Raw genomic sequence first — 63,494 nt, 5'->3', positions numbered from 1 at the left:
TTTATTGCAAACTGCCTGGGCACCAGAGCCGAGATTGTCAGCTGAAGGCTCAGCACACGGTTTCCGGAGGGTCAGGTCAGAGGGGACAATCTAGTCAGTCAGGGGCATATCGAGGAGGGCAGAAAGCCCAGTCTTCACATCGTCAGCAGGGGACAGTTTCACCTGCAACAGCGGCATTTGGCATGCTTGGACAGGAGTACTCCAGTGCTTCCATAGCACCCCAGAGTTTCGTTCCAGGACCTTATTATCCGACCCAGGGACAGTATCAGATGCATCCTTAACCCCTAGGCCAGTACCAGACTCAGTCTCAGTCATCGGCACAGTATCAGTCACCGTCCTCTCAGTCTCCTCTGGCACATTATCCAGCACCGCCTCAGTGGCAGGTTTCTTCCCAGTCGCAGCAGCCTCTGGCAGCGTTACCACCTCCTCCTCCGCCAGAGACTGGACGTGTTCATGCGATTACCAGAGAGGATGCGCAACAAGCCAACGGATCCGTTTTCCGCGGTATGATTTCCATTTATGCATTTTCCGCTGATATATTGATTGATACTGGTAGCTCGCACTCTTTTATATCCCATACCTTTATGTGGGAGATTGGTAGATTACCTACTTTTAGACTGCAGCGATTGACCGTCTCCCTACCGTCCGGTGATACTTTAGAAGTCACCCAGGAGATCAGAGGTTGCCCGTTAGACTTTGGCAACATGATACTTACGGTAGATCTTCTAGTATTGGAGATGGTCGAGTTTGATATCATTCTTGGCATGGATTGGCTATCAGTATATCATGCTACCGTTGATTGCCAGACGAGGGTGGTCACCTTCCGGCCTCCGAACCAACCCTCGTGGAGTTTCACTGGCATCAGAGACGACGACATCTCGATTATTTCGGCGATTCAGGCGCAGAAGCTGCTGTCTCACGGCTGTCATGGTTTCCTATTATCTCTGATTAGTACTGAAGACAGCAGTAGTTTGCAGCTCTCCGACATTCTGTAGGTTTGCCTCCCAGAAGGCCAGTGGAGTTCGCTATTGAGTTGATTCCGGGAACCGCGCCGACATCGAAAGCTCCTTATCGTATGGCACCAAAAGAGTTGAACAAGCTGAAGGTTCAACTCCAGGAGCTTTTAGACAGGGGATTCATTCTCCCTAGTGTTTCTCCATGGGGTTCACCGGTATTATTTGTTAAGAAAAAGGATGGCACTATGAGGTTATGTATTGACTACAGACAGCTGAATGCAGTTACCGTCAGAAATAAATATCCTTTACCACGGATCGAGGATTTGTTTGATCAGCTCAGAGGTACATCAGTGTATTCTAAGATTGATCTGCGATCCGGATATCATCAATTGAGGGTCAGAGACTCAGATATCCAGAAGACGGCTTTCCGTACGAGATACGGTCATTATGAGTTTTTGGTAATGGATGTTTATGGACTTGATGAACTGCATTTTTCTGAAGTATCTGGATCAGTTTGTTATCATTTTCATTGATGACATATTGGTCTACTCGCATTCCGAGGAGGAGCATGCACAACATCTTCGTATAGTCTTGGAGACTCTTAGGCGGCATCAGCTGTACGCGAAGTTCAGCAAGTGTGCATTCTGGTTATCCTCAGTCGGTTTTCTGGGACACGTGGTTTCTAGTAGAGGTATTTCAGTTGATCCTCAGAAGATCGAGGCTGTCACCAGTTGGGAGAAGCCGAAGTCAGTTCAGGAGATCCGCAGTTTTCTGGAACTAGCAGGATATTACAGACGATTCGTCGAGGGTTTCTCGCGTATTGCTATGCCGTTGACACGTCTTACCAGGAAAGGCGTGAAGTTCATGTGGTCCGAGGATTGCGAGACCAGCTTTCAGGAGCTGAAGCGGAGATTAGTGTCGGCTCCAGTTTTGGTTTTACCTTCTGGAGAGGACGGATTTGTACTCTACACCGACGCTTCTCTACAGGGTTTGGGTGCTGTTCTGATGCAGCATGGCAGAGTAGTCTCTTATGCTTCTCGTCAGCTGAAGGAGCATGAGAAGACCTACCCAGTTCATGATCTGGAGTTAGCTGCCATCATATATGCTTTGAAGATTTGGCGTCATCATCTGTACGGCATTACATTTGAGATTCTCACTGATCATAAGAGTCTCAAATATATTTTCACTTAGAAGGAGCTTAATCTCCGACAGAGGAGATGGATGGAGTTCCTAAAGGACTACGATTGTACCATTAGCTACCACCCGAGGAAAGCTAATGTAGTTGCCGATGCACTGAGCAGGAAGTCCAGAGGGACTTTGGCTTGCCACCGGACTTCAGTCACGGATTTGATTCAGGGTTTCTCTGAGTTAGACCTTGAGGAGTAGGGACCGACAGAGCAGGGTATTCTTGTTACTATGGTTGCTCAGTCGTCGATCAGGACGAGGATTCGAGAGGCTCAAGATGGTGATCAACATTTGCAGTTCATTAGCAGTCAGATAGTTTTCGGGCAGCAGACCGAGTTTACACGAGACGAGGAGGGTGTTATATACTTCTGAGGCAGATTATGCGTACCTCAGTCTCATCCGGTCTTACAGGAGCTACTTCAGGAGGCACATCATTCTCGATTTGCGATCCATCCAGGCCGGACCCGTATGTATCGAGACTTGAGGCGTTCCTATTGGTGGAACGGCATGAAGAAAGACATCGCGGATTTCGTAGCTAGATGTCTTGTTTGTTAGCAGGTAAAGGCTGAGCACCAGAGACCTGCAGGATTACTTCAGCGGATTTCTATTCCTGAGAGGAAGTGGGATCACATTACCATGGACTTTGTAGTAGGGTTGCCGAGGACACGACGAGGTCATGACGCAATTTGGGTAATCGTTGATCGATTAACCAAATTCGCGCACTTTTTAGCGATTCGGAGGAATGATCCCCTAGATCGATTGGCAGATCTGTATTGTCTGGAGATCATCAGACTACATGGTGTTCCGTTGAGTATCATCTTGGATAGAGATCCACAGTTCACATCTCGTTTCTGATAGAGTCTGCAGCAGGCCTTGGGCACACAGCTCCGTTTCAGTACAACTTTCCATCCACAGACAGATGGACAGTCAGAGCGGACCATTCAGACTTTAGAGGACCTGCTGAGGTCATGTGTTATGGATTTCGGAGGCAGTTGGGAGGACCATCTGCCGTTAGTAGAGTTTGCCTACAACAACAGCTTTTATTTGGCTATCCAGATGGCACCGTTTGAGACGGTGTATGGTAGACCTTGTCGGACACCTGTCCTCTGGGATGAGGTTGGAGAGGCCCAGTTGTTGGGACCTCATAGAGTTCAGCAGGATGCAGAGTTGGTCCGTACTATCAGATGGAGGATGTCAGAGGTGCAGGACCGCCAGAAGAGTTATGCTGATCGGAGACGCAGACCACTAGAGTTCTCTGTTGGCGACCATGTTTTTCTGCAAGTTTCACCCATGAAAGGGGTGAAGAGATTTGGCCTCAGAGGTAAGCTAGCTCTGCGGTACATTGGCCCTTTCGAGATCTTGGAGAGGATCGGAGCGGTAGCTTACCGACTGGCACTACCACCATCCCTGTCAGGCGTTCACGATGTATTCCACGTATTGATGCTGAGGAGATACGTGCCCGACCCGACGCATGTGCTCGCAGATATTCCAGTTCCAGTTCAGCCTGACATTACTTATGAGGAGGTTCCGGTACGGATTCTCGACCGGAAAGAGCGTCAGTTGCGGAACAAGACTATCCGGCTGGTTAAAGTCGGATGGAAACATCATTCGGACGAGGAGGCTACTTGGGAGCTCGAGGATACGATCCGAGCTCGATATCCCCATCTTTTCACTTGAGGTATGTGATTTGTTTACCGTTCAGCATTTATACTTTATATCTGTTGTTGGTACTAGCTGATGGTAGATAATGAAATTTAGGGACCAAATTTTTATTAGTGGGGGAGAATGTAAAATACCGAAAATAGGCGAATATTAATAAGGGAATTTTCTGAAATTTTTGGGAATTTTTCAGGAATTTTTCGGAGCTCGTACGGACGAGTTAACGGGGATAAAAAAAAAATGGGCCCCGGAAAAGCCTGTTTAGGCTACCCTATTTTTAGTGAGGAAATGTTTATATTTCCTTTTCTTTTTATATTCCTTTTGATTTTAATTATTTTTATCGTCGTTTCTCCTTTCCCGTGTGCCGCGCGCCCGAAGCCTTCTCCCCTTGCCCTAATCGGCGCCGACGTCGCTGTCCTCTCTGGACCAGAGCAGCGTCTCCTGTGCCCTAGCGCCGTTGCCGCACGGGACAGAGCCGACCTTCTCCACGCCGAGCCCTCGTTTCCTAAGGCTGATTTCTTCCTCTCTGCCGAGGGTCTCGTCGCTGCTGTCCACTACGGACTCACATCTGGTCATCGTTGATTCCACACCGCCAGCATCCTAGGTACCTGATCGCAGCCCCTTTGTGCCCAAACTGACACGGTCTGAGAGGTTCTGTGGGTTCTCCAGCAAAGAGGAAGCTGTCGACACTGAGTTGAGGTAAGCTACGGCTGAGAACAGATTTGGTAGGAAATGTAGTTTGCATTTTCTGTATAGGTTTGTAGAGATTAGGTAATGTTTGGTTTGTAATCGTCACTGCTTGATCTCTCCTTTTGATTCCATCCAGTGAGGATTGGTTGAAAGTGATCTTCGTTCTAGGGGTGTTTCTTGCCGACAGCACTCAAACAAACGTCGTCAGGGGTTTTGGATCAAGAGCAAAGGTAAGTATGTGTACTGTGAAGAAAGGAAAGAATTTGTTACTAGAATTTGTTTTAGGATTAACTTTAAATCTGTTTGTGTTTAGGGAATTAGGTTTGGATTTAATCTAATGGGTTGATTGGGGATTAAGTTACTAACCCTAATTAACTATTAGATTTAAATAGGTAAATTGAGATTATGTGATTAGGGTTTTACCCTAAATTAGTTTTAGAGATTTTATTTAGCTATTTTTTTTTATGAATGTAGCTAAATAAAATATTTATGTTATTTGACGCAGGACACTGATTCGAGACGGTATCTCGACGAGTATCTTGATTACCGGATAGGACCATTTTATCGGAGGCGGGTACTTTTGACTTATGTCATTTGATATACATTGTAGTGAATATAACAAATTACATTAATTATGTTTCTCATTCTGTTTCGGTTAATCACTACCCAAAACTTGATACATTTTTGATTGATTGATTGGTTTGCATCTCATGTATACATTACCTGTTTATACATGCTTGTAGGGGTAGTGATATACCATGCTTCACCATGTTCAGGACCTAGGTTTTATACCTTCTGTGTACCTTTGATTTGATTCGACTCGTTGACCTATGATGCACTTTTATATATATATGGATTAGGTTAGGATATTTTGTGGTTAGTGCCATGCACCATTTGCATGATTGCATGTTGTGCGATAGTTCGCTTTATTATTGTTGAGCACATCGCCAGTTACATGAATCTGCACACACCACCACTCATGGGTTAGTGGTCGATTTAGGCAGAGTGTGTTGCAGCAGGGACTCTGTTAGGCACCGTTGGTCCGCTCATGGGTAGTGTGACACAACGTGTTATCCGGCAGGAATTCCTCCCCATCATCGTGTACCGGGAGTTGAGAGCATTGCGCTCCCCCATTTATGATTTGGGGTAGGAGGATAGGTGTACTTCGACAGCATCCCGTCCACTCGGTCACTCATCAGGAGTAGTGACGACAGAGTGCACAGTTGTCACAACCTTACCCACTCGGCCTCACTATTGTGTGTGAGATGATCGACTGGCGTCAGGGGTGACCAGGACGCATCATTGGCATCATATGCATGATGCATTTATTGCTTGGGTTTGTGTTTGCTGCATTTATATGCTGCATATTGTTTGGATACCTATGTTTGACATGCATACAGGATTTCCATATCACTTTGACTGTTTGTCCTTATACCCAGGTCCTGGTAAGTACAGTATTCTCCTGTTTACTTCAGTTTGCATTTTCCTTTATTACATCAGGAGACTGTACGCATGATTAGTGCTAGGTGTTATTTCCTTACTTTGTATATCAGTTGTATCTGCTGAGTGTTGAACTCACCCCGCCTCCATTGTTGTTATTTTTCAGGTTGATGCTGTCAGGAGAGAGTTCCAGTTGCTAGTCCCCTGCTGACCACGAGGTCTTAGTAATCTTTTGGTTTTCTTCTTTATTAGTCTATGTTCAGACTCATTCTGTTTTTGATACTATGGATTTTTGATACTATGGATCTGGTATGAATTTTATGTGTCGATGGATTTTATTTCGATGTGTTTTTACTACATGCCTGCTTGGTCGGCAGAAGAGGTGAGTTTGTCGGATTTGAGCTTTACGAGTGTAGTGGAGTAGGGTTGATTTCGAGTCAGAGTATTATTCATTCCCTTTACTTGTCATATAAACTGCGTGGTTGTGTCAGCCAGAGGCTGAAATTGATATTAACTGCGTGGTGATGGTTTTTATTATTGTTATTATTCCAGCCAAATGTGGCTGTGGTATACAGTGTTTGTAGAAAGTTTCAGATTGGCCGCCGTACAGGGGAGATGTTGCCGAAATTTCTTCGGACAGGGACTCCTCCGGGGCGTGACATCACCCCCCCAATGATCCTTGGACGTACCCCTTATAAAGGAAAATAACCCAAGGATATAATGGACTTTTCCATTAAGAGTAGTGGGGAACGTGGGCATGTTCCCACGTTCCCCATTTCCTATAGGATCAACATCTGAAGCCAACTAGTGACGAGCCGAGCGAATCGAGGGATCAATCCCATAGACAGCTTCGGCGAAGAATTTGATCAGCTTACTAGGGAGCGATGAGGAGAGAGGGTGACCGACGGAGGAGAGGTCCTGCTCGTCGACGCAGCTACAGCGGTGAAGCAACAAATCTTAACTGCCTCTAGAACAAAATCGCAAGCAACAAGACTCTCCTTTCTTTTCCACGGCCAAGGGGAAGGAGACGTGAGAAAGATCACGGTTTGCAGTGTACTCTCGCCTCTTCTTAAAAAAAAAACTCTAATGGCCATTTATACCAGGTGGAGTTGTACTCTCACCTCTATTTACAAACAAAAAAAACTGTAATGACCTTTTATACTAGGTGGAGTTTAGAGTTTAGGGTTTAGAATTTAGTCCCATATCGTTTGTTTTTGATTGACGGAGTGGAACTAGTGCTATAAAAGAAGAGGCTATGGCACTTTCTCATTCATACCTTTCTCGGCCTTTTGGCTAAGATCAAGTGTAGTATCTGTTCTTATCAGTTTAATATCTGATACGTGGACCATTGGTTCACTATGATATTAAATTAATTTTTATTTTGGGGAGGGATCATTACAGTAGCTTGCTATTGGATCCTTCGCGTGTCATGCTTGTGTTGCACTATTGTAGGAGTTCGACGCACCCGACCAAGATAAATTAAATTTTTATATTAAATTAGGGTTTTTTTAAAATTATTAATTATAGTGCAAGAAATTAAATCTTAAAATTTTATATATTTAAAAATAAATAGAAAACACATAAAAATTTAATGAATAAGAAATTTTAAAATTAGAATTGAAGAAATTGATGTTTTCTTAGATTAAATTTTGAAATAATTTAATTAGGTCCTTCAATTTAATTGAAATAACTTAATTAGTGTGGTTTTTTTTAATTTGGTACGAAAAAATGATTTTACTCCACAGAAGAAAGATAAATCACGTACCAAACAACTTTCTAATAGAGAAAATTCAAGTATTCAACTTACTAATCCTAGGATGGTCAATCCAACCATAAAAATTTTCCACCAGTCCATCAATTCAGTGTTCTTAGATCAATCGTCCATTAGAGAAAATTCATTCGTTAATTCATCGAGATTTAAACTCAATCCTTAAATATTTGGGAAATTAAAAAAAGTGCCTTACCGTGGTACTATTACACAAGAACAACCTTATTTATTGTTTGAAACTTGTTCAACTATTTATTAAATTTAATTATTTTATTTTATTTTATTTATTTAACATGTTTATAAAAAAGTTATTGATGATCATTATTCACCAACATACTTGTTCAAATTTATTCGTAAGGTATTGAAATTGTGTTGTATTGAACGAACAAAAATAATTCCTTATTAAATTGAACACCAATCTTATTTTTGAACAATTGGTTCATTTACCACCCTATCCAGCACGCTTGGGATATGCAACGAGGGCACAATGATAGGGCACACATGGGATGTGTACCGAGAGCACAATGTTGTTACCATCTCGATGATATTGAACCAACTCCAGACCAATGCTTTGGACAAATAGGCTCGCTCAGTCAAACTGATAAATGGATCACTGAAAGAACATGCCAAATGATAGACCATGGTAAAACCCTAACCCTACAGTCTACGGAGGGCCCGAACTATAGGAGAATAACTCGAGGGGTGATTAGCTTGCGGGTTAGATTAAGTAACATGTTAAGGCACTTTCATACCTGGAAGCAACAGAGTTGGGAATGTAGGCAACAAAGTTCTTTAATATATTTTGCAATGGGAGAAGGAAGCACAAAGGCCAAAGTAAGATTGACTTTCCACATCTCTTCCCTCCAGGCTATTGTAGGTAGATATAAAAGAAACAAAACGAGTTCAATAGGATGAACCCAGCATATCAAATGAGAACCACTAAAACATCAAGAGTAAGATGCATGAATTGAGACTTCCTCCTCAAAATATTTGATAGTACGATTGATCATGTCTGAAAATTGAAAAGAGGGCATGCTGGCAATGGTGACTTGGTTATTGATTGCAATAAGACTTTTTACTATGAGAAAAAGTTTTCCTTTAATCTCGCAAACACAAAAACAAGTAAAAAAAAATGTTAGTGCCCAGAAATCAGGGGAAGTTTTTGGCGATAGCCCTCTGATGTTAATGACGGAAAGCCTCAGCGAGTGGCGGCCATGAGCCAAGCCACCGGCCAAATCGGAGACAAACTCCGTGGGTGTCCCTCAAAGCCTACGACGTCGGCAATTGGCGAAGTTCGTGACATGGACGCTATCTTTCCATGTGTTGGCAGCGGGCAACAAAATCGATCGGAGCGGCAGCAAACAAGAGCAAAAGGAAGGGGTAGCAATTTTAAGCAAGAGATTTGTCATGCATTTATAACTAACTATGTGCTCTGATACCATTGTTGATACTCTAAATGCATGAATCAAAAAGAATTAAAATGGTAAACACTTACAATGATCTCCCGCAGATCTTGCAATCAGCGAAGATTGGATTTGCGGTCGGAAGAGCAATCATAGGATTGGAAAGCTCTCCACAATTCCACGAACCAAATCCCACCGTCTCAGATGTTCTGCTCACTCTCTCGTTGTCTCTTTCTCTACACCGTGAATCGTCCCCCATGATCCTTGGACGCACCCCTTATAAAGGGAAATAACCCAAGGATATGATGGGATTTTCCATTAAGAGTAGTGGGGAACGTGGGCATGTTCCCACGTTCCCATTTCGTATAGGATCGACATCTGAAGCCGACTAGTGACGAGATGAGCGAATCGGGGGATCAAACCCACAGACAGCTTCGGTGAAAAATTTGAACAGCTTACGAGGGAGTGAGATGGAGAGAGGGTGACCGACGGACGAGAGGCCCTGCTCATCGACGCAGCTACAGCGGCGAAGCAACAAACGTTAACTAGCTCCAGAACAAAATCGCAAGCAACAAGACTCTCCTTTCTTTTCCGCGACCAAGGAGAAGGAGACATGAGAAAGATCACGGTTTGTAGTGTACTCTCGCCTCTTCTGAAAAAAAAAACTCTAATGGTCATTTAGAACAGGTGGAGTTGTACTCTCGCCTCTATTTACAAACAAAAAAAACTGCAATGACCTTTTATACTAGATGGAGTTTACATGTTAGGGTTTAGAATTTAGTCCCATATCTTTTGTTTTTGATTGACGGAATGGAACTAGTGCTATAAAAGAAGAGGTTATGACACTTTCTTATTCATACCTTTCTCGGCCTTTTGGCTAAGATCAAGTGTAGTATCTGTTCTTATCAGTTTAATATCTGATACGTGGACCACTGGTTCACTATGATATTAAATTATTTTTTGTTTTGGGAGAGATTATTACAATAGCTTGCTATTGGATCCTTGACGTGTCATCCCTGTGTTGCACTATTGCAAGGGTTTGGCACACCTGACCAAGTTAAATTAAAATTTTAAATTAAGTTTATTTTTAAATTATTAATTACAATGCATGAAATTTAATCTAAAATTTTAAATATTTAAAAATAAATACAAAACAAATAAAAAATTTGAATTTTTTACCGATTTAATTATTATTTTTTAGTTAATGAATAAGAAATTTTAAAATTAGAATTGAATAAATTGATGTTTTCTTAGATGAAATTTTGAAATAATTTAATTAAAATTTTAAATTTATTAAGTTATTCAATTGAATTGAAATAACATAATTAGTGTGGTTTATTTTTTTAATTGTGTAAGAAAAAAAGATTTTACTCCGCCCAAGAAAGATAAAACACATACCAAACAACTTTCTAATAGGGAGGACATTTAATCCTTAGGGAATAAAACATGTAAAACACCTGTATCACTCGAATACCAATTTGGCTACACAGTGGGGGTAGAGTTTGGTTCAAGTTTGGCTTGAGGTTGGTTCGTTTAAATGTTATCAAGTTCTCAATTGAATTGGTATCAAGTACTCAACTTTCGCTGACTAATCCTAGGATGGTCAATCCAGCTATAAAAATTTTCCACCGGTCCATCAATCCAATGTTCTTAGATCAATCATCCATTAGGAAAAATTCATCCGTTAATTCACCGAGATTTAAACTCGATCCTTAAATATTTGGGAAACTAAAAGTGTCCTATTATGGTACTATTACACAAGAACAACCTTATTTATTGTTTGAAACTTATTCAATTATTTATTAAATTTAATTATTTTATTTTATTTTATTTTATTTAACATGTTTATAAACAAGTTATTGATGATCATTATTCACCAATATACTTTTTCAAATTTATTCATAAATTTTTGAAGCATGTCCAATTAATTAAAATAGTGTTGTATTGAACGTACATAAATAATTTCATATTATATTGAATACCAAACTTATTTTTGAACCATTGGTTCATTTACCGCCTTATCTGGCATGCTTGGGATATGCAACGATGGCACAATGATAGGGCATGCTTGGGATGTGTACCGAGAGCACAATGTTGTTACCATCTCGCTGATCTTGAACCAACTCCAGACCAATGCTTTGGATAAATAGTCTCGCTCAGTCAAACTGACAAGTAAATTGTTCGGTCACACTGAAAGAACATGCCAAATGAAAGACCATGGGAAAACCCTAACCCTACGGTCTATGGAGGGCCCAAACTATAGGAGAATAACTCGAGGGTTGATTAGCTTGTGGGTTAGATTAACTAACATGTTAAGGCGCTTTCTGTTGGTGCAACCTTAGGTCAAGGTTGACCTGGTTGACCCGACTCGAGTTGACGTGACTCGAGTTGTATTTTGATGTTTGACTTGGGGAGATTGTCGGTGCAACCTTAGGTCAAGGTTGACCTAGTTGTGTTGCATGTTGATGTTTGACACTCGTGAGAGAGTTCTATTCTTGATGTGGGACAAGAATAGATGTTTGGGAGATTATTGGTGCAACCGTAGGCCAGGGTTGACCTGGTGACCTGATTCGGGAAAAGTCCAAGTATGGAGACTTGGCACGGAAAAGTCCAAGTAGGGAGCTTGGCACTGGAAAAGTCCAAGTATGGAGACTTGGCACGGAAAAGTCCAAGCAGGAAGGCGAAAAGTCCAAGTATGGAGACTTGGAAAAGTCCAAGTATGGAGACTTGCATCGAAAAGTCCAAGTATGGAGACTTGGCATGGAAAAGTCAAGTATGGAGACTTGGCACGGGAAAGTCCCGTGAGTGAAGCCAGGCGGTGGGAAAGTCCTAAGCGATGTTAGGCGGTTGGAAAGTCCCGGTGAGTGAAGCCGGTGGTGGGAAAGTCCTAAGCGGGATGTTAGGCGGTGTGGAAATCGGTGAGTGAAGCCGGTGGAAAGTCTGGTGAGTAAAGCCGGCAAGGAAAATCCAGATGGATCGTGGATGATCGGACTTGGTGTTGGAAAGTCCAAGTAGGTCAAAGGATTGACCGGACACTTGGCGAGGAGTTCTAGCGAGTCAAGGGTGACCGGATGCTAGGGATGAAGTACCAATAGGTCAAGGTTGACCGGATATTGGTTTGGAAGTCTTGGGACTTGGTTTGGGCAAAAACCAAGCTGGATCGGTCACCGCACCGATCCGGATGTCTCTGTTTGCTCGATCGGTGCGGTGACCGATCGGATACGAAACTCTGTTCGATTCTTGTCGATCGTGGCCGTGACCGATCGCCAGCTAACGAGGCGAAAAGAAAGCGGTGATCGGTCCACATCGATCAAAGTCTGATCGATGCGGGGACCGATCAGAGACGATGTCGCGGAAGCACGCCTGAGTTGGGATCGATGCGTGGACCGATCCAGCTCTTTGATCGGTCCACGCATCGGATGCCGAAGGTTACGTGCACTAGCGGTCGATGCGGGACCGATCGGGCCTGATCGGTCCGTAGACCGATCAGGCTATTGCGACGCAACGGCTAGTTTCTTCGCCGTTCTTCTTCGCAGGTATAAAGGGGTTGAGGGCTGCGCGATAACTTCTTCCTCTTCTTTCTACTGAGCTGCTGTTGTGCTCTTGAGCTTTGTTGAGTTCCGAAGCTTCGTGTGAGCTTCTACGACTGGTTTCCTGCTGTTGTAGGCGTCGCTTGAAGCTGCTGCTTCATCCAGTCGAAGAGAAGGCAAGTAAGCGAAGGTTTTACAGTTGTATTGTATTTTGCTTCTTGCTGTATACTCCTTCTTGTATTGCTTTTGCAAAACTTTGTGGCGAGGTTTCTCCACCCAGAAGGAGTGATTATTAGCCGGTTCTCCGGGGACTCATCCACCGACGGATTGATAGGGCTCGTCCACCTTACGGACACGCCGAGGAGTAGGAGTTTATCTCCGAACCTCGTTACATCGACGCGTTGAGGTTTGATCTTCTTGTTTTCGTTTCTTGTTCTTATTTCCGCTGCGCTAACCCTAGTTTGTAGAAAGAAACGCGAACGATTTGGGGCGGCTATTCACACCCCCCCTCTCTAGCCGAGTACGAACGAACCTAACAAGTGGTATCAGAGCGAGGCCGCTCTTCGACGGATCAACACTCGTGGGAGCAAAGCTAGAGAATGGATCTCTATGGAGAAGATGTCACCATTCCACCTTTCTACGAATGCGGCGACTTCGCGTATTGGAAGGTAAGGATGAAGTATTTTCTTATGACTAACATAATGAATTGGTTTTGTGTACAAGAAGGTTTTACTCCTCCGGTGGATGAAGAAGGAAAACCACTTGAGAAGAAGGAGTGGACAAGAGAACAAATTCACAAATCCGAAATCAACGAAGAGGTAACGAGAATAATTGAATTTTCATTGCCTACTAACATTTTGTGTAAGATAGGATACAACAATGCCAAGGAGTTGTGGAACAACTTGGCCAAGTACCATGAGGAGAGCTCCACCTCAAGCCATGAAGAGGAGCCTAGTGAGCCAAGTAGCTCACATCATGGAGGGAGCGAATTGGAAGTTGAGGGCTACTCAATATCCAAGGAAGAAGAGGAGGAGAGTTCCTCTTGTTCAAGTTCGGAGCAAGAAGAAGAAGTTTCCACCTCCGGAAGGGTTGAAGAAGAAAGCTCACACCCATCCCCAAACCTAGGTAACTCAAGCATCTCAATTTCAAATAAGTTACATATAATATGCTTTGAGTGTAGGGAGTGTGGACATTACAAGAGCAAATGTCCAAAGAGAGTTAGGAAGACTCCACCGGCACCAAAGGTCAAGGAAGCCGGAGTCCCAACACGCAAAGGCAAGAAGCACATGGTGTGCTTTCAATGCAAGCAACGGGGACACTATAGGAGCCAATGTCCGAAGAGGAGGAAACCTCACAAGGACAAGGGATGCACATCGATAGGGGGAGCTAAGGCAAACCCTAAGGTAACCTCTAAGGTTCATTATTGCAATTCTAATAAAACTCATGCTAGTAGTTTTGTTGCAATTGTTAATAATGATAAGCATGTTAACTTTAGGAACCAATACATGTGCTTAGGAGCTAAACATGTTAGCCTAGATAGGGATACTACTAGGAATGCTAACCCTAGGATTAACACTTCTAAGGTTAAGAAAAACCTAGGTAGAAACCCTAAATCAACTAGACATATGCCTAGGAATACCTCAAGGAAGAGTGATAAATCAAAAATTGAGGTATTAGAAAAGGAGAATCAAGTCTTGAGGTCAAGGCTTGATACCCTAGAAAAGGCCCTTAAAAGTTTAGAGAAGTCAACTCTAGGGCCTAAGGGTCAAAAGTCCAAGGACAAGAAAGGTTTGAGTCACAAACCTAAGTCCCAAATGGTCAAGCCCACATATCATGATGTTCCATTCGATTATGGAACAAAACCTAGGGCTAGGAAGACCAACACCAAGGTCACAAGGGAGTCACCCCTAGAGTTGATCTTGATGAGTCCCAAATGGCCAAGGCTTTAAAGCCTAAGAGGGTCATTAGGAGGGTTGCTAGGGAAGTTATCCCTAGTGAATATTTAGTGAACCCAATGAGCTCAAGTAGGTATTGGGTTCCTAGGAGCATTTTCTCTACCCCATAGATGGGTTAGAGAGTGTCAACTCCAATAAGAAGGGTAGTTAACCCAACTTTGAGGAAATTGACACTCAAGGAGCATTTTCAAGGTTTTGATAACCTTTGAAAATGAAAAAGAATTATTATTTACTCCTTAAAGAGTAAATTGTGCCATATTTGAAAAATATCGATTTCAATCTTATTTGGCACAATTTAAGAAAACCTAGAGAAATACCATAATTGGGATTTTGGTTTTCTCTAAGGGATATATGGGCAATCTAGGGTTAGATTCTAAGTTAGCTAAGGCTAAGGATACTTAGATAGGGAATTTAGGCATTTTATTTGTGCTAACTTCCCATGATTGGTTGCCATATGCCATGCCATGACATCATACTTATTTTATTATCATTTGAAATGTCATGATAATGCTTAGGTTATCTATATGTCATGTGTTAGTTTCGTTTCAAACTTTATGCCATGACATCATGACATTGGCACATGTTTTCATTTATGTTATTAATTTATGCCATGTCATCATCTCTTGCATTAAGAATCAATGAAATTGATTTAAGGATAAAAACACATTTTGGTATTGAGATCAAAGTGTAGTTTAGAAAATGCATGAGAACTTAGCCTAAGTTGACCTTAACCCATATCTCACATCAAATTGACTTGAATGTGGTTTGATACACCTTAGATGTGTGTGAGATATTAGGATCATGAGTTAGGATCAAGGTGCATAGTTTTTGTACCTAGATGAGCCTAATTCAAGAAAAGGAGGATCATAGGGAAAGCTTGTGTACAAGTCATGTACATATAGCCCTAAGATTGTGGTCCCAAATTAAAGGGTTTGAAATCATTTCAAAATTGTTTTGAAAAACCTTGATGAAGCTTTCCTAGTGATAGCATTCATCATTGAACATTGTGATACAAAGTTGACTTAACTTTGAATTATTTCAAAGTTTTTGAATTTTGTATCAAGATTTGAAAATGGAAGTTATTCTCATAGAAAACTATTTTTCCATGATAGTATATGTTATGAGGAATGTATCCTCAAAATTTCACATTTTTTCGAATTTTCTGGAATTTTTTAGGAGTTTCTGAATTTCCGGGAAGGGAAATCAGAAATCTCTGATTTCAGAGTGTGGATCGGTCACCGGACCGATCCAGGGAAGTTCTGATCGGTCTGGTGACCGATCAGTGACGATCCAGTGCGATCAGTGAAGCGTGGATCGGTCTGGGGACCGATCCAGGGGGATTCTGATCGGTCTGGGGACCGATCAGTGCGTGCCAGTTTCTGATTTTCAGCTGTTGGTCTGAAATTTCAGCTGGAAGTTGGGTTTTGTGGATTTCTAAAGGTTTGGAACTCTCAAAGACATTGTTGGTGCAATGGTCAAGGGGGAGTTGACCTCTAGGGGGAGTTTTACCTAATTGTCAAGAGGAGTTGACTTTTAGGGGGAGTTTGTACTCCTTAAGACTCTTGAGGATTAGTGATATGGGATTATCACTAAGTTGATTGTTGAGTTTAGTATCAAGGGGGGAAATTAAGAGTTTCAATGAAAGGTATGGGACTTTCATTAGGAAGAAACTCTTGACCTTGATACTCTCCTTTTTCTTTTTGATGTGTGTCAAAAAGGGGAGAGTATTCATTGGAGAATTATTGGAGAACCCAAGTTAGGTTATCGGGTTAACCTAAGCTAGGGGAAGAATGTCAAGGAATGTTCAAGGAAGAACATTGGAATTCTTTTTGATGTGTGTCAAAAAAGGGGAGAATTATTGGAGAACCCAAGTTAGGTTATTGGGTTAACCTAAGGGGAGAATGTCCAGAGAATGTTCAAGGAAAGAACATTGGACATTGGAAGATGATTGAAAACCTAAGTTAGGTTATCGGGTTAACCTAACTTGATTATGGTTTTGTCAAACATCAAAAAGGGGGAGATTGTTGGTGTAACCTTAGGTCAAGGTTGACCTGGTTGACCCGACTCGAGTTGACGTGACTCGAGTTGTATTTTGATGTTTGACTTGGGAAGATTGTCGGTGCAACCTTAGGTCAAGGTTGACCTAGTTGTGTTGCATGTTGATGTTTGACACTCGTGAGAGAGTTCTATTCTTGATGTGGGACAAGAATAGATGTTTGGGAGATTATTGGTGCAACCGTAGGTCAAGGTTGACCTGGTTGACCTGATTCGGGAAAAGTCCAAGTATGGAGACTTGGCACGGAAAAGTCCAAGTAGGGAGCTTGGCACTGGAAAAGTCCAAGTATGGAGACTTGGCACGGAAAAGTCCAAGCAGGGAGCTTGGCACGCGAAAAGTCCAAGTATGGAGACTTGGCACTGGAAAAGTCCAAGTATGGAGACTTGGCACTGGAAAAGTCCAAGTATGGAGACTTGGCACGGGGAAAGTCCTGGTGAGTGAAGCCAGGCAGTGGGAAAGTCCTAACTGGGATGTTAGGCAGTTGGAAAGTCCTGGTGAGTGAAGCCAGGCAGTGGGAAAGTCCTAACTGGGATGTTAGGCAGTTGGAAAGTCCTGGTGAGTGAAAAGTCCTGGTGAGTAAAGCCGGGCAAGGAAAATCCAGATGGATCGTGGATGATCGGACTTGGTGTTGAAAGTCCAAGTAGGTCAAAGGGATTGACCGACACTTGGCGAGGAGTTCTAGCAGGTCAAGGGAGTGACCAGATGCTAGGGATGAAGTACCAATAGGTCAAGGTTGACCGGATATTGGTTTGAAGTCTTGGGACTTGGTTTGGGCAAAAAGCTCGGATCGGTCACCGCATCGATCCGGTGATATTTGCTCGATCGGTCCGGTGACCGATCGATAATCGAACTCTGTTGGCATCGATCGGCCCGTGACCGATCGCAAGCTTAACAGAGGCGAAAGAAGGCAGTCGATCGGTCCACGCATCGATCAGATGTCCCGATCGGTCCTGGGACCGATCAGAGACGATGTCGCGAAGCACGGCCGAGTTGGGATCGGCCGTGGACCGATCCTGATCGGTCCACGCATCGAGTACGCATGGTTACGTACTAATCGATCGGGGGGACCGATCGATAGGCCTGATCGTCCGTAGACCGATCGGGGTTCTAGCGTTGCGACGCAACGGCTAGTTTCTTTTCTTCTTCGCAGGTATAAAGGGTCGAGGGCTGCTGCTGCGCGATAACTTCTTCCTCTTCTTTCATCGAGCAGTTTTGAGCTTTGTTGAGTTCAAGCTTCGGTGAGCTTCACGATGGTTTCTGCTAGGCGTCGCTGAAGCCTTTGCTTCATCCAATCAAGAGAAGGCAAGTAAGCGAAGGTTTTACAGTTGTATTGTATTTTGCTTCTTGCTGTATACTCCTTCTTGTATTGCTTTTGCAAAACTTTGTGGCGAGGTTTCTCCACCCAGAAGGAGTGATTATTAGCCGGTTCTCCGGGGACTCATCCACCGACGGATTGATAGGGCTCGTCCACCTTACGGACACGCCGAGGAGTAGGAGTTTATCTCCGAACCTCGTTACATCGACGCGTTGAGGTTTGATCTTCTTGTTTTCGTTTCTTGTTCTTATTTCCGCTGCGCTAACCCTAGTTTGTAGAAAGAAACGCGAACGATTTGGGGCGGCTATTCACACCCCCCCTCTCTAGCCGAGTACGAACGATCCTAACACTTTCATACCTGGATGCAACAGAGTTGGGAAAGTAGGCAACAAAGTTCTTTAATATATTTTGCAATGGGAGAAGGAAGCACAAAGGCCAAACAAAGATTGACATTCCACATCTCATCCCTCCAGGCTATTGCAAGTAGATATAAAAGAAACAAAACGAGTTCAATAGGATGAACTCAGCATAGCAAATGAGAACCACCAAAACCTCAAGAGTAAGATGCATGAATTGAGACTTCCTCCTCAAAATATTTGACAATACGATTGATTATGTTTGAAAATTGAAAAGAGGGCATGCTGGCAATGGTTACTTGGTTATTGATTGGAATATGACTTTTTACCATGAGAAAAAGTTTTCCTTTGATCTCATACACACTAAAACAAGCAAAAAAAAATGTTAGTGACCAGAAACCAGGGGAAGTCTTTGGCGATAGCCCTCCGACGCAAATGACGCAAAGCCTCTGCGAGTGGCGGCCATGAGCACAACCACCGGCCAATATCAGAGCAAACTTTGTGGGTGTTCCTCATGGCCTACGACATCAGCAATTGGGGAAGTTTGCGACATGGACGCTATCTTTCCATGTGTTGGCAGCAGGAAACAAAATCGATCGGAGCGGCAGGAAAAGAGAGCAAAAGGAATGGGTAGAAATTTTAAGCAGGAGATTTGTCATGCATTTATAACTAACTATGTGCTCTGATACCATTGTTGATACTCTAAATGCACGAATCAAAATGAATTAAAATGGTAAACACTTACAACGATCTCCCACAGATCTACAATCGACGACGATTGGACTTGCTGCCGGAAGAGCAATCATAGGATTGGAAAGCTCTCCACAATTCCACGAACCAAATCTCACAGTCTCAGATATTCTTCTCACTCTCTCGTTGTCTCTTTCTCTACACTGTGAATCATCCCCCATGATCCTTGGACGCACCCCTTATAAAGGAAAATAACTCAAGGATATAATGGCCTTTTCCATTAAGAGTAGTGGGGAACGTGGGCATGCTTCTACGTTCCCATTTCCTATAGGATCGACTTATGAAGCCGACTAGTGACGAGCCGAGCGAATCGGGGGATCAAACCTACAGACACCTAGGCAAAGAATTTGATCAGCTTACGAGGGAGCGAGGCGGAGAGAGGTTGACCGACGGAGGAGATGTCCTGCTTGTCGACGCAGCTGCAGCGGCGAAGCAACAAACCTTAACTGCCTCCAGAACAAAATCACAAGCAACAAGACTCTCCTTTCTTTTCCGTGGCCAAGGAGAAGGAGACGTGAGAAAGATCACGGTTTGCAGTGCACTCTCGCCTCTTCTTAAAAAAAAAACTCTAATGGCCATTTATACCAGGTGGAATTGTACTCTTGCCTCTATTTACAAACAAAAAAAACTGTAATGACCTTTTATACTAGGTGGAGTTTAGAGACTAGGGTTTAGAATTTAGTCCCATATCGTTTGTTTTTGATTGACGGAGTGGAACTAGTGCTATAAAAGAAGAGGATATGGCACTTTCTCATTCATACCTTTCTCGGCCTTTTGGCTAAGATCAAATGTAGTAATACATGGACCATTGGTTCACTAGGATATTAAATTAATTTTTATTTTGGGGAGGGATCATTACAGTAGCTTGCTATTGGATCCTTTGCGTGTCATCCCTGTTAAGTTTTTTTTTTAAATTATTAATTATAGTGCAAGAAATTAAATCTTAAAATTTTATATATTTAAAAATAAATACAAAACACATAAAAATAATTGAATTTTTTTATTGATTAAATTTTTATTTTTCATTTAATGAATAAGAAATTTTAAAATTAGAATTGAATAAATTGATGTTTTCTTAGATGAAATTTTGAAATAATTTAATTAAAATTTTATTAGGTTATTCAATTTAATCGAAATAACTTAATTAGTGTGGTTTTTTTTTTAAAATTTGGTAAGAAAAAATGATTTTACTCCGGCCAAGGAAGATAAATCACGTACCAAACAACTTTCTATAATAGGGAGGACATTTAATTAATCTGTAGGGAATAAAACAGGTAAAACACCTGTATCATCCGAATACCAATTTGGCTACATCGTGGGGTAGAGTTTAATTCAGGTTAGGGTTGAGGTTGGTTTGTTTAAATGTTATCAAGTTCTCAATTGAATTGGTATCAAGAATTCAACTTTCACTGACTAATCCTGGGATGGTCAACCCAGCCATAAACATTTTCCACCGGTCCATCAATCCAGTGTTCTTAGATCAATCGTCCATTAGAGAAAATTCATCCGTTAATTCACCGAGATTTAAACTCGATCCTTAAATATTTGGGGAACTATAAAAGTGCCCTACCGTTGTACTATCACACAAGAACAAACTTATTTATTGTTTGAAACTTATATAATTATTTATTAAATTTAATTATTTTATTTTATTTTATTTATTTAACATGTTTATAAAAAAGTTATTGATGATCATTATGCACCAATATACTTGTTCAAATTTATTCATAAGTTTTTGAAGCATGTCCAATTAATTAAAATTGTGTTGTATTGAACGAACATAAATAATTCCATATTAAATTGAGCACCAAACTTATTTTTGAACCATTGGTTCATTTACTGCCCTATCCGGCACGCTTGGGATATGCAACGAGGGTAGAATGATAGGGCACGCTTGGGATGTGTACCGAGAGCACAATGTTGTTACCATCTCGATGATCATGAACTAACTCCAGACCAATGCTTTGGATAAATAGGCTCGTTCAGTCAAATTGATAAATAGATCACTGAAAGAACAGGCCAAATGAAAGACCATGGGAAAACCCTAACCCTACGGTCTACGGAGGGCCCGAACTATAGGAGAATAACTTGAGGGGTGATTAGCTTGCGGGTTAGATTGACTAACATGTTAAGGCGCTTTCATACCAGGAAGCAACAGAGTTGGGAAAGTAGGCAACAAAGTTCTTTAATATATTTTGCAATGGGAGAAGGAAGCACAAAGGCCAAAGTAAGATTGACTTTCCACATCTCATCCCTCCAGGCTATTGCAAGTATATATAAAAGAAACAAAACGAGTTCAATAGGATGAACCCAACATATCAAATGAGAACCACCAAAACCTCAAGAGTAAGATGCATGAATTGAGACTTCCTCCTCAAAATATGTGACAGTACGATTGATCATGTCTGAAAATTGAAAAGAGGACATGCTGGCAATGGTGACTTGGTTATTGATTGGAATAAGACTTTTTACTATGAGAAAAAGTTTTCCTTTGATCTCGCACACACTAAAATATGCAAAAAAAATGTTAGTGCCCAGAAACCAGGGGAAGTCTTTGGCGATAGCCCTCCGATGCTAACGACGCAAGGCCTCCGCGAGTGGCGGCCATGAGCACAGCCACCGCCCAAATCAGAGGCAAACTCCGTGGGTGTCCCTCAAGGCCTACGACGTCGACAATTGGGGAAGTTTGCAACATGGACGCTATCTTTCCATGTGTTGGCAACAGGAAACAAAATCGATCGGAGCGGCAGCAAACAAGAGCAAAAGGAAGGGGTAGCAATTTTAAACAGGAGATTTGTCATGCATTTATATCCAACTATGTGCTCTGATACCATTGTTGATACTCTAAATGCATGAATCAAAATGAATTAAAATGGCAAACACTTACAACGATCTCCCACAGATCTACAATCAGTGACGATTGGACTAGCTGTCGGAAGAGCAATCATAGGATTGGCAATGTAAAGCCCGAAAAATTCCCGAATTTATTTTAGAAATATCCTATGATTTTTCTAGATTATTAGGATATTTTTACATAATTGTTGGAGTACCGGAAGTAGTAAAAAAAAAAACAAATAAGTCGCAAAATGGTTTACGCGGGAATCGAACCCGGAACCATCGGAGCCTACGACTTATTATGTGTTCCGGAAACCAAGTGAACCCAGTAGGGCCGTGCTGAAAGGATAGGAAATCAAATATATTTATATTTGATTTGGGAGAAATAACTATTTGATATAAATAGAAAACTTAAGTGGGATTGGTTTATTTTTTTTTTGTTCGGCATTTTCTCTCCTCACCGAAGCCTTTCTCTCCCTCTCCCGTTTCCTTCTCTCGGCGCAGCAGACAAAGCAAAGGAGACCTAGGGTTCCTTCCCTAGGATCGTGTGTTCACTTTCCGGCGACAACACCAACACGAAGTCGGTTCTTCTCGCGAGAGGAACGCGAGGACGTAAGCGGTTCGTCGAACGGAGCAATTTTTCCGGAAAACCTAGCGGATAGAATAGTAAGAAAACCTTGCGATCGAAGTAAGAAACCCCTCACCTGCAGTATAATTGCTCTCGCTTGTTAGTTTTGGCATTAGTTCAGTAGTTCTACAGTTTTCAGTCTTAGGGTGTGCTTTTAGTGCACACCAAGCATCCGGTAGAATGCCCAGTTCAGAAGGATGCACCAGTAGGCGTCCTAACAGCATGAAAAATGTATTAGAAACATTTTATTCAGCTTATTATCAGTTATTACAGCTAAATGGATCAGATATCCATTGGGTGGGCTCCCATAGTAGCCTCTAGGTTCAGATAACCTAGCTCTAGGTTCAGATAACCTAGAACAGCAAAGTAAAATAAAACAGTATTCAGTATTTTACTTTTATTCAGTTGGCACTATACTTGGATCAGATATCCATGGGCTGGACTCCCACAGTCGTCCCTAGGTTCAGATAACCTAGTAACCCTGCTGGATTCGGAACTTGCAATCCCGGGTCTCGTAGGAATGCGCGCACAGTAGGTACAGTTGCCAGGGCCCAGCAGCATGTTTAGTATTTTCATCTATTATTATATATAGTTTTCCAAATATGTAATCAGTGATGGAAACACTAACTTAGTTTCAGTTACAGTTAATTACCTCAGTTAAGTTTCATGATTTGAGTTCATGACCAGTTAGATGTATATGCATGACCAGTTCAGTATTCATGCTTAGTTTCAGATACAGTATGCTATGCTCAGCTTGTTTGTATGCCATGATCAGTTTAGTACATGTTTGTATGCCATGCCATGTTGCCATGCTCAGTTCAGTTTTCAAACCGCATGTTTTAAAAACATAATCGCATCGTTGCATGTTTTTGTGAGGTAGATGGTTTCTTACTAAGCTTCTTAGCTTACAGATGCTACTTTTCTTATACTGCAGATACCTGTAAAAGAAAAGTGGACTAGCGGAGGCTGGAGGGCGATGCTACGATGATGTGTGTGTGCAAGGGGTCTGGAATAAAGATCCTTGGGATCTATACGCTTTTATTTCAATTTTAGTACTTAACATGTCTAGTTTTATGACTTAGTCTTGTTACTAGGTATTATAGCTTAGTAAACTATGTCTTGTTTAGTTTATCATGTTTAGAACGTTAGTATTTACATGCTAGAGTGTTTTTCATGTATCTAGAGCTTGTGTATGTGATTTTTGGCACGAATCAGTGCTGGAAATCAGAAATTCTGATTTCGTTTCAGACTATCAGAACCTGGATCGGTCAGCAGACCGATCCAGTGCCATTCCTTTTCCTGGATCGGTCAGCCGACCGATCCAGATGGATACAGTAGCCTACTGTATCTCCCTGGATCGGTCAGCCGACCGATCCAGTATCGAACAGAAGGCATCCCAGCGTCTCCAGGTGCCTGGATCGGTCTGCAGACCGATCCAGACACACCTGGATCGGTCTTGCCGACCGATCCAGCCTCTGCTGGATCGGTCCGCAGACCGATCCAGCAGGGCACGGAATCGCGGCAAGTTTGATCGATCCGTGGATCGAACAGCAGCTAGCTGGGAAGTTAGTTTTGAGTTCTAGCTCAGATGGGAGGTCAAGTATCCTCCTCAGCACATATACCTCAACCGGAAAGGGTCTTGAACCCTTCCTTATAACAGCATGGGTGTACCAGTTGTCAGTTTAATAGAGTCAGTTAGTGAAATTTTGTTTTACCCAGTTTCCGCACAGTACAGCACAGTAGCTTCAGTAGTTAATGTAGCGTTCCGGCTCACAGCTTAGTACTTAGGAGTTGGGTCGTTACAGAGTGGTATCAGAGCAAGTTCCTTACTTCCTACACACACATCAGCATTGTGCCTACAGCTTCCAAGTAAGAACATCTCTCACTCAGTTTTGTTTTCAGCTTTCATATCAGTTATATGTGCTTTCATGTTTGCTCTCATGTTGGTAGTTAATTAATTCATGTTTACAGTGATAGTATTTAACATGTTACCAGTAGTTAACTATAACATGATAGCCTAGTTATATATATGTGTTCTCTGCTATTTAGAAAATGGTACGAGGACGTCCAGCTAAGAAAGCATCAGCGGCTGAGCCCCAGCATGAGGCAGGCAGTTCAGTGCCTCCCCCAGACCTTACAACACTAGTGGCTCAGCTACAGCAGCAGTTAGCTGAACAGCAGCAGGAGATAGCCTCCTTAAAGGCTAACCAGCAGACTACTCCCCCAGTCACTCCAGTACCGAACCTCACGACTCCAGTAATCACAGAGGTTGTACCAGCTCAGCTTGCAGTACCAGTCCCAGTAGCAGGGGCTAAGAGAGAAGCTTACCTTATCCAGTGGCAGAGAATTAAGCCCGAGAACTTCTCAGGCACCAGCGAACCATGGGATGCTCAGGCATGGTTTAAAACACTGGAAAGCACGATGGAGCTTCTAGACTGGCCAGAGCACGAAAAGGTGAAGTGTGCCTCCTTCTATTTAACAGGAGACGCACGCATGTGGTGGGAGCGGATTAAATCGAAGTGGCCAGTAAACCAGATGACATGGGCCAACTTCGAGAAAGAATTCTTCGAGGAATTCTTTCACATGCAAGTCACGAACCGACACTATGACGAGTTTACAGAATTTCGTCAGGGCAACCTATCAGTTCAGGAAGCCGTGAAGAAATTCAATAGGTTGGCCCGTCTGTGTCCAGAACTAGTCAGCACAGAGAAGGAACAAGTACGGTTGATGTTGAAGATGCTCAGACCAGAGATCGCAATGAATGTGGCTGGTGGCGTTCATAGGCCACAAACCACAAAGGAGCTAGTGAGTAGTGCTCTGATCACCGAGCACTATCAGCACAGCATCACCCAGCAGAAGCAGGTTTCCACAGAGCCCAAGGGACAAGCTGGCTCAGGTACTCAGCAGAAACAACAGGGACATAGCTCCAACTGGAAAGGGAAACGCAAGGCAAGCAGTGACCCAAAAGGAGGGCCAGCTGGAAAACATTCCAGACATCCCAAGTGTGCTACTTGTGGGAAACATCATCCAGGAGTTTGCCGCAAGGGTACGCGAGGTTGTTTTGAATGTGGACAGGAAGGGCACATGGCTAAGCAGTGCCCGAACAAGAACAGTCTTCCTCAGCCTCAGCCGATACAGTATGGAGCTCAGCCAGCGCAGCTACACCAGATGTATGCTGCCTTAGATGGTCCACAGATCAGTCAGGGCAGATTGGAAGCCCCCACAGCTATCACGAATGCCAGGATTTTCTCACTGACCAGAGAGAACGTAGCAAATGCCTCGACAGTTGTCACAGGTCAGATCAGTATTTTACAGCATAATGCAACTGTCTTATTCGATACTGGGGCAACCCACTCTTATGTATCCAGGGCATTTGCCGAGAAATTAGCAACACCTCCAGAGTTACTCAATAGTCAGTTTCTGACAACACTACCCTCAGGAGACATTATGGCATCTACGCACTGGCTCAGAGCAGTGCCAGTCATTATAGCAGACAAAGAACTTTTTGGTGATCTGATAGTGCTAGAAATGACTGACTACAATGTCATCTTTGGAATGGATTTTCTGATCAGATACGACGCTTCTATAGAGTGTCGTAAACAGAAGGTCATATTCCAACCTGAAGTAGGAGTACAGTTTGAGTACATAGGAAAACCAAAGAGAAAAGCCAGGAAGTTTCTCTCAGCATTGAAAGCAATTATTGGATTCGGGATGCATGGGATTTTTAGCAAATGTAGTCAACACCAGACAAGAACCAACACTATTAGAGGTTCGAGTCGTGACTACCAGCAGCCTTCCCTCAAGAGCTACCAGCTTAGCACGACATGGAGATTGAATTTGAGATAGAGCTCATTCCCACAAATCCAATTTCCAAGGCACTGCACCGCATGGCTCCAGCAGAATCAAGGAACTCAGGAGCAATTACAGGAGCTTCTTGACAAGGGTTTCATACGCCCTAGTCACTCACCATGGGGAGTACCTGTGTTGTTCGTGAAGAAGAAGGATGGAAGCATGCGCCTATGCATAGACTACCGTGCCTTGAACCAGGTCACAATTAAAAACAGGTACCCTCTTCCCAGGATAGATGACCTGTTTGACCAGCTAAAGGGAGCCACATTGTTCTCTAAATTTGACCTCAGATCAGGATATCACCAGGTTAGAGTCAAGAAAGGTGATATACCTAAAACAACTTTCAGGACCAGATACGGACATTATGAGTTCGTAGTCATGCCTTTCGGCGTGACAAATGCTCCAGCTACTTTCATGGACCTCATGAACAGAGTATTCAGAGAATACTTAGACAAGTTTGTCATCGTGTTCATCGATGACATTCTTATCTATTCAGGCACTCAGGAGGACCATGCAGAGCATCTGAAGACAGTTTTGCAGATCCTTCAGCAGAACCAGCTGTACGCCAAATTCATGAAATGTGAATTTTAGCTAGACCAGGTAGCCTTTCTAGGTCACATCATCTCCAAGGATGGTGTTATGGTAGATCCCAACAAGATAGAAGCAGTAAGTAACTGGAAGAGACCCAGGAACGACAGTGAAATCAGAAGCTTTCTGGGATTAGCAGGCTACTACAGGAAATTCGTAGAGCACCAGAAAGAACAAGAAATTTCAGTGGACAGAGGACTGCGAGAACAGCTTCAGCGAACTAAAACGGAGATTGACCAGTGCTCCTATTTTAGCTATACCAGAAAACACAGACAGCTTCGACATCTACAGTGACGCCTCTAAATTGGGATTAGGAGCAGTACTGATGCAGCAGGGCAAGGTGATCGCCTATGCCTCCAGACAACTCAAGGATTATGAGAGGAACTATCCTACTCACGACCTTGAGCTTGCAGCAGTGGTGTTCGCTCTCAAGATTTGGAGACATTATTTGTACGAAGCTCAGTGCAGAGTGTATACAGATCATCAAAGTCTGAAGTATTTCTTTACTCAGAAGGATCTGAATATGCGACAGCGCAGATGGTTAGAGCTGGTCAAGGATTATGACATAGATATCCTCTACCATCCAGGGAAAGCTAATAAGGTAGCAGACGCACTCAGCAGGAAGTCCAGTGCTACCTTATTATCTTTAGCAGCTATGTCACCACCCCTAAGGAAGGAGATTACAGCTTTTAGTCTCGAGCTTATAGTCGGGCAACTTTCCACTATGTCCTTAGCATCTACCTTACTTGATGATATCCAGACAGCTCAGGAGCAGGATCCTGAAATCCAGAAAATCAAGCAAGGGTTAGCAGAATCAGAAAGTGGAGAGTTCAGAGTGTCCGCCAGTGGGGTAGTGTACTGTGGTGACAGACTTTGTGTTCCAGATCAGGAGGAACTACGAAAACAGATTCTAGACGAGGCTCATAGGACTCCCTATGCGATGCATCCTGGTTCCACCAAAATGTATCAGGATCTAAAGAAATGATTTTGGTGGCCTGGGATGAAGCGAGACATCGCCAGATACGTCAGCATCTGTCTAACCTGTCAGAGGGTTAAGGCAGAACATCAGCGACCAGGAGGAGTTCTGCAGCCGATCCAGATTCCAGAATGGAAGTGGAAGGATATCTCTATGGACTTCATAGTGGGATTACCCAGAACCACGAATGGTTTTGATGCCATCTGGGTAATAGTCGACAGGTTGACTAAATCAGCCCACTTCTTGGCTATCAGAATATCCTATTCCATGGAGCAGCTAGCTCAGTTGTATCTCAAGGAGATTGTCAGGCTGCATGGAGTCCCACGAACCATTATATCAGACAAAGACAGCAGATTTACATCACACTTCTGGAAGTATGTACAGTCAACTATGGGCACCCAGTTAAAATTTAGCACAGCCTTCCATCCTCAGACAGATGGTCAGACGGAGTGAGTAAACCAGTACTCGAAGATATGCTCCGGGCTTGTACTCTAGATTTCAAGGGAAGTTGGTGCAAATATCTGAGTCTAGCAGAATTTGCATACAACAACAGTTATCAGGCCACTATCGGCATGGCACCTTATGAGGCACTCTATGGGCGGAGGTGCAGATCACCAATCTGCTGGTATGAGAGTGGTGAACAGAAGGAACTAGAGCTTCAGACAGATCTAGTAGTAGATACCACAGCAGCCATATAGCAGATTCGCTAGAGGATAGAGACAGCACAGAGCCGTCAGAGCTAGCCGATACACCACGCACCCTAGAGTTTTCTTGGGATACAGCTTTCCTCGAGTAGCTCCCATGAAGGAGTCATGCTTGGGAAGAAGGGCAAGTTAGCTCTCGATATGTGGGACCATACCTTATCACGAAGAGAGTGGGCAAGGTAGCATATGAGCTAGAGCTACCTCAGAAGATGTCCACAACGTATTTCATGTCTCCATGTTGAAGAAGCATATTCCGACGCCACCTGTGTGATTGAGCCCCATTGGTACAGTCCGTGATGATCTCAATGATGACAATCGGCCTATTCGATAATAGACCGAGCAAGAAAGAAATTACGAACAAGGAAGTACCATTAGTCAAAGTCACCGCAAAATCACACAGCAGCAGAGGCTTGGGAGACAGAGGCCATGAGGCATGTATACCTGAATTGTTTTAAGTTCAGGGACGAACTTTTTATAAGGTATGGGGGATTGTAAAGCCCGAAAAATTCCCGAATTGATTTTAGAAATATCCTATGATTTTTCTAGATTATTAGGATATTTTTACATAATTATTGGAGTACCGGAAGTAGTAAAAAAAAACAAAAAATAAATAAGTCGCAAAATGGTTTACGCGGGAATCGAACCCGGGAACCATCGGAGCCTACGACTTATTATGTGTTCCGGAAACCAAGTGAACCCAGCAGGGCCGTGCTGAAAGGATAGGAAATCAAATATATTTATATTTGATTTGGAAGAAATAACTATTTGATATAAATAGAAAACTTAAGTGGGATTGGTTTTTTTTTTTTTGGTTCGGCATTTTCTCTCCTCACCGAAGCCTTTCTCTCCCTCTCCCGTTTCCTTCTCTCGGCGCAGCAAACAAAGCAAAGGAGACCTAGGGTTCCTTCCCTAGGATCGTGTGTTCACTTTCCGGCGACAACACCAACACGAAGTCGGTTCTTCTCCGCGAGAGGAACGCGAGGACGTAAGCGGTTCGTCAAACGGAGCAGTTTTTCCGGAAAACCTAGCGGATAGAATCGTAAGAAAACCTTGCAATCGAAGTAAGAAACCCCTCACCTGCAGTATAATTGCTCTCGCTTGTTAGTTTTGGCATTAGTTCAGTAGTTCTACAGTTTTCAGTCATAGGGTGTGCTTTTAGTGCACACCAAGCATCCGGTAGAATGCCAGTTCAGAAGGATGCACCAGTAGGCGTCCTAACAGCATGAAAAATGTATTAGAAACATTTTATTCAGCTTATTATCAGTTATTACAGCTAAATGGATCAGATATCCATTGGGTGGGCTCCCACAGTAGCCTCTAGGTTCAGATAACCTAGCTCTAGGTTCAGATAACCTAGAACAGCAAAGTAAAATAAAAGGATTAAGATTTTACTTTTATTCAGTTGGCATCGTACTTGGATCAGATATCCATGGGCTGGACTCCACAGCCGTCCCTAGGTTCAGATAACCTAGTAACCTGCCGGATTCGAACTTGCAATCCCGGTCTCAGAGGAATGTGCGCATGAGGTTGCAAGGGCCCAATAAAGATGTTTAGTATTTTCATCTATTATTATATATAGTTTTCCAAATATGTAATCGGTGATGGAAACACTAACTTAGTTTCAGATTCAATTACCTCGGTTAAGTTTCATGATTTGAATTCATGACCAGTTAGATGTATATGCATGACCAGTTCAGTATTCATGCTTAGTTTCAGATACAGTATGCTATGCTCAGCTTGTTTGTATGCCATGATCAGTTTAGTACATGTTTGTATGCCATGCCATGTTGCCATGCTCAGTTCAGTTTTCAAACCGCATGTTTTAAAAACATAATCGCATCGTTGCATGTTTTTGTGAGGTAGATGGTTTCTTACTAAGCTTCTTAGCTTACAGATGCTACTTTTCTTATACTGCAGATACCGGTAAAAGAAAAGTGGACTAGCGGAAGTTGGAGGGCGATGCTACGATGATGTGTGTGTGCAAGGGGTCTGGAATAAAGATCCTTGGGATCTATACGCTTTTATTTCAGTTTTAGTACTTAACATGTCTAGTTTTATGACTTAGTCTTGTTACTAGGTATTATAGCTTAGTAAACTATGTCTTGTTTAGTTTATCATGTTTAGAACATTAGTATTTACATGCTAGAGTGTTTTTCATGTATCTAGAGCTTGTGTATGTGATTTTTGGCACGAATCAGTGCTGGAAATCAGAAATTCTGATTTCGTTTCAGACTATCAGAACCTGGATCGGTCAGCAGACCGATCCAGTGCCATTCCTTTTCCTGGATCGGTCAGCCGACCGATCCAGATGGATACAGTAGCCTACTGTATCTCCCTGGATCGGTCAGCCGACCGATCCAACATCGGCATCCCAGCTTCTCCAGGTGCCTGGATCGGTCTGCAGACCGATCCAGACACACCTGGATCGGTCTTGCCGACCGATCCAGCCTCTGCTGGATCGGTCCGCAGACCGATCCAGCAGGGCACGGAATCGCGGTAAGTTTGATCGATCCGTGGATCGAACAGCAGCTAGCTGGGAAGTTAGTTTTGAGTTCTAGCTCAGATGGGAGGTCAAGTATCCTCCTCAGCACATATACCTCAACCGGAAAGGGTCTTGAACCCTTCCTTATAACATCATGGGTGTACCAGTTGTCAGTTTAATAGTGTCAGTTAGTGAAATTTTGTTTTACCCAGTTTCCGCACAGTACAGCACAGTAGCTTCAGTAGTTAATGTAGCGTTCCGGCTCACAGCTTAGTACTTAGGAGTTGGGTCGTTACAGGCAAGCTCTCCATAATTCCACGAACCAAATCCCACCGTCTCAAATGTTCTCCTTACTCTCTTGTTGTCTCTTTCTCTACACCGTGAATCGTTCCCCATGATCCTTGGATGCACTCCTTATTAAGGAAAATAACCCAAGGATATAATGGACTTTTCCATTAAGAGTAGTGGGGAACGTGGACATGTTCCAACGCTCCCATTTCCTATAGGATCGACATCTAAAACTGACTAGTGACGAGCCGAGCGAATCGGCGGATCAAACCCACAAACAGCTTCGCCGAAGAATTTGATCACTTGATGAGGGAACGAGGCGGACAGAGGGTGATCGACGGAGGAGATGTCCTGCTTGTTGACGTAGCTGCAGCGACGAAGCAACAAACCTTAACTGCCTCCAGAATAAAATCGCAAGCAACAAGACTCTCCTTTCTTTTCTGTGGCCAAGGAGAAGGAGACGTGAGAAAGATCACGATTTGCAGTATACTCTCACCTCTTCTTAAAAAAAACTCTAATGGCCATTTAGACCAGGTGGAGTTGTACTCTCGCCTCTATTTACAAACAAAAAAAAAACTGTAATGACCTTTTATAATAGATGGAGTTTAGAGTTTAGGGTTTAGAATTTAGTCCCATATCGTTTGTTTTTGATTAACGGAGTGGAACTAGTGCTATAAAAGAAGAGGCTATGACACTTTCTCATTCATACCTTTCTCGGCCTTTTGGCTAAGAGCAAGTGTAGTATCTGTTCTTATCAGTTTAATATCTGATACGTGGACCATTGGTTCACTATGATATTAAATTAATTTTTCTTTGGGGAGGGATCATTACAGTAGCTTGCTATTGGATCCTTCGGCTGTCATCCCTATGTTGCACTATTATAGGGGTTCGGCGCACCTGACCAAGTTAAATTAAATTTTTATACTAAATTAAGTTTATTTTTAAATTATTAATTACAATCCATGAAATTTAATCTTAAAATTTTATATATTTAAAAATAAATACAAAACACATAAAAATAATTGAATTTAATGAATAAGAAATTTTAAAATTAGAATGGAATAAATTGATGTTTTCTTAGATGAAATTTTGAAATAATTTAATTAAAATTTTAAATTTTATTAAGTTATTCAATTTAATCGAAATAACTTAATTAGTGTTTTTTTCTAATTTGGTAAGAAAAAATGATTTTACTCCGCCCAAGAATAGATAAATCACAAATACCAATTAATTCGGCTTGAAGCAAAGATTTTATAAAAGTTCGGCTTGAAGCAAAAATTTTATAAAAAAAAATTAATTCGAACCTAACCCCAATCTGAATACAATTCGAAATCTTTAAAACCAACTTGAATAACTTAATTAAAAATAATTTTTTGCTTGTTATTTTTATTATAATTTTTTATTTTTATCACAATAATTTATCATTATTATACTAGCTTTAATATTGATATTCATATTTTTAAAAATAAAATTTGATTTAATTTTAAAAAGATTTATTAAATCCTAAATTTAGGCCAATCCTAGTCAATCTGGACTCCGATCCAATCCTAGTACAACTTAAAAATCCTCAGATCTGAATATGAAAATTTGTAATTCAAGTTGGATATTTTTCGGATTGACTTGGATTTACGGATCAGATTTATTTTTGACATCCCTAATTATAAATTATTAAGAAAATTTAATGAAATTTTGTTCCTAGTTCTACTATATACCCACACTACCAGCCGAATGTGTATGATATTATAAAATTTATATAAACACAAAATATATATCATGCCAGGCCAAACAAAATCTATATATATTTAGATATTATTACTTTTTTAATTTGAAATTGATTGATTAAAATTTTTATATTTTAAAGTTTATTTATTTGATTAATGAGTTTAATATTACAGTTTTAATAACAAGTTTGTTAATAAATATAGTTTACAAGTTTTGTTTGTGAATATAATTTTTGAATAATTTAAAATCTTTGTTTTTAAGAAATTTATTTATTTTTTAATGAATTAATCAAGCTTATTTATTTAATTCATATTGAATAAATATAAATAAATGATTATCGAGTTAAACACTAAATTTTCTCATAAATGTTTAATTTATTTTTGTTATCGAATATATAGATAGTTGAAATTGTATTTGAATTTTAAAAAAGATAAAATTATGATGTTATTTCTAGATCTCATTTGATCAGTTAAACTTATGAGTCTGAGAAATTTCTATCATTTTGATTTTTTTTCATATTGTAATAGAAAAAAAAATATTGTTATCCCTCATAATTTGTCGATTTTTTTAGAATGCATCTTTATGGTTTTTGAATCATTCATTTACCTTTACAATAGTTTTAATTTATTGAGTGCAAGTTTTTTTTTACAATTAACTTAAGCCATATAAATTTAGAATTTCCATTATTTTTTAATGTTACAAACTTATATTTGCAATTCGTATACATGTCATAAAACCAAAAAGCTAATAATCTCTTAGAATTTAACTACCATGTTGGAGATAGAGATGTTCTTTGTATATATTACAAGAAGTTAACAAGTTAATGACGAGTTCCTCTAACAAATAGATCTTTGCCATTAGATGATCTCGATAGGTTGAGTACAAGCAATGAGTCCATTTTTGCCCACCATATCAAAGATTGAACTAATTCTAGCATGCCTTATCGCGTCTTGAATTGGTTCGCTCAAATCATACATTTTTTATTGTATTGATACTGACAAATCTAAGATTTGCACCCTAAAAGTAAGTTAATTTGATAGGAAAATTATAGCGAGGATTTGAGTTATGAAGTCTGATTTAATGATTTTTGATGAATGTATATATTTGCAATGCTGAAGAATACTTTTGAGTCGCAAGATTTATCCCATCGCCATTAGTATTCAATCAACCTAATCATGGAGCCTCCGAGGCTATGGTGCAGCGGCAGGGCATCTAGGTTATCACCCATGCACCCATGGTTCGAACCCCAGCTATGGCGAATTTGCAGGAATTTTTCCTCTAAATGGGGCACGCAACTAAAAGATGTTGGGCTTCTAGGCTGTCCGCTGCGAGCCCTTCCCGATTTACCTTGGTGTCCGATGGAAAACTTTCATGGGACCGGGTCGGTCATCCCATGCTCGACGTTACTCAGCCTCGTTAATTATTTTTAAGACTAGCTTAACATTACAAGACAACATTGGGAAGATGTAGAACCAATATCATCACATCTAAAACCCTTATTGTCTCAATCATTTTGATTTTACAACACACATTACAAGAACTAAAACAAAAACATTTTAGATACAAGTCAATCACTAGAAATCTTCTCTAACCGTATGAAAATGATAAGAAATCCACATGCGAACTCAATTTGTTAGATGTTTAAAGTAGTTCCATTCCCACGCATTTATTGTTCCACCATAAATCTGAATATTTGCCAAATCTTGAATCTATCGATCAATTCCCTCATTGTCCATGGTATAAACAGGGATTTGACAGTTCTTATTATTATTCTTTGGGTCATTTATTAGACTCAGATCATCTTCATCTTCCTTGTAAGTTTTCACATATGTTTCGGCACTTGCCAAAATCAATCTTTCTACCATAAAAAGCTGATAGTTGTTCTCGACCACCGAGTCGAATATGTTTGTAAAGTTCGATGAGCATGCCAATTTGTACCTGTTACAAAGTTTGCACTCACATACAAAAACCAACATATATCCAATGCAGAAGTGCACGAATAGATGAAGCAACAAAAAAACCAAAAAGTAGTCCAGTGCACGAAGCTCCCGTTATGCGGGGTCTCGAGGAAGAATCCATTGTATGCAGCCTTATCTTGTTTTTTTGCAAGAGGTTGTTTTCAGGATTCGAACCCGTGACCTTTTGGTCACAAAGCAACAATTGTACCGTTGCAAGAGGCTGCACGAATAGATGAAGCAAAGAAGTTTATTTATTTCGATAGACAAAGCATAAATTCCAGAAATTATAAATTTAAAGAACAGAGAGATTCTTATGAATGACAGAAACAACACTTTGAAAATAGATTAAGAGATTGATAGACACATGGAAGTAGGAGGGTTGTAATCAAAGTTCATTCTTGTCATATTTTATGAATCTACTAAATCTTATTGCATTCTATAATAATAACAAGAATGAAAAGTTATCCATATGCGTTGAAGAAATTCTCCAGTGGTATCTCAATATGCATCATTTGTCTGCCACAAGAACAAATTCATCAAATGTTCTCATGTCACACGTTTGCAAGACTTTTGTGGCAAGTAGAGCAATGAAACTAAGAAAGAGTCACACGAGTCCAACACCAATTATTCATTTGAATGTCATAGAAACATCAGAGCTCATGAAAAAAATGAATTTCTCTGGAAGGGTTTGTGTCATAGAAACATCACAACCCTAACAAAAAGTGAATTTCTCTTGAAAGATATTTTACTTGTATTATGAGATAGTTATTAGCTATTTTGCAAGTCAAATAACAAATTTGGAGAACCAATACCTTATCTGCTACATTCCTTAGTCTTTTGGCAGCCATCGTAGGAAGAAAATCATGTGGTAGCAAAACAGAGCTGTGATTGGTTCGATCCTTGCACTCCATAAACCTGGATGTTCATCATGGTCAAGACTAGAGCTTGAAGATTCAAAGATCACCTAGCAGAGTATCAGACCATTTAACCATGGCGACATCGTGGGAAATAAAGAAAATTTCATGTGTGGATTACTTCATTATACTCAAGAGGTTGAATGTCTTGATTTGTTTCAATGAATTTGATTGAGATGAAAATCTTTAATCAACATCAAACATTTTAAATTCACATAATCACAAAAAAGAATGCCCTATACATGGAACAACAAGGCACCAAATTCAACGAGTTTGCAAAAAATGAGTTGAGATTCAATCATGAAGTAAATTAGTTTCTATTGACTTCAAATAATGTAACAGGAGTTGAGTAATTGTACATTCCATCTGTATTTGGATTTCCGCTTTGGTGCAGGATCCCCTTCTTGTTATGTGTTGGATTGATGCACATTCTAGAAGGCATCACAAATACTCTGCAAATTTTTTAAACAAGCATAATGCCAGTACAAAACAACTATTAATTAATTCCTCCATCTAGAATTCTTCCTACAAATTTTTTATACGCAAGGAGTGAACTTTAACACCCAAATCAAATGCTCAAAGGCAAATCTTCATAATCCCATAAACTTGGAGTGTTCTTAATTCCAATTCAACGAATCAAAGAAGATCATCCACAATAGTGATGGAATATTAAAGCAAGGTAGTAGAACAGAAGAGAAATTGATGGGACCTTCCGAGGAAGAGGGCTTCTTGGAGGGTGCATCGGAAGCTGGACTCTTGGTGTCGCAGTGCTTTCCGGGGCAATCAATTCGGTCGCCCCAATACAAGTACTTGCTCTCCACCACCACCTTGGCGGCTTCCCTCGACGACGCGGAGGAAGCAGGGATCGCAACGGAGAAGGCAACCCAGAGGAGCGCGAGGGCAGCGGCAGAGATGAGGAAGAGTTATACGACGAGGTGCCGTTGGAACCGAAGAATCGCCATAACGGTGAGAGTCCGAGGTGTCGTTCACTAAATGCATCAATCTACGAGACGAACTAATTTTGTAATGATATTTGAGAATATACATTAAAATCTATTAATGGGGATGTAGCACAGATGGTAGAGCGCTCGCTTAGCATGCGAGAGGTACGGGGATCGATACCCCGCATCTCCATAAAATATTTTATTAGTTTATGTTTTTTATTTTGTATGTGAAAGTAATAAAACTCTTTATATATAATTTTATTATTCTAGGTACTCATTTATGAGAAATTCATGAACATACAATAGTATTAATTTTTTTTTAGAGTTTAGGTTAAAAAAGTGAACATTGTTTTTTAATAGGTTTTCGTTGATGATCTTGGATCGATAACCAAGGTTATCAAGAACACCTCCAACAAAACACACCCTAAATGATCATGATTTGCGTGTACATGGGTGTGCATGATAACAAAACACTATAAATATAGTTTAGATATTCTGCATACCTTACTCTGCACATCTCTTGAGTATCCAATTTGTTTTTTAAATTTAATTTTATGTTATGCTTAATACTATAATCCAAATCCTACACTCAAAAGACAAACTCTTATTGACATAAGTGGAGCTAAAAAAATTCGTATTTCGCTGATTCAATGTGCTGCCCACGAATGTCGCCTAGGCTAGCATTCGTGTGTGTATAGTATGTTATGCGATCGTCCGTGCCTGATTGGTAGAGGCACCTGGAATTGATCAAGGCGTCTCAATTTTTTTTTATATTTTAAAATTAAAAAAATCCATAAATCGGAGCTAAAAGAAATATCCTATATATATATATATATAAATATATTATACCCGTGAGTATCTAATTTTGTTTAATTTGAACATTATAATTTAACATATATAGACACTAAAGGTAAAATCTAATTAGTTTAAACTCAGAGCTTAAAAAAATAAAATAACACATGTATTTCAATTGGGGTGTCTGGATCAATTCTATGCGCTCGACAACACAGTTGTGGACTGTTCCACTACAAAAAAAACAGCATTACCGACGGAATATTCCGTCGTAGTTCTGTCGGTAGAGGCATTTACCGACGGAAAATAAAGTGTCGGTGTAAAATTCGTCAGAAAATTATACTCCGACGGAATTACTGTTCTGTCGGTACATTTACCGATGGAATAACTAGTTCCGTCGGTAAATATATACCGACGGATCGGAAAAGTTATTCTGTCGACAATTTTAGCTATCCTAATCTATGAGCCCGACAACAGAGTTGTGGACTGTTCCACCGCGAACGATATATATATAGGTGCCCATCTTGTATTAGATTTATTTTTTAAAATTATTTCTTTTAGCTCCTGAATTAAGCCGATTAGATTTAAACTTTAGGGTTTAGGAGTTGGATTATAGTGTTCAAGCTAAAAAAAATAAAATTAAAAAATTTTAAGTACCCATGGGGCATATAATATATGTATTTTGGGTGTTTAGGATTTACAATTTAAAGGAATAAATTTAAAAAAAAAATTGAGATGCTTGGATCAATTCTAGGCGCGTGAATTGTTTTGCAGCGAATGATCCTTGTAAATTTCTCATGAAGAAGATCAATGATCATAAGCAAAGGAAACCGGAAATCTCCATGTTTCAGGAGATACATTCTCTTGTGAAACATAGAACAAACACACTATTGTAAAACAACAAATTACTACAATCAAAGTTAATTGCGAAATTAAATCATTACCCGTTCAGCAAGCACGCAAGCTTTGCCAAGAGTCCCAACACCAACTGCAATTAGTTTAACTCCTGCTGCATCAAATTTGGATGAGTTTGCAGGTATCAAAAGAGAAGAGATAAACTCACCAACAAAAACATCCAAAATGCCTCATGAGTGCAACCACTAAAACACACTAATCCACACAAAAGTAGTTGATCATGTATCAATCAATCTGCTAGGACAATGAAACAGAACAGCTAACAATTGCCTAATCGAACAAACTAAGAGCAGGTGGTAATCAGATCTAGAGAAGAAAGATTTAGAAAATCAGTAGTTAGTATGAACGGGAGAAGGGAAAAAAGGAAGCAATTTGATATTTGGTTTTGGTCCCAGAGATCGCTGAGGAACAGGGCTCTCCAGTGCCCCTGCCGCGAATACACGGATACCATCAAGGGCATCCCGGGTTGCGGTCTCATTGACGCCGCTAGTAGCGACTGCGACAGAGGAACCATGCGACACAGCTTGAAGGATCGGCATCTGAAGCCGACTAGTGACGAGCCGAGTGAATCGGTGGATCAAACCCACAGATGGCTTCGGCGGAGAATTCAATCAGCTTACGAGGGAGCGAGGAGAAGAGAGGGTGAGCGACGGAGGAGAGGTCCTGCTCGTCGACGCAGCTGCAGTAGCGAAGCAACAAACCTTAACAACCTCCAGAGCAAAATCTCAAGCAACAAGACTCCTTTCTTTTCCGCGGTCAAGGAGAAGGAGACGTGAGAAAAATCGCGGTTTGCAATGTACTCTCGCCTCTTCTTTAAAAAAAAAACTCTAATGGCCATTTAGACCAGGTGGAGTTGTACTCTCGCCTCTTCTTACAAACAAAAAAAAATTGTAATGACCTTTTATACTAGATGGAGTTTAGAGTTTAGGGTTTAGAATTTAGTCCCATATCGTTTGTTTTTGATTGACGGAGTGGAACTAGTGCTATAAAAAAAGAGGCTATGGCTCTAATTTATTCATACCTTTCTCGGCCTTTTGGCTAAGATCAAGTGTAGTATTTGTTCTTATCAGTTTAATATCTAATACGTGGACCATTGGTTCACTAAGATATTAAATTAATTTTTGTTTTTGCGGCGAGATCATCTACTAGTTCTTTCGTGTGTTATCCTTGTGTTGTACTATTGCAGGGTTCGTGTGTTAAGTTCAATTAAATTTTTATATTAAGGTGGTGTTTGGTTTAGAGGTTTGGAAATAAGGGAATGGATTCATTTCCAAACCTGGATGAAACCCACCCCCTCCCTTAGGTTTTGATGGAATGGGAATAAGAATTAAGTTTTGGACAAAAGTACCCTTTGTATATTTGTTTAATTTTTCTTTCATTTCATTCTCTCTCCTTGTTTTCACTCATCATACTTTCTCTCTCCTCATTCTATCATCATATTTTTTCTTTCAACATATTTTATCTCTTCTTATTCTCTCTCATCACACATTCTTTACAATTTTTTCTCTCATCATACACTCTCTCTCATTATTTTCTCTCTCTTCATTCTCTCATTTTTCCATCATACTTTTTCTCTCATCATTCGTTCTCTCTCCTGAATCTCTCTTACCATACTTTCTCTCCATATTTTATCTAATCACACTTTCTCTCTCTTCATTCTCTTCCATCACTATCTCTCTCCTTATTCTCTCTCATCACACATTCTCTACCATTTTCTCTTTGTATTCTCTCTCATCACTCTCTCTCATTATTTTCTCTCTCATCACTCTCTCTGTCACGCCCCGGAGGAGTCCCTGTCCGAAGAAATTTCGGCAGCATCTCCCCTGTACGGCGGACAATCTGAAACTTTCTACATATCCACATACCTCAGCCACATGCGGCTGGAATAATAGCAGAAATAAAATACAATACATAGACATCCCACGCAGTTTATATAACAAGTAAACGGAAGAATAATACTCTGACTCGAAATCAACCCTACTCCACTACACTCATAAAGCTCAAATCCGACAAACTCACCTCTTCTGCCGTCCAGGCCGGCATGAAGTAAAACATATCCAAACCACAACAACGTCCATCAACGATAAGAATCCATACAAGATCCGTAAGTAAAACAATCCAAAACATAACAAGTTCAAAACACAGTCTAATAAAGAAGAAAACCAAAAGATCCATAAGTCCTCGTAGTGTAACGACCTAATTTTCCCTATTTCAAGTTCAAAAAGTCCATAAAAATATTTGGAAATGCTTTTAAAATATTCTAGAGATTTTTAAAAATTTTTAGAGTATTTTTACGTAATTTTTGGAGGTCGTTTAGTATGTTTACAAAAAGAAAGAAATTCTGACAAAAACCGTTGAAGGCGAGGCTCGAACCCGTAACCTCGGGTCGAACCCGATCTAACCGGACGCAGTCGATCAGTTGAGCTACGCGGGTTTTGTTAACCCAATATGGAGAGAAATAGATATAAGTTATAGAAAAGGGCAGAAATAAACCTAGGTTTTAAAGGATTAATTTTCTTCCCAAGCCCTAATTTCTATTCCTTCTCCTCTTCGGGTGCGTCGGCGCCGCTGGTCTCGGGCGGAAACGCAGCAACTTTGGAGCTTCTCTCCGGCGGCCGGCGAAGGCTTCTTCCGGCGAACCTTGCGGATCCGAGTTCCTCCCGTCGAAGAGAGCCCGCGAACATAGAAGAAGCGCCGAGATTTGAGCTCATCTGAACCCTAGACCCCCTTCCTCTTCTCGGTTGTAAGTCCTAGCAATCAAGGGTAAGTACTACTCACCTGTGGTAGGAATTCCTCTGGACCATGATAAATCTAACTGATGCTAATAATAGCGTCAGTGACACTAGCAGTCAGAGTAGTAATTTGGTAACGGTCGCCCCTAGAGAGTAGTAGTAAGAAGGGTGGGTTGTTATAGTTGGTATCAGAGCAGTGTTCCATTCTCCAGCATCACACACACACATCAGCATCATCCCTATCGTCTTCAAGTAAGAAAGTATTTAATTTCTTTCTTTATTGCTTTCCTTTATTACTAATTGCAGTATAAAGTAATTTCTTATAAGTGCTTAAGTCAGATAAGAATTTTTGCTGTTTTCTTTATTCCAGTACAAATGTGTATGTTAGAAAGGATAGAGAAAATATCAAGTCTTTTTTCCTTGCATAACTAGATGGCAAGAAGAGGACGTCCCCGTACCGTTCGTGCTGAGGACCAAGCTCAAGAGAACGAAGTTCCCAGAGCAACTGAGCCCAATCTTTCTGAAGTGGTTGCTCAGCTCCAGAGACAAGTAGCAGAGCAGCAGCAAGTGATTGCCAATCTGATGGCAAACCAGCAAGCAGTTCCTCCCCCTCCTCCAGCTGTCACTGCAGAGAATCCAGTGGTAACTAAGACTGCACCAGCTGCCCTGGGAGCCGCCACAGCACCTCAGAGACCAGAAGCTTACCTTATACCGTGGCTAAAGCTAAAACCAGAGAGCTTCACAGGCACGACTGAGCCCTGGGATGCCTAGGCTTGGTTTAAAACATTGGAGAGCACTATGGAGCTTCTTGACTGGCCAAAAGTCGAGAAGGTCAAGTGCGCCTCTTTCTGCCTGTCTGGAGATGCTCGTATGTGGTGGGAGAGGATAAAGACCAAGAGGGCGGCTGATCAGATGAGCTGGGCTGATTTTCAGTCAGAGTTTTATGAAGAGTTCTTCCACCTGCAGATCACCAACAAGCACTACGAGGAGTTTATAGAGTTCAAACAAGGTGACCTGTCAGTGGAGGAGGAAGATAAGAAGTTCAACAAACTAGCTCGTCTCTACCCATAGCTAGTAAGTACAGAGAAGGAACGAGTCAGGCTAATGCTCAGAATGCTGAGACCCCAGATAGCACTGAATGTGAGCAGTGGAGCTCATCGGCCCCAGACTGGTGAAGAGTTGATCAGTAGAGCATTAATTGTTGAACACTACCTGAACAACATCAAGGCACAACGAGCGCAACATAAGACAGTGAAGACAGAGGACAAGACAGCAGGAAGCCAGAAATCATAGTCAAGTAAACAGAACTGGAAAGGCAAAGGTAAAAAGAAGCAGTGGAACACAGGAGGTAGCCAGAAGGGAGGACCTGTTAGAGTGTATACTAAAAGCCTAGCTTTTGGTATAAACATTTATCTAGAAATAAGAATCACATTGGTCAAATGTCTACATTTGTGATAAATGTAGTTGTTCAATTAATTTATATTGTAGATAACATGGTGTGTGGTGTCATACACAGAGGATCATGTTATCAGTACCTTATAAATTATAAACAGTAGCTCACGACCAAAATGGAAAGGAACAAACCATTAGAAGGTCGTAGTGTAATTAGGTATCAGTTTATCTTGACTGTATAATTACACTAGTACACTTAGAGTGTATTGAGTAGGACCATTTGAGGTCGTTCCTTTTATACTGGCTTTATAAAGGAACAAAGACCTCAGTTATTATGGAAGTGTGTGCTCTTAATCCTAATATAATAACAAGCACATATATTTGATATTTATTTCTTTAATTTATCAATGGGTGAGATTTAGTTCGATGAATCAATAAACCCGATAAGTTGGGAAATGGTATCACTTATAGTGTGTGTTGTTGATTATAGAAGGAAACTGTGTCCTAGAGATACTAGGTTGATAATGTCCCCAAGAGGAGCTCATAAGGATTGTCATGTTAAACCCTACAGGTGGACTTAGTCCGACATGACGATAAGGTTGAGTGGTGCTACTCTTGGACTTAGATATTAATTAAATGAGTTGTTAGTAACTCACTTAATTAGTGGACATTCGATATCTTAAACACAGGGAGACTAAGACACTCATAATAAGAAGGAGCCCAAAAATATAATTTGGGATTGGTGCGGTAGTTCAATGATAGTTCTCTAGTGGAATGAATTATCATTGATAAAATTAAGTTGTGTGTTCGGGGCGAACACGGGATGCTTAATTTTATCAGGAGACCAAAACCAATTCCTCCTCTCGGTCCCTATCGTAGCCTCTTATTTATAGAGTTCTATACCCACCTATACCCACCTTCTATACCCACCCATAGGGGGGGAACCAAGCTAGGGCCGGCCTAGGTATAAAATTGGGTGGCCGGCCCTAGCTTGAACCCAAGCTAGTAGGGCCGGCCAAATTAAATTAAAAAGAAATTTAATTTTAATTTTTATTATTATGTGGAAGATATAATTTAAAGAGAATTAAAATTAAAATATCTCTCTTGTAAAAGATCTACAAAAGATTAAAGAAAGAGATTAGATCTCTTTCCTTATTTGTAGATTGGAGAGATGTTTTATTTTCTCTTTAAAAATTATTCACATGTTGATAAAATTAAAATTATAGAAATTTCCTTTTATCAACCATGAAGAGATTTTAAAGAGAAATTTTATTTTTTAAAATTTCCGGAAACAAATTAGGAAGTTTTAATTGTTGATTAAAACTTGTCCAATTTGTTCTCCAATGATGTGGCCGGCCATGAGATTGTAATTTGGAAATTTTATTTTATTTTTCTCAATTAAATCATGTCAAGGAAATTGAGGAAATTTTATTGTAATTAAATTTCCTAATTTTCCTAGGCCAAGGAATATAAAAGAAGGGGTAGGGGTGCCTTCATGAGACACAACATCTATTATTCCTCTCCCTCTTTTGTTCCTTGGTGTGGCCGGCCATCCTCTCCCTCTCTTCCTCTTGTGGTGGCCGAACCCTTCTCTTCCATTGGAGCTCTTGTGGTGGCCGGATACTACTCGGAGAAGAAGAAGAAGAAGAAGAAGAAGGAGAGAAAGCTAGCATCTCTTGGAGCTTGGTTAGTATTTTGGTTTTCCTCCTTGGTGAAGTTTTTCCTTTGTGGCCGAACCTTGCTTGGAGGAGAAGAAGGTGGTTGGTGGTTTCTCATCTCGAAAAATCGTTGCCCACACAACGTTCGAGGTTAGAAGAGGAATACGGTAGAAGATCAAGAGGTTTTTTCTACAAGGTATAACTAGTAATTTTTCTTTCCACATCATGCTAGTTATTTATGGAAATAATACCAAATACAAGAGGCTTACGTTCTAGAATTTCGAATATGTTTTTCGATGTTGTGTTCTTTTGTATTTTCTTTTCCTTGTGATTTGATTGTTCTCTTTGGTTAACCTAAAGTTATTTTAGGAAATTAAATATTAGCTTTCTATAAAAGGTTTTGTCTAGTCGGTGGTGGTTGCTCCCATATCCAAGAAGGCCATGTGCCTCGCCACGTCAGTACTGGGAACCAATTATGGAAATTAATATTTAATGGAATTAATAACTTAAGGAGACTTGGGTCGAACGTGTTAAGTTCCGCAGGAGATCCAAGTCAAAACCTAAAAGAACAAATAGATTAAGTTTTGGATAAAACGTGTTAAGTTCTGCAGGCGATCCAAAATTTAATTTAAAAGAACACATGGTAGCTAGGAAAAGGTTCAGACCTTTGTACAATATTTTTGTACAGTGGAACCTATAGGTTTTCCGAGTAGCAACCAACAATTGGTATCAGAGCTAGGGTTTTGCCTCTGTGTATTTGGTATTAGTTTAATTATGCACATGTCATACATAATTTAGGCAGGATAATAGTAGGATGTGCTAACTTTGTGGATACAGGATCCAACTATTATGGCTTATAGTTTTATGTGTGTGATTGGACCCTTGGACATGTCAAGGGCATTTATATGTGTGTGCATGATTGTATTATAAAATACAGCAGCTGTATTTAGTTTTATTAGGATTTTATTTTTGATCTAGATACATGTACATTCCTTTTATGGAATATAGGATCAAAATTGTAAAATTCTATTTATGTCGCGGATCGAATCTTGCAAAGCGTGGAACCTTCTAAGGACCAGAGGCGCAGCGGAACAAGGAGCAAGATGGATGCGACAGCTAGACCCGGTGGCGGTGGCCAAATATGGCAGCAGCTTGGGATGACAACACACGGAGGACAACTAGAGATAAAAGCCATAATAGTTGAAAATTAGATTTTCTATTTATTGCTTTTATATTGTGTTGTGTGTGCATGTTAGTTTACAAGTTTAGTAGGCTAGCATAGTTAAAATTCCTCATTAATAAATAACTAAGTGGGAGAGGGATTTTTAAGTAAATCCCATGATCTCCATTACTGGTTTATAAGTGATGCAAACAAGCTTGCGCGTTGGCTCTGAGTGCCTTCCTCCATAACGGATGAGCTAGTTTGCAGACTAGAACAGACTTCCATTTTTGGATGACTATAGGAAGTTAATTAAGAGCGTGTGATCTTCCCCAACGGAAGGGGCATAATCTTATTAATGGACTTAGTGTCAAGTAATGGTATACACTTAGACACATCTAATAGTATCCTCCCCATCGGAGTCACTGCTATTATTTGTGTGACCAAATGAAACCAACTATTAATTTGTCATAAAACTAGGTTGACAAGATAATAAAATTAAAGGGTTAAAACCCCTCTTACAAATGATTGAATTTTGTATTCGTCCACACTAACGTGGCATACAAAATTAACGGTGTTTGAGATAATTTTATTTGTCATAAAGTTACGTTGACAAGATAGTTAATGGGTAAAACCCTCCTCTTACAAATGTTGATTTTGTATACGTCCACACTAACGTGGCATGCAAAATTCACGGTGTTTTGAGGTGTTGGTAAATTTAAATAGTATTGTTAGAGGAATCAATATTATTTTAAATTTAGAGTCTTGACCAAATATTTGATTAAAGATAGACCAACTATTAATTTTATTCGTCATAAAATAAGGTTGACGAGATAATAAAATTAAATGATAAAATTTCCTCTTTGAATTTGTATACGTCCACACTAACGTGGCATACAAAATTCATGGGGATTTTTAAGGAGTTGGTCTTAACCAAATATTTTTGTGATTCTTAGGAAGATGGTCAATCCCTAGCTGATATACTTTAGGATAGACTTAGTGGTCCCAATTATAATTGATTGGAAATAGAATTTGGACATTAAGGTAAACTATCTTCTTAGAACTAAGAACAATTTAGGTGTATTTAATTCATTAGTTGAAACATGTCTAGTGGTGTTATCTACCAGAACCTGGAGAGTAGATACAAGATGCCATTAATCATGTCTGCAATTCATTGCAGGGTTCCAGGAAACCCGACAACTAAATGAAAGGTAAATCACCGTCCACATGGGCACTACTGTAAAAGTGGTAGCTATTGCAGTGGGAGATGTTTATCCTTTGATAAGAATAAAATATGGATTTTAAGTAATTGTCTTTACGTACCAAGTTTAGAAAGAACCTGATTTCAGTTTCTAAACTATTATAGATATTGTGTCTATTTTGATAACAAAGTTGTTATCAAGAAAAATAGGGAAGTTATCTATTCTGGTATGGTGGTTGATAATTTATAATCCAATAACTCCCACGATGCAACAAATGGAAATTAGTAACACATCTTCTAATTTTAAGAGAAAGCGATTTTCGGAAATGAACCAATTATATCTTTGGCATCTAAAAGCTAGGTTATACTTGAGTAGGATTCATTGGTAGCTAATGAACTTTTGGGTTCATTGGTAGTGGAAATATTTCCAACCTGCGAGTCTTACTTGGAAGGAAAATAACCAAGAAGCTTTTAAGTCCAAGGGGTATGGAGTCAAAGATATGTTGAAATCGGTTCATTCTGATTTGTGTGATCCTATGACTATCCAGACAAGAGGTAGTATTGAATATTTTGTCTATTTTATAGATAACTATTCAAGATACAAATAAATTTACTTAATGTACCGCAAGACTAAGTACTTTGATTAGTTCAAAGAGTACAAGGTTGATGCGGAGAAATGTTAAAGTAAAAAGTCACTATGGAAGATCGTAGTGGCAAGTACCTCTTGAGAGATTTTAGGAGTCACTTATCAGTAGTTGGATTTCAACCCCAACTAACTGCACCTGGTACACCCCAACAGGATGGTGTAGTAGAAAGAAGGTAAAGGACTCTTATGAAATAATTAGATAGATGATGAGTTATTCAGAAAATTACCAAATTTGTTTTAAGGATAAACTCTGATAACGAAAGTGAACATAGTACCTTCCAAGTTAGAACTCTCTACTCATATAGAATTGCTGAATAGGTGAAAACCTATTTTGAAGCATATTCGGGTAATCCAACACATATGTTAAAGAGAGACAATGATAAGTTGGATAGGAGTTCACTTGTTTGTAAGTTATCCTAGATAAACAAAAGTAGGTTTATAGTCTTAAAAATCAGAAGGTCATTGTTAGCATCAATGACTGATTTTTTAGAAAAAGACTATATAATGAACCACGTGCTCATAAGTAAATTTGTTCTTAAGGAAATAATAAAGGACATGTCTAACCTAGTACCAACTGTACAAGATGAGATACCACAAGAAAACTGCAACACGTATCACAAATTGATACACAATTACAGAAAGTGTCTTGTTGTAGTGGGAGGGTTGTTATGCAACCTAAATAGGTTCATGTTTTGGGAGAGTTTTTGGACTCGATCCCTGGAGAACATGAACCTGATCTCCGGTCATATGATGAAGCACTCCAAGATAAAGATGCAGCATCTTGGCAAAGAGTAATGAATAAAAGAATTAGAATATATGTATTCTAATAAAATCTGGAAGCTTGTAGAATCACCAAATGGTGTAAAAGCCGTTGGGTGTAAAAAGGTCTATAGTAGAAAAAAAGAGGGATAGACAGGGAGGTAGAAACCTTCAAAGCAAGGCTTGATGAAAAAGGAAACTTTTTTCACTGGTAGCTATGCTTAAGTCTATCCGGATTCTTTTATCTATTTGGCAAGTGGATGTCAAGACAGCATTCCTTAATGGAAGTCTTGAAGAAAGCATCCATATAAAGCAACCAGAAGGGTTCATTGCAAAGGGCTAAGAGCATCTTGTGTAAAGCTCAATCAGTCTATGGACTGAGGCAAAGCTTCAAGCTCTTGGAACATCCGGTTTATCAAAGTAATTCAGACCTATGGATTTATTTAGTAACCGGGTAAGTCTTGTGTATACAAAAGGTGTGATGGAAGCGTGGTGGTATTTCTTGTACTATCGTAGATAACATTTTTGGTAGTTGGAAACAATATCAAAATGTTGTCAGAAGTAAGGGTATGGTTGTCCAAATAATTCGATATAAAGGACTTGGGAGAATGAATATATTCTTGAGATCAAAGTAATAAGGGATCGCAAGAAAAGAATATTTTACTTATCCCAAGCTTCATACATCGGAAAAATCCTTGCTCGTTTTAAGCATACAAAACTCCAAGAAAGGTTTCTTACCTTTTCAGGATGGAGTAACTTTATCTAAAGATATGTCTCTGTAGACATCAAATGAAATAAAGGAAATAAAGGCAGTTCTTTATGCTACGGCTGTTGGAAGCCTAATGTATGCTATGCACGAGATTAGAAATCTGTTTTGCCAAGGGCATAGTTAGCAGATATCAAAGTAACCCTGGACAAGGACAGTGGACTGCAGTAAAGCATATATTGTAGTACCTTAGAGGCACTAGAGATTATATGCTAGCTTACAAGACAGTTAATTTGATCCTTGTGGGTTGCATGGATTTTGACTTCTAATCGGATAGGGACAATAATAAGTCAACCTCGGGGTTTTGTGTTTACTTTAGGAGGTAAAGTCATAACTATGGAAGAGTGATAAGCATAGGTGTTTTTCTGGACTCCACCATAGAAGCTTAGTATATGGCAAGCCTCTGAGGTAGCTATAAAAGCTGAATGACTCAATAATCTCAAGATAGACTTAGATATGATTTCTGGTTTGTCCAAAGATTATTACAATTTATTGTAATAATATTGGTGCAGTAGCAAACTCGAAGAAACCATAAGTCTATAAAGGTAAGTAAACACAAAAGAGCGCAAGTACCACCCAATACGAGAAATCGTATAAATGAGGAGAAGTTGTTGCTGCCTAGATTGCATCAGGTGATGACCTATAGATCCTTCCACCGAGGTCCTTAAGGCAAGAGCTTTTGATGGACATGTTGAAGGGTTAGGAATCAGATGTATGGCAGCAGATATAGCAGCTTAGTCTTTTAGTATAAGTGGGAGATTGTTAGAGTGTATACTAAAAGCCTAGCTTCTGGTATAAACATTTATCTAGAAATAAGAATCACATTGGTCAAATGTCTACATTTGTGATAAATGTAGTTGTTCAATTAATTTATATTGTAGATAACATGGTGTGTGGTGTCACACACAGAGGATCATGTTATCAGTACCTTATAAATTATAAACAGTAGCTCACGACCAAAATGGAAAGGAACAAACCATTAGAAGGTCGTAGTGTAATTAGGTATCAGTTTATCTTGACTGTATAATTACACTAGTACACTTAGAGTGTATTGAGTAGGACCATTTGAGGTCGTTCCTTTTATACTGACTTTATAAAGGAACAAAGACCTCAGTTATTATGGAAGTGTGTGCTCTTAATCCTAATATAATAACAAGCACATATATTTGATATTTATTTCTTTAATTTATCAATGGGTGAGATTTAGTTCGATGAATCAATAAACCCGATAAGTTGGGAAATGGTATCACTTATAGTGTGTGTTGTTGATTATAGAAGGAAACTGTGTCCTAGAGATACTAGGTTGATAATGCCCCCAAGAGGAGCTCATAAGGATTGTCATGTTAAACCTTGCAGGTGGACTTAGTCCGACATGACGATAAGGTTGAGTGGTACTACTCTTGGACTTAGATATTAATTAAATGAATTGTCAGTAACTCACTTAATTAGTGGACATTCGATATCTTAAACACAGGGAGACTAACACACTCATAATAAGAAGGAGCCCAAAAATGTAATTTGGGATTGGTGCGGTAGTTCAATGATAGTTCTCTAGTGGAATGAATTATCATTGATAAAATTAAGTTGTGTGTTCGGGGCGAACACGGGATGCTTAATTTTATCGGGAGACCAAAACTAATTCCTCCTCTCGGTCCCTATCGTAGCCTCTTATTTATAGAGTTCTATACCCACTTATACCCACCTTCTATACCCACCCAATAGGGGCCGGCCAAGCTAGCTTGGGAACCAAGCTAGGGCCGGCCTAGGTATAAAATTGGGTGGCCGGCCCTAGCTTGAACCCAAGCTAGTGGGGCCGGCCAAATTAAATAAAAAAAAATTTTAATTTTAATTTTTATTATTATGTGGAAGATATAATTTAAAGAGAATTAAAATTAAAATATCTCTCTTGTAAAAGATCTACAAAAGATTAAAGAAAGAGATTAGATCTCTTTCCTTATTTGTAGATTGGAGAGATGTTTTATTTTCTCTTTAAAAATTATTCACATGTTGATAAAATTAAAATTATAGAAATTTCCTTTTATCAACCATGAAGAGATTTTAAAGAGAAATTTTATTTTTTAAAATTTCCGGAAACAAATTAGGAAGTTTTAATTGTTGATTAAAACTTGTCCAATTTGTTCTCCAATGATGTGGCCGGCCATGAGATTGTAATTTGGGATATTTTATTTTATTTTTCTCAATTAAATCATGTCAAGGAAATTGAGGAAATTTTATTGTAATTAAATTTCCTAATTTTCCTAGGCCAAGGAATATAAAAGAAGGGGTAGGGGTGCCTTCATGAGACACAACATCTATTATTCCTCTCCCTCTTTTGTTCCTTGGTGTGCCGGCCATCCTCTCCCTCTCTTCCTCTTGTGGTGGCCGAACCCTTCTCTTCCATTGGAGCTCTTGTGGTGGCCGGATACTACTCGGAGAAGAAGAAGAAGAAGAAGAAGGAGAGAAAGCTAGCATCTCTTGGAGCTTGGTTAGTATTTTGGTTTTCCTCCTTGGTGAAGTTTTTCCTTTGTGGCCGAACCTTGCTTGGAGGAGAAGAAGGTGGTTGGTGGTTTCTCATCTCGGAAAATCGTTGCCCACACAACGTTCGAGGTTAGAAGAGGAATACGGTAGAAGATCAAGAGATTTTTTCTACAAGGTATAACTAGTAATTTTTCTTTCCGCATCATGCTAGTTATTTATGGAAATAATACCAAATACAAGAGGCTTACGTTCTAGAATTTCGAATATGTTTTTCGATGTTGTGTTCTTTTGTATTTTCTTTTCCTTGTGATTTGATTGTTCTCTTTGGTTAACCTAAAGTTATTTTAGGAAATTAAATATTAGCTTTCTATAAAAGGTTTTGTCTAGTCGGTGGTGGTTGCTCCCATATCCAAGAAGGCCATGTGCCTCGCCACGTCAGTACTGGGAACCAATTATGGAAATTAATATTTAATGGAATTAATAACTTAAGGAGACTTGGGTCGAACGTGTTAAGTTCCGCAGGAGATCCAAGTCAAAACCTAAAAGAACAAATAGATTAAGTTTTGGATCAAACGTGTTAAGTTCCGCAGGCGATCCAAAATTTAATTTAAAAGAACACATGGTAGCTAGGAAAAGGTTCAGACCTTTGTACAATATTTTTGTACAGTGGAACCTATAGGTTTTCCGAGTAGCAACCAACAGGACCAGCAAACAAGCAGACCAAGTTTTCTCCCTGTCCCAAATGTGGGAGAACACATCCAGGAGCCTGTCTTTTGGGTAAGACTGGATGTTACTCCTGTGGTCAGGAAGGACACATGGCTAAGGAATGTCCTAATAAATTCAAAGCACCTCAGCCACAACCATTGCAATATGGAGGCCAGCCTGCACAGTTGCATCACATGGAAGCAGCATTGGAGGGACCCTATATCAGTCAAGGAAGGTTAGAAGCTCCACCAGTTCCAGCCTTTGATGGTGCCAGAGTATTCTCCCTCACCAAAGAAGAAGCTGCTAGTGCCTCCACGGTCGTAACAGGTCAAGTAGTTATTTTCTAGCACATAGCTACTGTACTATTTGACACTGGGACGACCCATTCTTTTGTATCGATACCTTTTTCCAGTAGTTTACAGGTGCCTACAGAGAGTACGAACTCCAAGTTCCTGCCGACCCTACCTTCTGGGGAAGTCATGGAATCCAATCAGTGGCTCCGAGCCGTATTGGTCAGAATTGCAGACCGAGAGCTATATGTAAATCTGATAGTTCTCGCCATGCAGGATTTCGATATCATTTTTGGTATGGATTTCCTCAGCAAGTACAGTGCTTCAGTGGACTGCCGCAGAAGGAAGGTGATTTTTAGTCCAGAAGGTGAACCAACTTTTGAGTTCACAGGAGTGCCAAGGAAGAAGACCCAGAAACTTCTCTCATCTCTAGCAGCTCACCAGATGTTAGCTAAAGGGTGTGCAGGTTTTCTTGCATACATAGTAAAGGCAGAAGAGCAGAAGGGACTCAAGCAGGAGGAGGTCCGGGTAGTATGCGAGTATCCAGAAGTATTTCCAGAAGAGCTACCTGGACTACCTCCCAACAGAGATTTGGAATTTGAGATTGAATTGGTTCCTGGAACCGGTCCAATTTCAAAAGCTCCGTATCGCATGTCTCCAGCAGAGCTGAAGGAGTTACAAGAACAACTACAGGAGTTACTTGACAAAGGCTTCATTCGCCTCAGTCACTCACCTTGGGGAGCTCTTGTGTTGTTTGTCAAGAAGAAAGATGGATCAATGCGGATATGCATAGACTACAGAGCTTTAAATCAAGTGACAATCAAGAACAAGTACCCCCTTCCCAGGATCGATGACTTATTTGATCAGTTAAGAGGAGCAATAGTGTTCTCAAAGATAGACCTGCGCTCTGCGTACCATCAGCTGAAGGTGAAAGAAAGAGATATACCCAGAACGACATTCAGGACCAGATATGGACACTACGAGTTTGTGGTCATGCCTTTTGGAGTGACTAATGCACCTGCGGTCTTCATGGACTTAATGAACAGAGTGTTCAGAGAATATCTTGACAAATTTGTCATCGTATTCATCGACGACATTCTGGTCTATTCAAGGACCCCAGAGGAGCATGACACGCACTTGAGGATAGTACTGCAGACTCTTCAACAAAAGCAGCTTTATGCTAAATTCTCAAAGTGCGAGTTCTGGTTAAATCAGGTGGCATTTTTAGGTCACATTATTTCTAAAGAAGGTATTCAAGTGGATCCAGCCAAAGTGGAAGCGGTCAACAACTGGAGTAGACCCAAGAACGTCAGAGAGATCAGAAGCTTCCTTGGTTTAGCTGGGTACTACAGGAAGTTCGTGGAGGACTTTTCCAGGATAGCCTCTCCACTAACAACCCTCACCAGAAAGAACACGAGATTCGAATGGTCAGATAAATGTCAGCAGAGTTTCCAAGAGCTAAAGAAGAGATTGATCAGTGCTCCCATTCTGACTGTTCCACAGAGCGACAAGAGTTTCGACATCTACAGTGATGCTTCCAAGATGGGCTTAGGAGCTGTACTCATGCAAGAAGGAAAAGTCATAGCTTATGCTTCCAGACAACTCAAAGATTATGAGAAGAACTACCCTACTCATGATCTTGAGCTGGCAGCTGTGGTTTTTGCACTTAAACTCTAGCGACATTATTTGTATGGAGTTCAGTGTAGAATCTTCACAAATCATCAGAGTCTTAAGTACTTCTACATTCAGAAGGACTTAAACATGAGACAGCGCAGGTGGCTGGAGTTGGTCAAAGATTACGACTGTGAAATCCTCTACCACCCAGGCAAAGCTAACAAAGTGGCAGATGCACTCAGCAGAAAATCCAGTGCATCCCTGATGTCTTTGTCATCATTAGCCCTGTCACTGCAGAAGGAGTTGTTGGATTTTGGACTTGAAATTATTGAAGGGCAACTCTCTGCATTGACCTTAGAGTCTACCTTGCTTGAGGACATACAGAGAAAGCAAAGTGAAGATCCAGACATTCAGAAGATCAAGCGAGGGATACAGAAAGAAGACAAATCAGAGTTTCGAGTAACAGACAGCGGGATCCTTTATCAGGGGAGTCACATTTGCGTGCCCCATGATGAAGAACTGAGGAAGAAGATCTTAGAAGAAGCTCACAACACACCATACTCCATGCATCCTGGTTCTTCCAAGATGTGAAACAGAGGTTCTGGTGGTCAGGACTCAAAAGAGACGTTGCTAAATATGTCAGTACCTGCTTGACATGCTAGAGGGTCAAAGCAGAACACCAGAGACCAGGAGGAGTTCTTCAGCCCCTTCCAATACCAGAATGGAAATGGGAAGATATATCCATGGACTTCATAACAGGTCTTCCAAGAACCACCAATGGATATGATGAGATATGGGTAATAGTAGATCGATTGACCAAGTCTGCTCACTTCCTAGACATCAAGGTATCCCACTCTATAGAGCAGTTGACCTAGCTATATGTTAAAGAGATAGTCAGACTTCATGGAGTTCCTAAATCTATCATTTCTGATAGGGATGGGCGCTTCACTTCACACTTTTGGGAGTGCGTTCAGAATGCACTAGGCACCAAACTCAAGTTCAGCACAGCTTTCCATCCATAGATGGATGGACAGACAGAGCGAGTGAATCAGATTTTAGAAGATATGCTCAGAGCTTGTGAGCTGGATTTCAAAGGAAGTTGGTGCAAGTATTTGTGCTTAGCTGAATTCGACTACAACAATAGCTATTAGGCCACCATCAAGATGACGCCTTATGAGGCACTGTATGGCAGGAAGTGCAGGTCACCCCTTTGCTGGCAAGAAGCAGGTGAGAGAAAAGAAATGGAAGTAGAGCTGGGCATTCAGATAGAGCTGATAGACGAGACCACTCAGGTGATCCAGAAAATCAGACAGAGAATTGAGACTGCCCAGAGCAGATAAAAGAGTTATGCTGACACACGCCGTAGGCCATTGGAATTCCAAGTAGGAGATTCAGTTTTCCTCAAGGTCGCTCCTATGAAGGGAGTGATGAGATTTGACAAGAAGGGCAAATTAAGTCCTCGCTATGTAGGACCTTACCTGATCATAGAGATGATTGGGAAAGTAGCTTACAGGCTGGACTTACCACAAGACATGTCAGCAATACACAATGTATTTCATGTCTCCATGCTAAAGAAGTGTCTCCATGACCCGAGCCAAGTGATTCAGCCTCAGTCAGTGCAGATCCAAGAGGATCTTAGTTATGAGAGCAGACCTACACAGATAGAAGACAAAGCAGTCAAGAGATTGAGAAACAAAGAAGTACCACTAGTGAAGGTCGTCTGGCAGAACCAGAAGCACGAGGAAATCACTTGGGAGCGGGAGGACAGTATGAGACAGAAGTATCCAGAGCTATTCTAAGTTCGAGGATGAACTTTTTATAAGGTATGGGGGATTGTAACGACCCAATTTTCCCTATTTCAAGTTCTAAAAGTCCATAAAAATATTTGGAAATGCTTTTAAAATATTCTAGAGATTTTTAGAAATTTTTAGAGTATTGTTACGCAATTTTTGGATGACATTTAGTATGTTTACAAAAAGAAAGAAATTCTGACAAAAATCGTTGAAGGCGAGGCTCGAACTCGTGACCTTGGGTCGAACCCGATCTAACCGGACGCAGCCGACCAGCTGAGCTACGCGGGTTTTGTTAACCCAATATGGAGAGAAATAGATTTAAGTTATAGAAAAGGGCAGAAATAAACCTAGGTTTTAAAGGGTTAATTTTCTTCCCAAGCCCTAATTTCAATTCCTTCTCCTCTTCGGGTGCGTCGGCATCGCTGGTCTCGGGCGGAAACGCAGCAACTTTGGAGCTTCTCTCCGGCGGCCGGCGAAGGCTTCTTCCGGCGAACCTTGCGGATCCGAGTTCCTCCCGTCGAAGAGAGCCTGCGAACACAGAAGAAGCGCCGAGATTTGAGCTCATCCGAACCCTAGAACCCCTTCCTCTTCTCGGTTGTAAGTCCTAGCAATCAAGGGTAAGTACTACTCACCTGTGGTAGGAGTTGCTCCGAAATTAGGGTTTCGTTATCTTGTTTTCGGATTATAGTTCTCCTTGTTTTGAATCTGCCGTGAGTTTCTCTATTGGATGATTTCTGCGGTGAGTCTTGGATAAGTAGTTCTTCTTGTTTTCGAAGCTTGAATGAGTTTCCTTGCGTTCTCTACTTTCGGATCATATGTACAGTCGATTGGTTGTGTTTGCTGCTGTGAATCAAAGAAGAAAGAAGGGGTTTCGGTTGGATTAGGTTTCCATGGATGTTGAACAGAAATAGAATGGGGAAGGCTTAGATTTTGATGCAATTACTCCTTTTCATGGTGCTAAGTGTTCTGGATTGGCATGTTAGTTGTAGCTTAGGTTAAGTTTAAGTGTTTTGAGTTTGTATGCTAAGAATTCAGATTTTTGCTCCTATGTGGTAACTATGTTAGTACCTTGGTTCAGTTTATATACTATGCAAGGATTCGGGTTCTTGGAAGCTTGGAAGGGATTAGGCTTGTCTTCCTTGTAAAGATACCATGTTTCATAATATATGAATGGCACATATTTACCATCATGAAAATGCGCAAGTAAGTGGTAGACCTTGCATATTTCGAACGTGATAAGAGGAGGTTTACATTTTGTTTTAATGAGTTATGTAAATGAAAGTTAGCTTTCTTTTGCTCTATTTTAAAGCATGTTTAGAAAGTCCAAATTAGCTCTCTTTTGCTCTATTTTATAGCATGATTAGCAAGTTTGAATTAGCTTTCTTTTGCTCTATTTTATAGCATGATTAGTAAGTTCAGATTTGCTTTCCTTTGCTTTATTTTATATCATGCTTAGAGAGTTCAGGTTTGCTTTCCTTTGTGTTATTTTTATATAGCATGCTTGGTTAGTTGTAATGCTATACTTGTTAGATATATCTATAGGATTCTAATAGGCTCCAATAAAGGATTATAAGAAGCATGAGTAAAGAAAAAGACTAAAGTCTAGTTAAAAAGAGATAACAAGTAAATTAAAGAAAGAGGCTAGTACCCGACTTCCAAGGTTGTCGTTAAATAAATCTAGGTGACCAATTCCAAGGTCTTGGCCCTGGTAAGACCAAGGTCTTTACCTTATAGGACTAGAGGCTCGCTACCTCAGTCACTATTAGAGAGCGCGCAAAACAAAGATGGTACTAAGCCTGACCCAAAGAAAAAGAAGAAAGAAAAGAAAAAGAAGAAGAAATTGAAAGAGAAGTTAAAAGATTAATTTCTAGTATAAGGATATAAGAAAAGGAAACAAGTTTTATGCTTCGAATCAATAAGAGTTTAGTTCTTTAATTCTAAGTCTACAGTAGTAGTTTCCTTATTTTCCTGTCAGTTAGTGAGCATGTTTAGTATTCAGTTTTATTTCTGTATACCATGAGTACATGTAACTTTGCTTTAGCATTTCAGTTTCAGTATTATTGCATTACTTTTATGCACTTCGAGTTTTTGTGAGATAGATTAGTACTTAATAAAAAGGCGCCTTTTATTGTAACGACCAGGCCCTTTGGCCTCTTGGGCAGCCCTTGTGGCGGCCCAACTAGCGGCCCTTATGTCGTCGGCCCATTTGACGACCTCTCATGTCGTCGACCGACGATCCTTTGGCCGTGCCGTTACTCACTAGGACTTTCCACCCCTGGCAGTGGATTTTTGCCTCCCCCGAGATTCAAACTCTAAACCTCCAGACTTAAGTATTAGAGTTTATGAATCCTGGTAACCAAGTGAGATCATCTCACTTGGTTACCAGGATTCATAAACTCTAATACTTAAGCTTGGAAGTTTAGAGTTAGAATCCTGGGGGAGGCAAAAATCCACTGACCAGGGGTGTGTGACTGACCAAGGGTCATCGGTCGAAGACATTAGAGGTCGCTAAAGGGCCGACGACATAAGGGCCAACGGTCGATGACATGAGAGGTCGCCAAATGGGCCGCCAAATGGGCCAAGAGGGTCGGGTCGTTACACGTGGTCTGCAGGGGACTAGCAACTGGAACTCTCTCCTGACAGCATCAACCTGGAAAATAACAACAATGGAGGCGGGGTGAGCCCAACACTCAGCAGGTACAACTGATATACAAAGTAAGGAAATAACACCTAGCACTAATCATGCGTACAGTCTCCTGATATAAGAAGGATAAAAATGCATCTGAAGTAAACAGGAGAGAAACTGTACTAACCAGGACCTGGGTATAAGGACAACAGTCCGAGTGATATGGAAATCCTGTATGCATGTCAAACATAGGTATCCAAACAATATGCAGCATATAAATGCAGCAAACACAAACACAAGCAATAAATGCATCATGCATATGATGCTAATGATGCGTCCTGGTCACCCCTGACGCCAGTCGATCATCTCACACCATAGTGATGTTAGAATGTATACTAAAAGCCTAGCTTTTGGTATAAAACATTTATCTAGAAATAAAGATCACATTGGTCAAATGTCTACATTTGTGATAAATGTAGTTGTTCAATTAATTTATGTTGTAGATAACATGGTGTGTGGTGTCACACACAGAAGATCATGTTATCAGTACCTTATAAATTATAAACAGTAGTTCACGACCATGATGGAAAGGAACAAACCATTGGAAGGTCGCAGTGTAATTAGGTATCAGTTTATCTTAACTATATAATTACACTAGTACACTAAGAGTGTATTGAGTAGGACCATTAGAGGTCATTTCTTTTATACTGACTTTATAAAGGAACAAAGACCTCAGTTATTATGGAAGTGTGTGCTCTTAATCCTAATATAATAACAAGCACATATATTTGATATTTATTTCTTTAATTTATCAATGGGTGAGATTTAGTTCGATGAATCAATAAGCCCGATAAGTTGGGAAATGATATCACTTATAGTGTGTGTTGTTGATTATAGAAGAAACTGTGTCCTAGTAATCTAGGTTGAGAATGTCCCCAAGAGGAGCTCATAAGGATTGTCATGTTAAACCCTGCAGGTGGACTTAGTCTGACATGATGATGAAGTTGAGTGGTACTACTCTTGGAGCTAGATATTAATTAAGTGAGTTGTCAGTAACTTACTTAATTAGTGGACATTTGTTATCTTAAACACAAGGAGACTGACACACTCATAATAAGAAGGAGCCCAAAAATGTAATTTGGGATTGGTGCAGTAGTTCAATAATAGTTCTTTAGTGGAATGAATTATTATTGATGAAATTAAGTTGTCTGTTCGGGGCGAACACGGGATACTTAATTTCATTGGGAGACCAAAACCAATTCCTCCTCTCGGTCCCTATCGTAGCCTCTTAATTATAGAGTACTATACCCACCTATACCCACCTTCTTACCCATCCCATAGGGGCCGGCCAAGCTAGCTTGGAGACCAAGCTAGGGCCGGCCAAAGTTTGGTTCATGGGTGCTTCAAGGTGGTCGGCCCAAGCTTGGGTTCAAGCTTGGTGTTGCCGGCCCAAATTAAAATAAAAGGTTTTTTATTTTTTAATTTTTTCTTATGTGGATAACATGATTTAAAAGAGAGTTTAAAAATTTAAATCGTTCCTTTTATAAGATTCTACAAAAGATTAAGAGAAGAGCTAAATCTCTTTCCTTATTTGTAGATTAAAAGGTTGATTTTAATTTTGGTAAAAACTTTCCTTTTTAACCATGTTCATGATTTAAAAGAAAGTTCAAAAATTAATAATTCTCTTTTATTAGTTTCTACAAAAGATTAAGAAAAGATTTGATATCTTTCCTTATTTGTAGATTGAAAAGAGATTTTAATTTTTAGAGATAACTTTCCGGAAATTATCCACATGTTTAAAGAAAGATTTAATTTATAAAATTTCCTTTTTACCAATCATGAAGGGATTAAAATTATTGGAGAAATTTTTTATAAAATTTCCGGAAGCAAATAAGGAAGTTTTAATTTGTGTTTAAAATTTTTATTTGCTTGGAGAATAGGTGTGGCCGGCCATTATAATTGTGAGAAGAAAAATTATTTTTAATTAAATAAATTTTTCCTTTTCATAGAAAAAGAATTAAGGAAGTTTTTATTAAAATTTCCTTATTTGCCAAAACCAAGTATTATAAAAGAGGAGGTAGAGGAGCCTTCAAGAGGTGAACTTCTATTCTTTTTCTTTCCTCTCCTCTTTGGTTTTGGTGGCCGGCCCTATTTCTCTCCTCTCCTCTTGTTGGCCGAAACTTATCTCTTGGTGGAGCTTTTGTTTGTGGCCGAATCAAGGAAGGAGAAGAAGGAGAGAAAGCAAGCCTCATCTCTAGCATCCCTTGGAGCATTGGTGGTGGCCGAAATTCTTCTTGGAGGAGTTTATTGTGGCCGAAATCTAGAAGAAAGAAGAAAGTTGGAAAGGTGGTTCTCATCTTGGAAGATCGTTGTCCACACAATGTCCGAGGTTAGAAGAGGAATACAGTAGAAGATCAAGAGGTCTTTCTAAAAGGTATAACTAGTAATTTTTCTTTCCGCATCATACTAGTTATTTTTGGAAATAATACTAAATACAAGAGGCATACGATTCTAGTGTTTCGAATTTGTTTTCGATATAGTGTTCTTTTATTTTTCTTTTCCTTGTGATTTGATTGTTCTTTTCGGTTGACCTAAAGTTATTTTAGGAAATTAAATATTAGCTTTCCTTAAAAGGTTTTGTCTAGTCGGTGGTGGTTGCTCCCATATCCAAGAAGGCCATGTGCCTCGCCACGTCAGTACTGGGAACCAATTTTGGAAATTAATATTTAATGGAATTAATAACTTAGGTAATTTGGATCAAACGTGTTAAGTTCCGCATGAGATCCAAGTCAAAACCTAAAAGAACAAATAGATTAAGTTTTGGATAAAACATGTTAAGTTCCGCAGGCGATCCAAAATTTAATTTAAAAGAACACATGGTAGCTAGGAAAAAGTTCAGACCTTTGTACAAAATTTTTGTACAGTGGAACCTCTAGGTTTTCCGAGTAGCAATCAACAAGTGAGGCCGAGTGGGTAGGGCTGTGACAACCGTGCACTCTGTCGTCACTACTCCTGATGAGTGACTGAGTGGACGGGATGCTGTCGGAGTACACATATCCTCCTACCCCAAATCATAAATGGGGGAGCGCAATGCTCTCAACTCCCGGTACACGATGACGGGGAGGAATCCCTATCGGCTAACACATTGCATCACGCTACCCATGAGCGGACCAACGGTGCCTAACAGAGTCCCTGCTGCAACACACTCTGCCTGAATCGACCACTAACCCATGAGTGGTGGTGTGTGCAGATTCATGTAACTAGCGATGTGCTCAACAATAATGGAGTGAACTATCGCGCAGCATGCAATCATGCAAATGGTGCATGACACTAACCACAAAATATCCTGACCTAATCCACATATATATAAAAGTGCATCATAGGTCAACGAGTCAAATCAAATCAAAGGTACACAGAAGGTATAAACCTAGGTCCTGAACATGGTGAAGCATGGTATATCACTACCCCTATAAGCATGTATCAACAGGTAAGGAATACATGAGATGCAAAACAAGCAATCAATCAATCATGTAACAAGTATCGGGTAGTGATTAACCGGAACAAATAAGAAACATAATTAATGCAACTCGTTATAATCACTACTATGTATATCAAATGACATAAGTCAAAAGTACCCGCCTCCGATAAAATGGTCCAAATCTGACTCCGAGATACTCGTCTCGCGTCAAAGTCCTGTGTCACCAAAACATATACTTTTTTATTTAGCTAAAATTCACTAAATAGCTAAATAAAATCCTTACAACTAATTTAGGGTAAAACCCTAATCACATCATACATATAAACAACTAATTATACATTAATCATTTCATTACCCTAATTTAAATCTACACAGGTTCATATAATCAAATCACTACACCATACCTCAATCCTCAGCTACTGCTGATGCTGAAACAAGGAACACTGATGGATGGATTGCTGCCAAACCAAAACAAGCAAACCTCACAGCCTAGATATGGATCAACTGAAAACCCCCAAATTTTAGATCCACCGAACAACCCATCACCTACTGGAATCCATCTTACTTGGCACTTTCTCCGTGATCAACCATCAAAACCTAACCACTTAAGGCGTGCCAATCTGCTGACAGGGATGGGTTGGCAGGAATCAAGCAAATCCTCCACCTCCACGATTTTCCGACAACCAGCAATAGTGCTTTCTTGCTGAAAAAGATAGAGGGGAATCAGACAAGAAATAAACCCTTCACCTTGTCGGATCACCACTGCTCTGAGGAGAAAGCAAGGCTCGGAGCTAAGGCAGGGCTCTGTTGTTGCGTGGAAAAAAGGAAGAAGACACCGGTGATGAAATCAGAAGAGAGGAAAGGCTTAAGAACCCTACCTCTATCCTTGATGCACGCTCCCAGCTTCCGACTCCCGGCGATCTAGTACACGGGTCCGCAAGGTAGAGGGCATAGTCGGCTCGCAGTGTGCAATGGAGACGACGCGACTAGGGCTCAGCTCCGGGATGAAGAGAAAATGGAGTGGCGTCGGCTTCTCCCCTTGGTCACGGATTAAGCACGAGGGAGAGAGGAAAAACCACCGCGACCGGCGGTTAGGGCTCGGAGGAGTCGGGCGCGCGGTGAGGCTCGAGCACACGGGTTCGGCGAGATAGGAATATGAGAGAAAAGAAAAAAAGATAGAAAAAGAAAAAGGAAAAAGGAAAAGAAATTAAAACTTTTCCTCATTAAAACAGGGTAACCTAAATAGGCTTTTCCGGGCCCCGTTTTTATCCTCGTTAACTCGTCCATACGATCTCCGAAAAATTTCCAGAAATTCCGGAAAATTCCCTTATTATTATTCACCTATTTTCGGTATTTTACATTCTCCCCCACTAATAAAAATTTGGTCCTCAAATTTCGTTATCTACCATCAGCAAGTACTAACAACAAATAGAAAGTATGAATGTTGAACGGTATATTAAATCACATACCTCAAGTGAAAAGATGGGGATATCGAGCTCGGATAGTATCCTCGAGCTCCCATGTAGCCTCCTCGTCCGA

At 40.3% G+C, this 63,494-nt stretch overlaps 3 non-coding genes and 2 pseudogenes across 3 annotated transcripts; all 5 read left to right on the top strand.

Moving 5' to 3' along the window:
- Nucleotides 1–7,202: 7,202 nt before the first annotated feature.
- LOC122037690 lies at nt 7,203–7,400 on the top strand. Its single transcript, XR_006127704.1, has one exon. It is a non-coding gene; the product is annotated as a U2 spliceosomal RNA (small nuclear RNA).
- A 2,557-nt stretch (nt 7,401–9,957) lies between these two features.
- On the top strand, nt 9,958–10,154 carry LOC122037688. Its single transcript, XR_006127702.1, has one exon. It is a non-coding gene; the product is annotated as a U2 spliceosomal RNA (small nuclear RNA).
- Nucleotides 10,155–19,820: 9,666 nt separating this feature from the next.
- LOC122037678 lies at nt 19,821–19,959 on the top strand (annotated as a pseudogene).
- Nucleotides 19,960–32,118: 12,159 nt separating this feature from the next.
- LOC122037693 lies at nt 32,119–32,315 on the top strand. Its single transcript, XR_006127707.1, has one exon. It is a non-coding gene; the product is annotated as a U2 spliceosomal RNA (small nuclear RNA).
- A 7,360-nt stretch (nt 32,316–39,675) lies between these two features.
- On the top strand, nt 39,676–39,860 carry LOC122037725 (annotated as a pseudogene).
- The last annotated feature ends 23,634 nt before the right edge of the window (nt 39,861–63,494 follow it).

This window comes from Zingiber officinale, unplaced genomic scaffold (assembly GCF_018446385.1).
Source record: "Zingiber officinale cultivar Zhangliang unplaced genomic scaffold, Zo_v1.1 ctg72, whole genome shotgun sequence".
NCBI lineage: Eukaryota > Viridiplantae > Streptophyta > Magnoliopsida > Zingiberales > Zingiberaceae > Zingiber > Zingiber officinale.
Note: the sequence above shows the minus strand (reverse complement) of the source record. Positions and strands in the feature narration are given on the sequence as shown.